Here is a 72089-nt window from a genome sequence, read left to right as displayed (position 1 = left end):
AGGGTTTTTTGGAAGGGACATCCTGCGTGACACTGCAGTGCCACTCCTAAATGGGCCCGGTGTTTGTGTCGGCCACTAGGGTCGCTAATCTTACTCACACAGTCAGCTACCTCATTGCGCCTCTTTTTTTCTTTGCGTCATGTGCTGTTTGGGGAGGGTTTTTTGGAAGGGACATCCTGCGTGACACTGCAGTGCCACTCCTAGATGGGCCCGGTGTTTGTGTCGGCCACTAGGGTCGCTAATCTTACTCACACAGCTACCTCATTGCGCCTATTTTTTTCTTTGCGTCATGTGCTGTTTGGGGAGGGTTTTTTGGAAGGGACATCCTGCGTGACACTGCAGTGCCACTCCTAGATGGGCCCGGTGTTTGTGTCGGCCACTAGGGTCGCTAATCTTACTCACACAGCTACCTCATTGCGCCTCTTTTTTTCTTTGCGTCATGTGCTGTTTGGGGAGGGTTTTTTGGAAGGGACATCCTGCGTGACACTGCAGTGCCACTCCTAGATGGGCCCGGTGTTTGTGTCGGCCACTAGGGTCGCTAATCTTACTCACACAGTCAGCTACCTCATTGCGCCTCTTTTTTTCTTTGCGTCATGTGCTGTTTGGGGAGGGTTTTTTGGAAGGGCCATCCTGCGTGACACTGCAGTGCCACTCCTAGATGGGCCCGGTGTTTGTGTCGGCCACTAGGGTCGCTAATCTTACTCACACAGTCAGCTACCTCATTGCGCCTCTTTTTTTCTTTGCGTCATGTGCTGTTTGGGGAGGGTTTTTTGGAAGGGCCATCCTGCGTGACACTGCAGTGCCACTCCTAGATGGGCCCGGTGTTTGTGTCGGCCACTAGGGTCGCTAATCTTACTCACACAGCTACCTCATTGCGCCTCTTTTTTTCTTTGCGTCATGTGCTGTTTGGGGAGGGTTTTTTGGAAGGGACATCCTGCGTGACACTGCAGTGCCACTCCTAGATGGGCCCGGTGTTTGTGTCGGCCACTAGGGTCGCTTATCTTACTCACACAGCGACCTCGGTGCAAATTTTAGGACTAAAAATAATATTGTGAGGTGTGAGGTATTCAGAATAGACTGAAAATGAGTGTAAATTATGGTTTTTGAGGTTAATATTACTTTGGGATCAAAATGACCCCCAAATTCTATGATTTAAGCTGTTTTTTAGTGTTTTTGGAAAAAAACACCCGAATCCAAAACACACCCGAATCCGACAAAAATAATTCGGTGAGGTTTTGCCAAAACGCGTTCGAACCCAAAACACGGCCGCGGAACCGAACCCAAAACCAAAACACAAAACCCGAAAAATTTCAGGCGCTCATCTCTAGTAATAACCCTTGTTTTGTTGTTGATGTTGAACTGGAACAATGACCTGAGTATTTTCCAGTTTTTGAATTCCTGCCTGTAAGGTCAAACTTGCTTCTGGAGAAGCTGGTAAGCTGGATTTGAAGAATCTGGGAGATGGGAGTTCCTGAAATTCCAGTCTGTATCCCTGTGCGATAAGATCTTTGACCCAGGGATCCTGGCTAGAAGTTGTCCAAACGTGACTGAAATAACATAACCGGACTCCCACCTGCCTGTCTTCCAGGCAGTGTGGTCCACAGTCATGCTGCAGGCTTTGAGGATGCAGTCCCTGAGGACTGTTCCTGAGAACCTGCAGCTGTGGGTTTTCTGGGTTTACCTCTATTACCCCTGAAGGTTGTAGAGGAACCCCTGGATTTGCCTTTAAGTTTTGCTGTCCGAAAGGACTGCAGAGTAGGAGTAGAGTAGGTTTTCTTAGCTGGTGTTGTTGCGAAAGGAAGATAAGTAGACTTACCCGCTGTAGCCTTGGATATCCACTTATCCAGTTCATCACCAAAAAGATCCTCGCCCGTGAATGGTAGGCTTTCCACGCCCCTCCTGGACTCCGCATCCACAGACCATTGTCGCAGCCACAAGCCCCTGCGACCGACACTGCCATGGCAGAGCTGCGTACGCTGAGTAAGCCAACTTCCTTTAAGGCTTCCACCATAAAGTTTGCAGAATCTTGAATATGCTGCAAGAGTAAAATAATATCGTCCCTGGTTAAGGAATCTAAACCATCAATCAGATTACCTGACCATTTTGCAATGGCCTGAGTGATCCATGCACAAGCAATAGTGGGTCTCTGGGCCACCCCGGCCGACGTATATAAAGATTTTAAAGTGGTCTCAATCTTGCGGTCAGCTGTGTCCTTTAAGGACGCCGCCCCGGGAACCGGTAAAGACTGTCTTACGCAATAAAAGAAAAAAGTGTGTACCTGCGCTGGCTAAATAAGGTTAAATTAATAAACTGTCAATAATTAAAAAAGACAATAATAATGATAATTAGAATGGCAATAATAATAGTAATGAAAAATGGATGGTTTGTTCTATATAAAAGAGTAACAATTTAATAGCATATCACATATGACAAATACTAAAAAGGAAGGAATTCCTCTTGCCACTAGGTGGCAGTAAAGCTTGGATTAGCTTATCTGGACAGCAATAAATAAATTTCATATTCTCCAATGTTAGAATTGTCCATTCCTATAGGCTAGGACAGCCTCCCTCTGTGCATTCACTGTACTCAGCATGTATTTACCAGATCCCCTCGTTGGTGAGCATCAGCCTTGGAACATGTCCTTTGTATAGCTGTAGGGGTGAAGCCAGGTAGATGTATAGATCCAGTGATGGGAGATAGGTCCAAATTATGCCAAGGAGGACACGGCTTTTGCGGGCCGCTGTGGAGAACGGAGTCCAGATAGAGCAAGTGCGCTCAAGTCCAATGAAAGAAAGCTCAACGCGTTTCACTGGTAAGATCCAGCTTCCTCAGGAGCATAAAGTCCATCAGCATGGGGTGCTTTATTTATACCTTTACTAATGAGTCCACTGGTGTCACCTGTTTGGGTGATAACTACTAAATAGAAACAAACCATCCAAAATAATATAAAGGACAATCAGACCAAAATACATGCTAAATATCCATTCATGTATTATATTAAAATTGAAAAACGAGTAAAAATAACCCATTAAAACATATAAAGAAAATAAGAAAGTGCCGATCACGTGACACACCTCGTCACGTGATCGGCAAGGAAGCAGTCCCATTGGTCACTAGATGGTCACATGGTTTCGAGCATGTGACTATGTGCTCAAAGTCCCTTCTCCCGAGGTCTGTTCTCATGCCTAGGGAGACCTAGGACACTTCCGTCCTCTGTGCGTATGTTGTTGCTTGGAGCTGTGTAAATTTCCTGGATGTGACCCTTGAGATAAGAGAAAACACCATCATTACATCTAATTTTACTAAACCAGTGAATACCAATTCATATTTACATTATAAAAGTGCTCACTATGCCCCATGGAAGAACAATATTCCTAAAGGGCAATTAATGCGACTTAGACGTAATTGTTCAAATATAGATACTTTCAAAATACAGGCAAACCAACTTATAAATTCCTTTAAAAGTAGAGAATACCCACAATATATTCTTGATGAGGCCCTTAGGGTGGTTCTAAATATGGACAGACAAGACCTACTTCGCCCTTCTCAAAATAAAGCTGCTAATCAGGGTACACAAGAAAGGGATTTGGCGTTTATATGTAAATTTAACAGATGCGCCAACGAAATTAAGACTATTGTGAGTCGGAACTATAGAATACTGAAACAGGACAATATCTTGGGAAGCATCCTACCGAATAAACCACAGATTGTTTACAAGAAAAATAGGGCCCTAAAAACCATTCTGGCACCCAGTCACTTTAGATCTACTTTAACGAAAGGACGAGGAGAAGGTTCAGACTGGTTAACCACCAAACCCGTAGGCTTTCATAGATGTGGTAAGAACAGATGCACTATATGTCACCATATGGACCGCAAGACTACACATGTCTCTATACCCGGTTCCTCTGAGAAATTTACTTTTAAATCTTTCATGAATTGCGATTCAAGATTCGTGATATATGTATTAACATGCGGGTGTGGCCTAAATTACGTAGGTAGGACCACGAGAGCGATACATATACGTTTTATGGAACATCGCCTCAATATAATACGCAAGCTGGGGACACACAGTGTGTCACGACACTATCTAATAAAACATGAAGGCAACCCTGCCTGTCTTTCCATTGTCTGTCTGGAGCATGTCACTCCAACCGACAGAGGGGGCGACAGGTTCAACCAACTATGTCGTAGGGAAGTCTTTTGGATGCTTAAATACAATTCATTACACCCAGATGGTTTAAACGAGGCTATTGAACTAAATTCGGTTATTTAGGAACATGTGGAACTTTTCTTGTTTACTTCAAAATTATGACTCATATAATCTGTTTCAAAACTACCACCTATATATAGGTTTTTCATGACTGCTAATGGTACTAAGGGTAATACCAATGATATTAATGATATCATTGAAATTGGGATCACCATATGATTAATATTAACATCGGCTTTATATAGATATATACTATTTTTGTAGATCATTAGATAGACTAACCTACAAATACGAGCACCCTTATGGGTGTAGGATATACAGATACCCTCACTATCAGTTTAAATACACCAGACATATGTCAAAGGGTAATATACTTTAGATAAGAATGACGTTTATGACCAATGACCAGTAAGATCATGAAAGAGATAATTGATTTCATCCTTATATGCAATCCTTTTTGAAACGTAACAACAGCGAAGTATTTAATTCTATGTGGATACATAATGGCCTGTATAGACAAATGATATTTGGGTCTATCTCTATTTAAAACAAATGTTACCTGTCTAGTGATGAATATTTTATTCTTAAGTATTGATTTCTCATCAAACTCTGATCTGATATTGTCTCTATCTATAATGTACATCTTTTTGACCAAAGTATACCGGTGTAAATTACATAGGGATCCGGTGATTTGTTATACAGAGCGGGTTTCCACGGCAACCGCATAATACGGAAGCCGATGCATGTGAGACATGAGACGGGATGATTACTGCACCAAAAGACCCTGTGGACTTCTGGGTCTCCATCACGAAGGGGAACCCACTAGTTGGTTGCGCTCACGTGACGTGATGACGCGCGTCACGTGAGCGCATCCAAGCAACAACATACGCACAGAGGACGGAAGTGTCCTAGGTCTCCCTAGGCATGAGAACAGACCTCGGGAGAAGGGACTTTGAGCACATAGTCACATGCTCGAAACCATGTGACCATCTAGTGACCAATGGGACTGCTTCCTTGCCGATCACGTGACGAGGTGTGTCACATGATCGGCACTTTCTTATTTTCTTTATATGTTTTAATGGGTTATTTTTACTCGTTTTTCAATTTTAATATAATACATGAATGGATATTTAGCATGTATTTTGGTCTGATTGTCCTTTATATTATTTAGGATGGTTTGTTTCTATTTAGTAGTTATCACCCAAACAGGTGACACCAGTGGACTCATTAGTAAAGGTATAAATAAAGCACCCCATGCTGATGGACTTTATGCTCCTGAGGAAGCTGGATCTTACCAGTGAAACGCGTTGAGCTTTCTTTCATTGGACTTGAGCGCACTTGCTCTATCTGAACTCCGTTCTCCACAGCGGCCCGCAAAAGCCGTGTCCTCCTTGGCATAATTTGGACCTATCTCCCATCACTGGATCTATACATCTACCTGGCTTCACCCCTACAGCTATACAAAGGACATGTTCCAAGGCTGATGCTCACCAATGAGGGGATCTGGTAAATACATACTGAGTACAGTGAATGCACAGAGGGAGGCTGTCCTAGCCTATAGGAATGGACAATTCTAACATTGGAGAATATGAAATTTATTTATTGCTGTCCAGATAAGCTAATCCAAGCTTTACTGCCACCTAGTGGCAAGAGGAATTCCTTCCTTTTTAGTATTTGTCATATGTGATATGCTATTAAATTGTTACTCTTTTATATAGAACAAACCATCCATTTTTCATTACTATTATTATTGCCATTCTAATTATCATTATTATTGTCTTTTTTAATTATTGACAGTTTATTAATTTAACCTTATTTAGCCAGCGCAGGTACACACTTTTTTCTTCTACTGTTCAGTTTTGAGGAATTGACCTTCCTCCTACCTGCTGCTGTTGGCCGCGCACATGTGTATCTCCTATTGTCTTACGCAATAACCTGGATATAGATGCATCCACAATTGCCAGGTTTTCCCACTTCTTCCTATCCTCTGAAGGAAAAGGAAAGGAAGAAATCAACCGTTTAGGAATCTGACATTTTTTGTCAGGGTTTACCTACGCCCCCTCAAAAAAGGTGTTTAATTCCTTTGAAGCGGGAAAGTAGCCAAGGATTTCTTTTTAGTATTAAAATAAGATTCCTCTTCCACCTCCTCTGACTTGTCAGGAATGTGCAGGACCGTTCTGATAGCCTCAATGAGGGCCTGTATTCCCTGTGACAGGACAGCATCCCCATCACCCGCGTCCACTTCACCCTCCTTTGGATCTAACGTATAAGGGTCAGTATCAGCCTGCATGATCTGGGCCAGAGTACGCTTTTGCGGGCAGATGGCTAGGGCAGGGGGTGGAGGTATGGAAGCCGAGTCCCTATTCATCAGGTCATCCATAGATTGCCGTAAGAACTGTGTGTCCTTCTCATTATGAGATAGTTTTGTAGAAATAGTAGAAATCATACCTGTAATGGAAGCCAACCAAGGTGGTTCAGCCCCACTGGATTGGGAGTGAGCACTTTCCTGAGTGCAGGGTAGTGAGTCCCCAGGGGATGATAGACATTCTGATGTACAAGACACACAGTCCCTGGACATGATTGGATAGGGACACACACACGCACACACAGACACTGGTTGAAAGCACAGTATATGTAGGTACGGTCCTCAGAGAGACACAGAAACCTGAACCAGCCACACAGCACCCCTATAGCAACAGTAAAACTAAGCTGGCTCGCAAGAATAAAGCACCTGAGTAGTGCTTACAGTCCCAACACTGCTCCCCCCCTGCACTAAGACCCCCTGGTACCGCTGAGGAGACTGGAGTCCTTGTGGAGAAGCTGCGCTTCCCTGTGAGTGCTGTCTGATCAAGCTGCAGAGGAAAATGGCGCTGGAGAGCTGTGTGATCTGCTCTGAGTGAAGCCCCGCCCCCTGTAATGGCGCGCGGCTTCCCGCATTTTTTATACTGACCCTGAGGTAGAAAGTGTGCCTAACTAGGAGATTGAACCCCTGTTAGGATGTGCGCCAGTGTTGGTATAATAGGAGGCTCAGCGCGCTCCTTGCGGCATGCCCCACCTCAGCATGTCCTGTGAGCCTCCCCGGAGTGCAGCCTGTATCAGAGCTGTGCTCCTACCCTAATGCCACCATGTCCGCCAGCGACCTGCTAACTGGGACGCCTGCACCGTACTCCCCACTCTTCTGTCTTCAGGCTCTGTTAGGGGGTGGCGGTGTGCTGCGGTAGGGTACACTGCACCATGATGTGGCTTGCGAATGACTCCCTCAGGAGCTCAGTGTCCTGTCAGCAGAGAAACGGGATCATTAAATCTAAGGAAGTTGGGCCGTTTTCTCCCCTACGTCCCACAAAGCAGTCAGGGTGTTGCCTAAACAGCCCTGGGTGAAAATAACAAAACTTTGAAAATAAATGTAGAAAACTCTTCAGGAGCTCTCCAAAGCATGACCGGCTCCTCGGGCACATTTTCTAAACTGAGTCTGGTAGGAGGGGCATAGAGGGAGGAGCCAGCCTACACTATTGATTTCTTAAAGTGCCCATGGCTCCTAGTGGACCCATCTATACACCATGGTACTAATGTGGACCCCAGTATTGTCTAAGACGTAAGAGAAAAGGAGATTTATGGTAAGAACTTACCTTTGTTAAATCTCTTTCTGTGAGGTACACTGGGATCCACAGAGATAACATCGGGGTGTAGAGTAGGATCTTGATCCGAGGCACCAACAGGCTAAAAGTTTTGACTGTTCCCAAGATGCTCAGCGCCACCTCCTCTATAACCCCGCCTCCGTGCACAGGAGCTTAGTTTTGTTAGCCAGTCCAATGCAGTAGCAGGTAAAAGAGACGACAACCGCTAGTAGCCACATACACCACATTCTCACGACAGGAGAAGGTATGAGCGGTTAATGCCATACAAACCTAAAGAAGCTAAGTGCGTCAGGGTGGGCGCTCTGTGGAACCCAGTGTACTTCGCAAAATCATTTAACAAAGGTAAGTTCTTACCATAAATCTCCTTTTCTGCAGCGAGGTACACTGGGTTCCACAGGGATAACATCGGGGATGTCCTAAAGCAGTTTTTCATGGGAGGGGACGCACTGTAGCGGGCACAAGAACCCGGCGCCCAAAGGAAGCATCCTGGGAGGCGTAAGTAACGAAGGCATAGAACTTTATGAACGTGTTCACTGAGGACCACATAGCCGCCTTGCACAATTGCTCAAGGGTCGCACCACGGCAGGCCGCCCAAGAAGGGCCAACAGACCGAGTAGAATGGGCTTTGATGGTAGCAGGAGCTGGAAGACCAGCCTGTACATAAGCTTGTGCAATCACCATTCTAATCCATCTGGCCAGGGTCTGCTTATTCGCAGGCCAGCCACGTTTGTGAAAACCAAAAAGTACAAAGAGAGAATCAGACTTCCTAACAGAGGCTGTCATCTTCACATAGATACGTAGAGCCCATACCACATCCAAAGACTGCTCTTTGGAGGACAAGTCAGGAGAGATAAAGGCTGGAACCACAATCTCTTGGTTAAGGTGGAAAGAAGACACCACCTTAGGTAGATAACCAAGGCGCGTCCTAAGAACCGCCCGGTCACGGTGAAAAATCATAAAAGGTGACCAACAGCATAAGGCACCCAAGTCTGAAACCCGTCTAGCAGAGGCAATAGCCAGCAGAAACAAGACCTTAAGAGTAAGCCACTTAAGGTCCATAGATTCAAGGGGTTCCAACGGAGACTCTTGCAAGGCCTCTAGAACCACTGACAAATCCCAAGGAGCCACAGGCGGGACATAGGGAGGTTGAATCAGTAAAACACCCTGAGTGAATGTATGAACTTCAGGCAGAGTCACAATTTTTCTCTGAAACCATACAGACAAGGCCGAAATATGAACATTGAGGGAAGCCAGACGAAGGCCCAAGTCCAGGCCCTGTTGCAGGAAAGCCAACAGCTTGGCCGTACTAAACTTCTAAGCGTCATGATTGTTAGATGCGCACCAAGCAAAGTAAGAATTCCAGACCCTATGATAAATCCGTGCAGAAGCGAGTTTACGGGCCTTCAATATAGTTTGAATGACTGCCTCAGAAAATCCTTTGGCCCTCAGAACTGAAGCTTCAAGAGCCATGCCGTCAAAGCCAGCCAGGCCAAATCCTGGTATACACAAGGGCCCTGAACGAGGAGGTCTGGACGTTGCGGAAGTAGAAGAGGATGCTCTAACGAGAGACCCTGTAGGTCTGAGAACCAATGCCGTCTGGGCCACGCTGGAGCGATCAGAAGTAGGATTCCTCCTTCTTGCTTGAACTTTCTTATTACTCTGGGCAGGAGTGACACAGGAGGGAACACGTACGGCAGCCGAAAGTTCCATGGAATTACCAGTGAATCCACGAACGCTGCTTGAGGATCGCTTGTCCTTGCTCCGAATACCGGAACCTTGTGATTGTGTCGAGACGCCATCAGATCTACATCTGGTAGGCCCCACTTGTCCACTAGGAGTTGAAATACTTCTGAATGGAAGCTCCACTCTCTGGTGTGAACGTCCTGACGACTGAGGATTTCCGCTTCCCAGTTGAGGACCCCCGGAATGAACACTGCCAATATGGCTGGCAGATGGCGTTCCGCCCACTGAAGAATCCTGGACACTTCCATCATTGCCATGCATCTTCGAGTGCCGCCTTGATGATTTATGTACGCCACCGTGGTGGTGTTGTCCGACTGTACTTGCACAGGCCTGCTCTGTATCAGATGCTGGGCCAGGTTCAGAGCATTGAACACAGCTCGCAATTCCAGAATGTTTATCGGGAGGAGAGACTCCTCTGTGGTCCACCGACCCTGAAGAGAGTGTTGCTCCAACACCGCGCCCCAACCCCTCAGACTGGCATCCGTTGTCAGGAGGACCCAGTTGGAGATCCAGAAGGGACGAGCCCTGCTCAATCGTTGGTCCTGTAGCCACCAGGTCAGTGACAGACGGACCTCCCGAGACAAGGAGATCATTTGAGACCTGATCCGGTGAGGCAAGCCATCCCACTTGGCAAGAATCATCTTCTGCAGAGGGTGGGAATGAAATTGAGCATACTCTACCTTGTCGAAAGCCAAGACCATGAGGCCTAGTACTTGCATCGCTAAGTATATCGACACTCGCGGGCGAAAGAAGAAGCATGGAATCCTGTCCTGAAGGGTCAGGACCTTCTCCTGTGACAAGAACAACCGCTGGCTGTGAGTGTCCAACAATGCCCCCAGGTGCACCATGCTCTGAGCAGGGACCAGGGAAGATTTCTTCCAGTTGATGAGCCACCCGTGGGCTTGCAGAAACTGGACTGTCAGATCCAGATGATGGAAGAGAACTTCTGGGGAATTCGCCAGGATCAGCAAGTCATTTAGATACGGTAGGATACTGACATCCTGACGGTGGAGCAGGGCAGTCATCACTTCCATGACCTTGGTGAAGACTCGCGGAGCCATGGTCAATCCAAAAGATAAGGCCCGGAATTGATAATGGAGGTTGCCAATAGCAAAGCGCAGGTATTGCTGATGCGACATGGCAAGAGGAATATGAAGGTAAGCATCCTGTATATCCAGGGATACCATATAGTCCCCAGCTCCAAAGCCAGAACAATATAGCGAAGAGTTTCCATATGAAACTTGGAGACCCTCACAAATTTGTTCAAAGACTTGAGGTTGAGAATGGGCCGGGAGGAACCATTCGGTTTCAGAACTAGGAACAGCAGTGAATAGTACCCCTTGCCTCCCTGAGCCAGAGGCACCGGCACTACCACTCCTGTGTCCAGGAGGGATTGTACCACCAAATGGAGAGTTTTTGCCTTCACCCGATCCGAAGGGATGTTTGTCAGGCAAAATTGATGAGGGGGTCGTTTCTTGAAGGATATGGCGTATCTGTGAGTGACGACTTCCCTTACCCAGGCGTCGGAAGTGGTCTTTAACCATACCTGGGTAACCCGTAGAAGTCGGCCTCCCACCCTGTGATCCCCCAGTGGGAGGCCCGCCCCGTCATGTATCAGGCTTGTCTGATTTGGAAGCAGGCCGACGGGCAGCCCAGGTACGTTTAGGTTTAGTGGTTTTGGTAGTGCAAGCCTGTTTCGGGTACGCCTGATCCTTGCTTTACTGGAGGTCGAAAGGAAGTACTCTTAACCTTCGGAGCCGAAGGAGCAGTACTAGGTAGACATGCTGTCTTAGCTGAAGCTAAATCAGCAACAATCTTGTTGAGATCCTCACCAAAAAAGATGTTCCCCTTAAAAGGGAGCACCTCCGGGGTTTTCTTAGAGTCCAGATCCACAGACCAGGATTGCAACCAGAGAATCCGGCGAGCCGGAATGGACATAGTAGAGGCCTTGGCCGCCAGAACACCGGCATTAGAAGCCACCTCCTTAATGTAATGAGAGGCTGTGACAATGGCCCTCATTCCGAGTTGTTCGCTCGCTAGCTGCTTTTAGCAGCATTGCACACGCTAGGCCGCCGCCCTCTGTAAGTGTATCTTAGCTTAGCAGAATAGCGAACGAAAGATTATCAGAACTGCTACTAAATAATTCTTTGCAGTTTCTGAGTAGCTCCAGACCTACTCACAGATTGCGATCAGCTCAGTCCGTTTAGTTCCTGGTTTGACGTCACAAACACGCCCTGCGTTCGGCCAGCCACTCCCCCGTTTCTCCAGACATTCACGCGTTTTTTCCTGACACGCCTACGTTTTTTAGCACACTCCCGGAATACACTCAGTTACCACCCAGAAACGCCACTTTCCTGTCAATCATTCACGATCAGCAGTGCGACTGAAAAGCGCCACAGGATCCACAGCAAAACTGATAAGTTTTTAGTTAAATAACTAAGCGCATGCTTAGTTAGCAACAAATCGCAGCATAGCGAAAATCGTCAACGAGCGTACAACTCGGAATGACCCCCAATATACGAAAGACATTGTCTAGCATTATCAGAAAAATTGGAAGGCAGCTCTGCTTCCACTTCCTGAGCCCATGCTTCAATAGCTTCTGCAGCCCAAGTAGCCGCAATAGTGGGCAGATGCACAGCTCCCTCAAGGGTATAAATAGACTTTAAGCAACTCTCCACACGCTTATCAGTCGGTTCCTTCAGAGAAGTAATGGCAGTGACAGGCAGAGCAGAGGACACCACCAGTCGATTGACTTGTGAAACCACCGGCGGTGGCGTTTCCCAATTTTTACTTAACTCCGCAGCGAGGGGGTAGTGAGCTAGTATCTTCTTTTGAGGTGTGAATTTCTTTCCTGGATTCCTGACGTATATCAACCAAATGGTCAGAATAAGGCAAAATTAATTTGGTAACCTTCTGACGTTTGAATCTGTCAGGTTTCTTAGAGGTAACAACAGGTTCTGGGTCATCATCAATTTGAAGAATCAGCCTGATAGCCACTAATAGGTCAGGAACATCCACTTGTAAAACAGACTCCCCATCAGAAGCATCTGGGTCAGTGTCTGAGGGGTCAGTATACACGCAATCCTCTTCGGACGAAGTATCTGAAACATGAGTGGATTGTGAGGAAGTAATGGCCCGCTTAGAGGACCCCTTGGTCTTAGGCGGGTGAGGGTTAGATTTTTGTTTAGTCAATGAGTGATTCAATTGCTGTAACTGAGTGGACAGGAGATCTGCCCATGGCGGATTAACTGCAGGGACGATATGTGGCTGTAAAGGCACGTGAGGTCCCATAGGGGGCGTAAGTCTACTTACCAGCGTAGTCAGTAAATTAGAGAAAGTAGCCCAAGGCTGGTCGTGATGTGCCCCCGTTGCTACAGACTGACTGGGGGGTAAGAAACCCCCAGAACCTGAACCCTCCACTGCTATATTTTCCTCTAATGCATCTGTGGCATCACCACCGCGTATTGCGGGATCAGCCACAGAACCATCGCCCCTTGTAGCTGACATGATATGAAAGCGTAAACCACGGGCGACACAGTACAATATCAGCAGATATAATACCTAACCAAGAACCCCCTGTGCAGTGTGACAGCACAAACAAAGGATTCAGGAGGTATATGGTGACTGAAAATCACAGAGAAAAATACAAAATAAGTATATCCTGTGAAAATACCTATATCAACTAATAATAACCCTGACGCACTTAGCCCTCCTCACGGTACAGAATATAGGGATAGCAATATTAGCGAGATACACGAGGTAGATATCACACAGCAGCTATATGCACACACACAGTCACATGTACAATGCAGAAATTATGACAAACAATAAAACTGCACTGGACTAGTAATACTAAGTAGAGATGAGCGGGTTCGGTTTCTCTGAAACCGAACCCGCACGAACTTCATGTTTTTTTTACGGGTCCGAGCAGACTCGGATCCTCCCGCCTTGCTCGGTTAACCCGAGCGCGCCCGAACGTCATCATGACGCTGTCGGATTCTCGCGAGACTCGGATTCTATATAAGGAGCCGCGCGTCGCCGCCATTTTCACACGTGCATTGAGATTGATAGGGAGAGGACGTGGCTGGCGTCCTCTCCATTAGAAATTAGATTAGAAGAGAGAGAGAGATTGTGCAGAGTCAGACAGAGTTTACCACAGTGACCAGTGCAGTTGTTGTTAGTTAACTTTTATTTATTTTAATATAATATATCCGTTCTCTGCTATATCCGTTCTCTGCCTGAAAAAAAACGATACACAGCAGCAGCCAGTCACACAGTGTGACTCAGTCTGTGTGCACTCAGCTCAGCCCAGTGTGCTGCACATCAATGTATAAAAGGCAAAGCTTATAATAATTGTGGGGGAGACTGGGGAGCACTGCAGGTTGTTATAGCAGGAGCCCCCAGGAGTACATAATATTATATTAATTTAAAATTAAACAGTGCACACTTTTGCTGCAGGAGTGCCACTGCCAGTGTGACTAGTGGTGACCAGTGCCTGACCACCAGTATAGTAGTATATTGTTGTATGTATTGTATACTATCTCTTTATCAACCAGTCTATATTAGCAGCAGACACAGTACAGTGCGGTAGTTCACGGCTGTGGCTACCTCTGTGTCGGCAGTCGGAACTCGGCAGGCAGTCCGTCCATCCATAATTGTATTACAATATATACCACCTAACCGTGGTATTTTTTTTTCTTTCTTTATACCGTCGTCATAGTGTCATACTAGTTGTTACGAGTATACTACTATCTCTTTATCAACCAGTGTACAGTGCGGTAGTTCACGGCTGTGGCTACCTCTGTGTCGGCAGTCGGCAGGCAGTCCGTCCATCCATAATTGTATTATTATTATAATATATACCACCTAACCGTGGTTTTTTTTTCATTCTTTATACCGTCATAGTGTCATACTAGTTGTTACGAGTATACTACTATCTCTTTATCAACCAGTGTACAGTGCGGTAGTTCACGGCTGTGGCTACCTCTGTGTCGGCAGTCGGCAGGCAGTCCGTCCATCCATAATTGTATTATTATTATAATATATACCACCTAACCGTGGTTTTTTTTTCATTCTTTATACCGTCGTCATAGTGTCATACTAGTTGTTACGAGTATACTACTATCTCTTTATCAACCAGTGTACAGTGCGGTAGTTCACGGCTGTGGCTACCTCTGTGTCGGCAGTCGGCAGGCAGTCCGTCCATCCATAATTGTATTATTATTATAATATATACCACCTAACTGTGGTATTTTTTTTTCTTTCTTTATACCGTCGTCATAGTGTCATACTAGTTGTTACGAGTATACTACTATCTCTTTATCAACCAGTGTACAGTGCGGTAGTTCACGGCTGTGGCTACCTCTGTGTCGGCAGTCGGCAGGCAGTCCGTCCATCCATAATTGTATTATTATTATAATATATACCACCTAACTGTGGTATTTTTTTTTCTTTCTTTATACCGTCGTCATAGTGTCATACTAGTTGTTACGAGTATACTACTATCTCTTTATCAACCAGTGTACAGTGCGGTAGTTCACGGCTGTGGCTACCTCTGTGTCGGCTGTCGGCAGGCAGTCCGTCCATCCATAATTGTATTATTATTATAATATATACCACCTAACTGTGGTATTTTTTTTTCTTTCTTTATACCGTCGTCATAGTGTCATACTAGTTGTTACGAGTATACTACTATCTCTTTATCAACCAGTGTACAGTGCGGTAGTTCACGGCTGTGGCTACCTCTGTGTCGGCAGTCGGCAGGCAGTCCGTCCATCCATAATTGTATTATTATTATAATATATACCACCTAACTGTGGTATTTTTTTTTCTTTCTTTATACCGTCGTCATAGTGTCATACTAGTTGTTACGAGTATACTACTATCTCTTTATCAACCAGTGTACAGTGCGGTAGTTCACGGCTGTGGCTACCTCTGTGTCGGCAGTCGGCAGGCAGTCCGTCCATCCATAATTGTATTATTATTATAATATATACCACCTAACCGTGGTTTTTTTATACCACCTAACCGTGGCAGTCCGTCCATAATTGTATACTAGTATCCAATCCATCCATCTCCATTGTTTACCTGAGGTGCCTTTTAGTTCTGCCTATAAAATATGGAGAACAAAAAAGTTGAGGTTCCAAAATTAGGGAAAGATCAAGATCCACTTCCACCTCGTGCTGAAGCTGCTGCCACTAGTCATGGCCGAGACGATGAAATGCCAGCAACGTCGTCTGCCAAGGCCGATGCCCAATGTCATAGTACAGAGCATGTCAAATCCAAAACACCAAATATCAGAAAAAAAAGGACTCCAAAACCTAAAATAAAATTGTCGGAGGAGAAGCGTAAACTTGCCAATATGCCATTTACCACACGGAGTGGCAAGGAACGGCTGAGGCCCTGGCCTATGTTCATGGCTAGTGGTTCAGCTTCACATGAGGATGGAAGCACTCAGCCTCTCGCTAGAAAACTGAAAAGACTCAAGCTGGCAAAAGCACCGCAAAGAACTGTGCGTTCTTTGAAATCCCAAATCCACAAGGAGAGTCCAATTGTGTCGTTTGCGATGCCTGACCTTCCCAACACTGGACGTGAAGAGCATGCGCCTTCCACTATTTGCATGCCCCCTGCAAGTGCTGGAAGGAGCACCCGCAGTCCAGTTCCTGATAGTCAGATTGAAGATGTCAGTGTTGAAGTACACCAGGATGAGGAGGATATGGGTGTTGCTGGCGCTGGGGAGGAAATTGACCAGGAGGATTCTGATGGTGAGGTGGTTTGTTTAAGTCAGGCACCCGGGGAGACACCTGTTGTCCGTGGGAGGAATATGGCCGTTGACATGCCAGGTGAAAATACCAAAAAAATCAGCTCTTCGGTGTGGAGGTATTTCACCAGAAATGCGGACAACAGGTGTCAAGCCGTGTGTTCCCTTTGTCAAGCTGTAATAAGTAGGGGTAAGGACGTTAACCACCTCGGAACATCCTCCCTTATACGTCACCTGCAGCGCATTCATAATAAGTCAGTGACAAGTTCAAAAACTTTGGGTGACAGCGGAAGCAGTCCACTGACCAGTAAATCCCTTCCTCTTGTAACCAAGCTCACGCAAACCACCCCACCAACTCCCTCAGTGTCAATTTCCTCCTTCCCCAGGAATGCCAATAGTCCTGCAGGCCATGTCACTGGCAAGTCTGACGAGTCCTCTCCTGCCTGGGATTCCTCCGATGCATCCTTGCGTGTAACGCCTACTGCTGCTGGCGCTGCTGTTGTTGCCGCTGGGAGTCGATGGTCATCCCAGAGGGGAAGTCGTAAGCCCACTTGTACTACTTCCAGTAAGCAATTGACTGTTCAACAGTCCTTTGCGAGGAAGATGAAATATCACAGCAGTCATCCTACTGCAAAGCGGATAACTGAGTCCTTGACAACTATGTTGGTGTTAGACGTGCGTCCGGTATCCGCCGTTAGTTCACAGGGAACTAGACAATTTATTGAGGCAGTGTGCCCCCGTTACCAAATACCATCTAGGTTCCACTTCTCTAGGCAGGCGATACCGAGAATGTACACGGACGTCAGAAAAAGACTCACCAGTGTCCTAAAAAATGCAGTTGTACCCAATGTCCACTTAACCACGGACATGTGGACAAGTGGAGCAGGGCAGGGTCAGGACTATATGACTGTGACAGCCCACTGGGTAGATGTATGGACTCCCGCCGCAAGAACAGCAGCGGCGGCACCAGTAGCAGCATCTCGCAAACGCCAACTCTTTCCTAGGCAGGCTACGCTTTGTATCACCGCTTTCCAGAATACGCACACAGCTGAAAACCTCTTACGGCAACTGAGGAAGATCATCGCGGAATGGCTTACCCCAATTGGACTCTCCTGTGGATTTGTGGCATCGGACAACGCCAGCAATATTGTGTGTGCATTAAATATGGGCAAATTCCAGCACGTCCCATGTTTTGCACATACCTTGAATTTGGTGGTGCAGAATTTTTTAAAAAACGACAGGGGCGTGCAAGAGATGCTGTCGGTGGCCAGAAAAATTGCGGGACACTTTCGGCGTACAGGCACCACGTACAGAAGACTGGAGCACCACCAAAAACTACTGAACCTGCCCTGCCATCATCTGAAGCAAGAAGTGGTAACGAGGTGGAATTCAACCCTCTATATGCTTCAGAGGTTGGAGGAGCAGCAAAAGGCCATTCAAGCCTATACAATTGAGCACGATATAGGTGATGGAATGCACCTGTCTCAAGTGCAGTGGAGAATGATTTCAACGTTGTGCAAGGTTCTGATGCCCTTTGAACTTGCCACACGTGAAGTCAGTTCAGACACTGCCAGCCTGAGTCAGGTCATTCCCCTCATCAGGCTTTTGCAGAAGAAGCTGGAGGCATTGAAGAAGGAGCTAACACGGAGCGATTCCGCTAGGCATGTGGGACTTGTGGATGCAGCCCTTAATTCGCTTAACAAGGATTCACGGGTGGTCAATCTGTTGAAATCAGAGCACTACATTTTGGCAACCGTGCTCGATCCTAGATTTAAAGCCTACCTTGGATCTCTCTTTCCGGCAGACACAGGTCTGCTGGGGTTGAAAGACCTGCTGGTGACAAAATTGTCAAGTCAAGCGGAACGCGACCTGTCAACATCTCCTCCTTCACATTCTCCCGCAACTGGGGGTGCGAGGAAAAGGCTCAGAATTCCGAGCCCACCCGCTGGCGGTGATGCAGGGCAGTCTGGAGCGACTGCTGATGCTGACATCTGGTCCGGACTGAAGGACCTGACAACGATTACGGACATGTCGTCTACTGTCACTGCATATGATTCTCTCAACATTGATAGAATGGTGGAGGATTATATGAGTGACCGCATCCAAGTAGGCACGTCACACAGTCCGTACTTATACTGGCAGGAAAAAGAGGCAATTTGGAGGCCCTTGCACAAACTGGCTTTATTCTACCTAAGTTGCCCTCCCACAAGTGTGTACTCCGAAAGAGTGTTTAGTGCCGCCGCTCACCTTGTCAGCAATCGGCGTACGAGGTTACATCCAGAAAATGTGGAGAAGATGATGTTCATTAAAATGAATTATAATCAATTCCTCCGCGGAGACATTGACCAGCAGCAATTGCCTCCACAAAGTACACAGGGAGCTGAGATGGTGGATTCCAGTGGGGACGAATTGATAATCTGTGAGGAGGGGGATGTACACGGTGATATATCGGAGGGTGAAGATGAGGTGGACATCTTGCCTCTGTAGAGCCAGTTTGTGCAAGGAGAGATTAATTGCTTCTTTTTTGGGGGGGGTCCAAACCAACCCGTCATATCAGTCACAGTCGTGTGGCAGACCCTGTCACTGAAATGATGGGTTGGTTAAAGTGTGCATGTCCTGTTTTGTTTATACAACATAAGGGTGGGTGGGAGGGCCCAAGGATAATTCCATCTTGCACCTCTTTTTTCTTTTCTTTTTCTTTGCATCATGTGCTGATTGGGGAGGGTTTTTTGGAAGGGACATCCTGCGTGACACTGCAGTGCCACTCCTAGATGGGCCCGGTGTTTGTGTCGGCCACTAGGGTCGCTTATCTTTCTCACACAGTCAGCTACCTCATTGCGCCTCTTTTTTTCTTTGCGTCATGTGCTGTTTGGGGAGGGTTTTTTGGAAGGGACATCCTGCGTGACACTGCAGTGCCACTCCTAGATGTGCCCGGTGTTTGTGTCGGCCACTAGGGTCGCTAATCTTACTCACACAGTCAGCTACCTCATTGCGCCTCTTTTTTTCTTTGCGTCATGTGCTGTTTGGGGAGGGTTTTTTGGAAGGGCCATCCTGCGTGACACTGCAGTGCCACTCCTAGATGGGCCCGGTGTTTGTGTCGGCCACTAGGGTCGCTAATCTTACTCACACAGCTACCTCATTGCGCCTCTTTTTTTCTTTGCGTCATGTGCTGTTTGGGGAGGGTTTTTTGGAAGGGACATCCTGCGTGACACTGCAGTGCCACTCCTAGATGGGCCCGGTGTTTGTGTCGGCCACTAGGGTCGCTTATCTTACTCACACAGCGACCTCGGTGCAAATTTTAGGACTAAAAATAATATTGTGAGGTGTGATGTGTTCAGAATAGGCTGAAAATGAGTGTAAATTATGTTTTTTGAGGTTAATAATACTTTGGGATCAAAATTACCCCCAAATTCTATGATTTAAGCTGTTTTTTAGGGTTTTTTGAAAAAAACACCCGAATCCAAAACACACCCGAATCCGACAAAAAAAATTCGGTGAGGTTTTGCCAAAACGCGTTCGAACCCAAAACACGGCCGCGGAACCGAACCCAAAACCAAAACACAAAACCCGAAAAATTTCAGGCGCTCATCTCTAATACTAAGTAGTACTAAGTAAAGCTATATAGACTTATAGATATATCATTGCACAGTAAATAGCCTGTAATAATGCACTGTTTCTTAACTAACACTGTCAAAAGACATGTAGAATACTTAGGTGTCCTGTAAATGCACAGCACTGATGATGCAGGCGGCTTTACAGAGGAGACTTTGCCCATGCAGTCCCAAAATCAGCTCAGCATGTGTAATGGCGCCCAAACGCTGACAGGGAGTGAGGGAGAGAGAGAGATGCAGCTCCAGGGCGGGACCATTTACTCTAAATGGCGCCCTGGGGCTGGGGCTACACGCATACTTGCCTACTCTCCCGGAATGGCCGGGAGGCTCCCGAAAATCGGGTGACCCTCCCGGCCCCACGGAAGAGCAGGCAAGTCTCCCGGTTTTTCAGTACCCCCCTGCCCGGCCGCCCACTTTGAGAGTAAAGTGGGCGGTCCGGACAGTAGATGACGCGATTCTTGTTGAATCGCGTCATCATAGTCACGCCCCCTGCTGCAAAATGCCGGTTATAGCGGGCATTACAGAGCGGGGGCATGGCTTAAGCAGTGTCCCGCTGTAACCCCGCCCTCGTTCTGCCTCTGCCCCTCCTCCGCCACACCCCGTTACGCCTCCTCCTCTCATCATTGTTCAGCCCAGCCCCTCCACTGAACCGTCCTGGCAGCTCTCTCCCGGAGAGAGCTGCCAAAAAGTAGGTAAGTATGGCTACAGGTCAGAGCCTTATCCCCTTGCTGGACTTCACTACAGGGTACTGTGGGCCTGTGAAAAACGGATTATAGTAGTCTAGTGGGGTCCCTGTACCAACACAGTGTCCATGCCAGCGCGTGCAGCCCGACTCCTAATGGCCGCGCCTGATCGCGATTTACAGCGGGTCCCGCCTGGGGGACCCTCTTACTTCCCTTGATGCGGCCACGCGATCCCGGAGAGCTGCGGCGAGTGTGTGTGCCTGACGTGAAAAACCGGAGCCCTCCGCTGTAAGTACCCGGCAACCAGGGCGCGGGAGTATACAGCGCCGCCGGGGATAATGAGCACTGATAGTGCCTATGCTGCAGCCCTTGAAGTCTTCTATCTTCTTTAAAAAAAGCTCTTTTCAGGGCTGCTGCAGCAGCCCTGCCTGTTAGTGTCCTGCACTGCAGGCACCAACATTACAAACTGAGCTCCTGTGCACGGAGGCGGGGTTATAGAGGAGGCGGCGCTGAGCATCTTGGGAACAGTCAAAGCTTTTAGCCTGTTGGTGCATCGGATCAAGATCCTACTCTACACCCCCGATGTTATCCCTGTGGAACCCAGTGTACTCCGCTGCAGAAAGTATATCCCTGTTACTAAAGTTCAGCCCCCCTGCTGTAAGGCACCCAAATAAATACATTTACCATACTTCTCAACATTTCAGAATTGCAGGTCAGTCCCGGAAAGTGGCAAGGCCTACGGGACCAAAGCCACCCTCCCCCCCCCCTATTCAGGCTGAATGACATTATTTCTTGGGCATACCCGCATGACACCCCCCTATTTTGAGTCATGCTGGGGGCCAGCCTAGCACTCCGGGAGCTGCTGGGCTGCCTCCAGCCTCCACTATAATGTGAATGGACGCCGTGCACATTCATTCATTCACCACCTTGGCTCAGTTCCTCAACCTCCCAAATGCCCATGGGACACTGCATCCCATGAGTAGGACAGCAGGATAGTCCTTGAATAATGGGACTGTCCCGCCAAAATCCAGATGTTTGGAGGTATGCACAATTGCACATACAGAAATGCACAATGGACCTGGTTCAGATGTGGTTGGAGGTGCTATTGCTGCTGCTTACATGGAAGCAGCAGCAGCGATAGTACTAATATGATAATGCAGCAGGAGGCATCTAATATAAGTAGAGGCCTCCTGCTGGCATTAGTTATCCGTGCTGCATCCTAGGATGCAGACATTGGTACAGTTAGGCATGCGCCACAAAACCAACGGGACCTGAATTATGCCTAATGTTTGAACAACACTATAGACTACCGGGGGTGGTTAGCTGAAATGTGTGAAAAGTGACCAGTTTTGGAGCCCAAAGGCGAGAGAATTTACTGCATAGAAAAGGAATGAGTTAAACATCTTGTGAGGGGTGGACCTAGCTGTGAGGAAAGTACAGCCTTTGGAAAAAGGGGAGGGTTAATATATATAGGGAAGGCTAGGCCATTGTGCTCTCTCTTGTTGGTGATTTGCCTTGTGAGTGGGTGAGTGCTGCATAGCAGAGTCTCCCCATTTTGATTGTGAGGTACTCAATTTTATTATTGCAAGCTCTCCCCTGCATTCCCGCTCCATTATAACATGTCTTCCCGCCCTCGACGTTCCGCCGGGACCCCAGCTCGGTACCGAGCATCTGGCGGTGGGGCTGGACCCGTGGACGGGCTGGCTGGCATGGGGGATGGGGCCCCATCCCCTGGGGCCGCCGCAGGCTCGGGCAGGGACACGGAGCGGCGGACCAGGTCAGCCTTGCCGCCGGGCGCGGGCGGCGGGGTAGGCCGGAGGTCCGGTCAGGCCGCCCGGAGGTGGAAGGGCAGCAGCCCTCACCTCCGAGTGCGGCGGAGGAAGCATCGGTGTCGGGCGCCCGCGGGCGCTCGCATGCGCGCCGCGGTGGGCGCCCGTCGATGGAGCCGCACTCGTCTCCATTTGCTTCCCCCTTGCCGAGGCCGAGTGCAGGTGCCAGGCGAGGGGGGGGGACTAGGCGGGAGGCGGCTGTTAGCCGGGCGGGAGCTTGCACGAGTGCGCGCAGCGGCGCCGCTAGTCTCCTTGTCTCCCCAGCTCACCCCCCTGCAGCCGGAGTCCGGCGGGGGGCGGGCGGGGAGGAGAGGCAGGGAATTCATAGAAGGCAGCAGGGCTGCGCACACCAACATAAGCTCTCGCCGCGGGACCCACCCAGCGGGCGGAGGTAGCTCCAGCCTGCGGGGGGTGGGTGCCCGCGGTGGGGAGGAGAGTGACGGCGGCGCTGGCTCTGACGGGCGGGCGCAGGAGGAGAGCCAAGATTGGAGGGGGACCGGGCCGCTGGAGGTCAGGGGCGCTGCCGGTTCCCCACCGGGCCGATCTGGGCGCCGGGCGTCGGGGCCCCGGGTGGCGCCTGTTGGGCATCGGGCCGGCCGGCGCACGCCGACGCCGGCTCGGGAGCCCACGAGCCCACGAGGGACGACGCCGTGTTTTGGGATGGTCAAGACCCCTCCGGAACACTGGCGTCAGCCCTGGCCACGGTGGTGGCGGCGTTGGGGCCGCTGGCCGCGGCCGCATCCCCGGGAGTAGCAAACAGTTCCGGCGCGCCGGCAGCGGCTGGCGGGTCCGGTGCGCGGGCGGTGTCGGCAGCGCAGCGGGTTGCTCGCGCCTGCAGGGAGCTCGGAGTGGCCGCGGCGCAGCTCGATCATCGTGCCGAGCGGGACGAGCAGGGGCGTGTGGCGGCGACGCCTGCCCCCCGGGGTGCTAGGCATTCGCCGCGACTGCTGTCTGGGTCCTCTGCTCCGTTTTCTTCTGCAGGTGAGCGCGGAGACGTGGAGATGACGGAGTCCGAGGATGAGGAGGTCGGATTTGCCACGCCGGAGGATTCCGTGTCGGAGCAGTCGACGGCATCAGGTGAGGTGGTACAGGCGGTATCGGGCTCCTCCACGCGCTCTAGTTCTCGCAGCTCTTCCTCTTCCTCCTCTTCCTCTTCTCTGTCGTCGCCTGCGTCCGAAGTCAGTAGTACGACTAGGGCGAAGAAGCGTGCGACGAAATTCGCCAAGAGGGCGGCGGGTCAGCAGGAAAGGTGGAAGAGGCGCAAGCGGCTTAGCGAGGACGCTCGCAGGGCCAAGAAGCACCGCGATTTGCCCGGGGTTGTCAGCTGCGACTACACTGCCGTGATGCGGGGGCTGAGGGACAGCTGCCGTAGGAAGAACCGCAGGGGGGACTACGTCGATGTGTTCGTCTTGACAAAGGACGCGAAGAAGGACTATAAGTCGGCGGCAGCAAAGAAGGGCATCGGGGCCGAGGCCTTCCGTACCTTCGACAACTGGCTGGCCGGCTTTTGGGTCTTCGCGACTTGTTACCTAGAAGATAGGCCGGACGAGCACATGAACATCATTCGGTACCTGCATCTCATACACGATATGCAGCGCACATCGTCGGGCACTGAGCGGCGTAGGTATGACGAGGAATTCCAGGAGAAGCAGGACGGGTTGCAGGTCATGGACTTTGGGTGCAAGGACGTGGAAGTCTGGCTCAAAGTCACTCGGGCTTCGCAACAGGCTAAGGAGCCCCGGAACGCGGGGGCGGACGGGCACCGCGCAGGGTCGTCCGCTCAAGGGTCCGGCGCGGACAGCGGATCGGCCAAGCCAGGTAGGTCGGCCGTCCGTGCAGGGGGGCAGGCCGCCGCAAAAGGAAAAATGCTTCGCGTTTAACAACGCGGCCTGTTCCTTTGGCAAGCAGTGTCGTTTTCGACATTTGTGCTTGCAATGTGGCGGTTCCCACCCAGCCTCCTCCTGCTTTAAAGGCAGTCGTCAGGGTGCCCGGGGTAAGCAAACTTACCCAAGACCGGCCGCGAGTGGGAGCGCTCCGCAGAGCTCCAATGCCAATTAATTTGGATATGATGGGCAAGTGGTTGGATTGGTATCCAAATAGGGCGGACGCGCAATTTTTGTTTTCCGGTTTTCGTTTTGGTTTTCGCTTGCCTGTTGCGAGCGAGGTGTCGGTTCGGGCACAGCGGAACCTCCAGTCTGCCCGAGCCTTGCCGTTGGAGCTGCGGGAGAAAGTGGATAAGGAGGTCAGGTTGGTGTTAGGGTCTCCTGCCCTGTGCTGCCACGTCGTCATGGCAACCGGGAGACAAGTGCTAGCGGAGTAACCTGAGCGCAGCTGATACTCCGGTTCGGGTCTTTTGCTGTGCAGTGGTTACAGGCAGGGGATCCGGTGCTGGTTTTTGTGCTCACAGTCTGTGAGGTCTGAGTGGGGCGTGGACAGCACCTGCTTTATAAGGCCTCTTCTCAGATTAAGCAGATGCTGCTGAATCTTTGTTGGTTAGTCAGTTCCTGAAAATTAGCCAGTACTGTGTAGCTTTGTATTTGTTATTGCTTACTGCAAATAGGCCTGGGGATTTGGTACTACACTCTGCCAATCCAGACCTAGCAGTAAGACTGGAGTCAGTCGTTTAGCCTGCTGAGGTTCTTTTGCTATTCTGTGAACCCAGCAGGTTTGTGGCTGTACTTTCAGACCTGCATGCTTAATCCTCTCTCACTGTGCAGGGCGTCCATGTGTCAGTTTAGTGGCAGTAATCTGAACCTGGGCCCTGCAAGTGAGAATTAGGATTGTGGAGACTCTCCTTGTGCCTACTATTCCATCTCTGACCAAGGAGTTTGCTGCCACACCCGTTGGTAACCCTTTAGGGTTTTGCTGTTGCCCTTAGCAACAGCATTTCGGGTTCTCTACGTATTAAAACACAACATCTTGCTTTTTCCATCTTAGCATTTGTAATACTAGGGAGACATCCAGTTTCTTAGCCTCTGGGCTTCTCTGTTCACTTTGTGTTGGTTTTGTTACCCTATCACTTTCTGTGTACGTGATGTCATATTTCCCAGTCTGTCTGTTAGTTCATTTGTTTTGCATCCCTCTCTGTTCAGACACCAGTACATTCCTGCAGGCACTGGTGTGCATAACATATTCAGCAGCCCAATACTCCTGTTGAAATTTTGTGGGAATATGGAGCATACCCCTCAAAATACGTTGCAACAGGTGGTCGATCAGGTGCAGGTCCTGACTCGTCAATTTAGTGATTTGTCCATTAAAATGCACACCTCCCAAGCCGCTGGCGGAGCTCCCGCAGCAGCAGCACCTTCAGGGGTTAAGGAGCCGAAAGTAAATTTTCCGGATCGTTTTTCTGGAGATCGCTCGCAGTTCTTTTGTTTCAAGGAGAGCTGCAAGCTATATTTCCAGCTTAGGCCTCAGTCTTCTGGGTCAGAGATTCAGCGGGTGGGCATAGTGATTTCCTTGCTACAAGGAGACCCACAGGTCTGGGCATATGGGTTGCAGCCTGACTGTCCGTCGCTTAAAAGTGTTGATGCTTTTTTTACGGCACTGGGCATGTTGTATGATGACCCTGACAAGACGGCCTCAGCCGAGGCTCAGATTTCGATCCTTAAGCAAGGGCGAAGGCCAGTTGAGGTTTACTGTACGGAGTTTCGGAGGTTGGCCCATGATACCCAGTGGAATGACCCAGCCCTGAGACACCAGTACCGAAGAGGTCTTTCTAACCAGATAAAAGACCAACTGGTACAATATCCCTTGCCTGATAGCTTGGATCAGCTCATGCAGTTATCCATCCGGATGGATAGACGGCTGAGAGAGCGTAGGCTTGAAAGGGAGACCGAGGTTTCCTTCTTTCCCAAGGGAACCTCAGACTCTGAGGAATTTTCCGAGGAGCCTATGCAGATTGGGGCTACCCGCCTCTCCTCGCGTGAGAAGATGCGGAGGAGACAGCAGGGGTTGTGTTTGTACTGTGGGAATAAGGGTCATGTGGTAGTATCATGCCCAGAAAAGCCGGAAAACTTCAGGGCCTGAGGGTGATGGGAAATATCCTGTCAGGCCAGAAGTCAGAATTTCCCAAGAAGACTTTTATCATTCCGGTGACCTTGAAGATCCTCGGTCAAACTGTCAAGACTGAGGCCTTTGTGGACAGTGGGGCCGACGGGGTTTTTATGGACCGCCAATTCGCCCTGAAACACTCTGTTTCCTTAGTACCCTTGGCGTCGGAAATTGAAATTTGTGGGTTAAACGGGGAACCATTATCCCAGGGTAAAATTACCTCTTGCACTAGCCAGATTTCTTTGTTTATTGGAGCCACACACTCTGAAAAATTGTCCTTTTATGTGACTGTCTGTACTTTTGCCCCATTGGTGTTGGGGTTACCCTGGTTAAGGGCCCACAATCCTCAATTTGACTGGGTCTCTGGGGAGATTCTTAGTTGGGGTACTGATTGTTTCAGGAGTTGCTTGAGCCTTCCAGTCAGGCTCTCGCAGCTAAGTTTGCCAGGATTGCCAGGGTGTTATGCAGATTTTGCGGACGTGTTCTCCAAAAAAGTTGCAGAGGTACTACCTCCCCATCGCCCCTATGACTGTGCCATTAATTTGTTGCCGAATGCTAAGCTTCCCAAGAGCAGGTTGTACTCCCTGTCACGTCCTGAGACTCAGGCTATGGCAGAGTACATTCAGGAGAACTTGGCTAAGGGATTTATCAGACCTTCACAGTCTCCAGTTGGGTCGGGGTTCTTCTTCGTGGGTAAAAAGGACGGTTCATTGCGACCCTGCATCGACTTCAGGGAATTGAACCGTATCACGATTAAAAACTCATACCCACTGCCTCTCATTTCGGTCTTGTTTGACCAGCTTCGTACTGCCACCATTTTTTCTAAGATTGACCTACGCGGTGCGTACAATCTAATCCGAATAAGAGAGGGGGATGAATGGAAGACTGCCTTTAATACCCACTCAGGGCATTATGAATATTTGGTGATGCCTTTTGGGCTCTGTAATGCCCCGGCAGTCTTCCAGGATTTCATGAACGATGTGCTCAGGGAATATTTGGATAGATTCTTAGTCGTATACTTAGATGACATCCTAATCTTCTCCCATTCCCTGGAGGAACATCGGAAGCATGTACGCTTAGTCCTCCAGAAACTCAGAGACCACCGGCTTGGGGCGAAGCTGGAGAAGTGCGAATTTGAAGTTCAGCAAATCGCATTTCTAGGATATATTATCTCCCCAGAAGGTTTCCAAATGGAGGGTTCCAAGGTACAGGCAGTCCTGGATTGGGTGCAGCCCACTAGTTTGAAGGCGCTTCAGCGTTTCCTGGGCTTTGCAAATTTTTATAGACGATTTATCGCTGGATTTTCGTCTATAGTGGCGCCCTTGGTGGCACTCACTAAGAAAGGGGCGGATGTTGCTCACTGGTCTTGTGAGGCTAAAGCGGCTTTTGCCCGTCTCAAAAGGGCATTTGTTTCGGCCAAGGTGCTGCGACACCCAGATCCAGAGCGTTCTTTTGTGGTGGAGGTGGATGCCTCTGAGATGGGTATTGGGGCAGTGCTTTCTCAGATGGGAGTGTCTGATAATCGCCTTCATCCCTGTGCTTACTTTTCCCGTAAATTTTCGCCTGCCGAGATGAATTATGACGTGGGTAACCGGGAATTGTTGGCTATTAAGGATGCACTCGAGGAGTGGAGACACTGGCTTGAGGGGGCTAAGTTTGTGGTCTCAATTCTCACCGACCATAAGAATTTGGCATATTTAGAGTCAGCGAAGCGTCTCAATGCCAGGCAGGCACGATGGGCTTTGTTTTTTGCTCGCTTTAATTTTTTGATAACATATCGCCCTGGGTCAAAAAACATCAAGGCTGATGCGCTCTCGCGGAGTTTTGCTCCAATCCAAGAGACCACCGAGGAGCCGTTGCCCATTGTGTCCCCATCATGTATTAAAGTGGGCATTACCCAGGACCTCTTGTCATTAGTCCTTAGAGCACAGGAGCAGGCTCCTCCAGACCTTCCGGTAGGTCTTTTGTTTGTGCCTCCTAGGTTAAGACAGCGAGTGTTCCTGGAATTCCATGCCAAGAAGTCGGCAGGTCACCCGGGTATTGCCAGAACTCGGGAGTTGCTATCTAGGGCGGTGTGGTGGCCCTCGGTGGCTAAGGATGTGGATCAGTGGGTTCGGGCATGTGACATCTGTGCCCGAAATAAGACTCCTAGAGGGGTTCCTGTTGGCCCATTACATCCACTCTCTATTCCATCTAAGCCATGGACCCACATTTCAATGGATTTTGTGGTGGACTTGCCCAAATCCTCGGGGATGACAGCCATCTGGGTTGTCGTTGACAGGTTTTCGAAGATGGCGCACTTCGTTCCACTGGTTGGGCTGCCATCGGCCAGACGCCTGTCTGAATTATTTATGCTGCATGTTGTGCGTCTCCACGGGTTGCCACTTGATGTGGTCTCTGACCGCGGATCCCAGTTTGTGGCCAAATTCTGGAGGGCATTTTGTTCCGATCTCCAGATTTCTGTCAGCTTGTCGTCAGGCTACCATCCGCAGTCTAATGGGCAGACTGAAAGGGTGAACCAGTCCTTGGAGCAGTTCCTCAGGTGTTATGTCTCCAAGTGTCAGACTGACTGGGTTGCTCATCTGTCCATGGCGGAGTTTGCCTATAACAACGCGGCTCACTCTGCTACAGGGATATCTCCCTTCCTTTGTGTGTATGGGCATCATCCTAAGGCCAATTCTTTTGACCCCCTGGACTCCACGCCTGGTGGTTCCTCTGTCGTTTCGGTCCTTAGAGGTATTTGGAGGAAAGTGAAGAAAGCCCTTGTGTCTGTGTCATTAGTGACCAAAAGGGTTTTTGATAAGCGGAAAAGACCCTGCAGCTTCAAATTAGGAGACTTCGTCTGGTTGTCTACCAAGAATTTGAAGTTGAGACAGCCATCTCATAAGTTAGGCCCCCGGTTCATCGGCCCTTATAAGATCACCAGGGTTATCAATCCAGTGGCATTTCAGTTAGATCTGCCCCGTTCTTTGGGTATCAATAAAACATTTCATTGTTCCCTTTTAAAACGGGCGATTAGTAATCCTTCTTCCAGTGGAAGACCTTCCCCTCTTCTGATACGTGGCCAGAGGGAGTTTGTTGTTGAAAGGATTCTTGACTCCAAGGTGGTTCGGGGTCGGCTGTCATTTTTGGTGCACTGGAAGGGGTATGGCCCGGAGGAGCGGTCGTGGGTGCGCAGTTGTGATCTTCATGCCCCCAGACTGATACGCTCTTTCTTCTCGCAGTTCCCCGATAAACCCGGTGGTAGGGGTTCTTTGACCCCTCGTCAGAGGGGGGGTACTGTTGGGGTCTCCTGCCCTGTGCTGCCACGTCGTCATGGCAACCGGGAGACAAGTGCTAGTGGAGTAACCTGAGCGCAGCTGATACTCCGGTTCGGGTCTTTTGCTGTGCAGTGGTTGTAGGCTCTGTGCACGGCAGGGGATCCGGTGCTGGTTTTTGTGCTCGCAGTCTGTGAGGTCTGAGTGGGGCATGGACAGCACCTGCTTTATAAGGCCTCTTTTCAGGGTAAGCAGATACTGCTGAATCTTTGTTGGTTAGTCAGTTCATGAAAGTTAGCCAGTACTGTGCAGCTTTGTATTTGTTTGTTGCTTACTGCAAATAGGCCTGGGGATTTGGTATTACACTCTGCCAATCCAGACCTAGCAGTAAGACTGGAGTCAGTCGTTTAGCTTGCTGGGGTTCTGTTACTACTCTGTGAACTTAGCAAGTTTGCGGCTGTATTCTAAGACTTGCCTGTCTAATCCTGTCTCACTGTGCTAGGTGTCAGGGGTCAGTTTAGTGGCAGTAAGCTAAAACCTGTGCACTGCAAGTGAGAAATAGGATTGTGGGGCCCTTAACCAGGGTAACCCCAACACCAATGGGGCAAAAGTACAGACAGTCACATAAAAGGACAATTTTTCAGAGTGTAATACCAAATCCCCAGGCCTATTTGCAGTAAGCAACAAACAAATACAAAGCTGCACAGTACTGGCTAACTTTCATGAACTGACTAACCAACAAAGATTCAGCAGCATCTGCTTACCCTGAAAAGAGGCCTTATAAAGCAGGTGCTGTCCATGCCCCACTCAGACCTCACAGACTGCGAGCACAAAAACCAGCACCGGATCCCCTGCCGTGCACAGAGCCTACAACCACTGCACAGCAAAAGACCCGAACCGGAGTATCAGCTGCGCTCAGGTTACTCCACTAGCACTTGTCTCCCGGTTGCCATGACGACGTGGCAGCACAGGGCAGGAGACCCCAACAGTACCCCCCCTCTGACGAGGGGTCAAAGAACCCCTACCACCGGGTTTATCGGGGAACTGCGAGAAGAAAGAGCGTATCAGTCTGGGGGCATGAAGATCACAACTGCGCACCCACGACCGCTCCTCCGGGCCATACCCCTTCCAGTGCACCAAAAATGACAGCCGACCCCGAACCACCTTGGAGTCAAGAATCCTTTCAACAACAAACTCCCTCTGGCCACGTATCAGAAGAGGGGAAGGTCTTCCACTGGAAGAAGGATTACTAATCGCCCGTTTTAAAAGGGAACAATGAAATGTTTTATTGATACCCAAAGAACGGGGCAGATCTAACTGAAATGCCACCGGATTGATAACCCTGGTGATCTTATAAGGGCCGATGAACCGGGGCCCTAACTTATGAGATGGCTGTCTCAACTTCAAATTCTTGGTAGACAACCAGACGAAGTCTCCTAATTTGAAGCTGCAGGGTCTTTTCCGCTTATCAAAAACCCTTTTGGTCACTAATGACACAGACACAAGGGCTTTCTTCACTTTCCGCCAAATACCTCTAAGGACCGAAACCACAGAGGAACCACCAGGCGTGGAGTCCAGGGGGTCAAAAGAATTGGCCTTAGGATGATGCCCATACACACAAAGGAAGGGAGAGATCCCTGTAGCAGAGTGAGCCGCGTTGTTATAGGCAAACTCCGCCATGGACAGATGAGCAACCCAGTCAGTCTGACACTTAGAGACATAACACCTGAGGAACTGCTCCAAGGACTGGTTCACCCTTTCAGTCTGCCCATTAGACTGCGGATGGTAGCCTGACGACAAGCTGACAGAAATCTGGAGATCGGAACAAAATGCCCTCCAGAATTTGGCCACAAACTGGGATCCGCGGTCAGAGACCACATCAAGTGGCAACCCGTGGAGACGCACAACATGCAGCATAAATAATTCAGACAGGCGTCTGGCTGATGGCAGCCCAACCAGTGGAACGAAGTGCGCCATCTTCGAAAACCTGTCAACGACAACCCAGATGGCTGTCATCCCCGAGGATTTGGGCAAGTCCACCACAAAATCCATTGAAATGTGGGTCCATGGCTTAGATGGGATAGAGAGTGGATGTAATGGGCCAACAGGAACCCCTCTAGGAGTCTTATTTCGGGCACAGATGTCACATGCCCGAACCCACTGATCCACATCCTTAGCCACCGAGGGCCACCACACCGCCCTAGATAGCAACTCCCGAGTTCTGGCAATACCCGGGTGACCTGCCGACTTCTTGGCATGGAATTCCAGGAACACTCGCTGTCTTAACCTAGGAGGCACAAACAAAAGACCTACCGGAAGGTCTGGAGGAGCCTGCTCCTGTGCTCTAAGGACTAATGATAAGAGGTCCTGGGTAATGCCCACTTTAATACATGATGGGGAAACAATGGGCAACGGCTCCTCGGTGGTCTCCTGGATTGGAGCAAAACTCCGCGAGAGCGCATCAGCCTTGATGTTTTTTGACCCAGGGCGATATGTTATAAAAAAATTAAAGCGAGCAAAAAACAAAGCCCATCGTGCCTGCCTGGCATTGAGACGCTTCGCTGACTCTAAATATGCCAGATTCTTATGGTCAGTGAGAATTGAGACCACAAACTTAGCCCCCTCAAGCCAGTGTCTCCACTCCTCGAGTGCATCCTTAATAGCCAACAATTCCCGGTTACCCACGTCATAATTCATCTCGGCAGGTGAAAATTTACGGGAAAAGTAAGCACAGGGATGAAGGCGATTATCAGACACTCCCATCTGAGAAAGCACTGCCCCAATACCCATCTCAGAGGCATCCACCTCCACCACAAAAGGACGCTCTGGATCTGGGTGTCGCAGCACCTTGGCCGAAACAAATGCCCTTTTGAGACGGGCAAAAGCCGCTTTAGCCTCACAAGACCAGTGAGCAACATCCGCCCCTTTCTTAGTGAGTGCCACCAAGGGCGCCACTATAGACGAAAATCCAGCGATAAATCGTCTATAAAAATTCGCAAAGCCCAGGAAACGCTGAAGCGCCTTCAAACTAGTGGGCTGCACCCAATCCAGGACTGCCTGTACCTTGGAACCCTCCATTTGGAAACCTTCTGGGGAGATAATATATCCTAGAAATGCGATTTGCTGAACTTCAAATTCGCACTTCTCCAGCTTCGCCCCAAGCCGGTGGTCTCTGAGTTTCTGGAGGACTAAGCGTACATGCTTCCGATGTTCCTCCAGGGAATGGGAGAAGATTAGGATGTCATCTAAGTATACAACTAAGAATCTATCCAAATATTCCCTGAGCACATCATTCATGAAATCCTGGAAGACTGCCGGGGCATTACAGAGCCCAAAAGGCATCACCAAATATTCATAATGCCCTGAGTGGGTATTAAAGGCAGTCTTCCATTCATCCCCCTCTCTTATTCGGATTAGATTGTACGCACCGCGTAGGTCAATCTTAGAAAAAATGGTGGCAGTACGAAGCTGGTCAAACAAGACCGAAATGAGAGGCAGTGGGTATGAGTTTTTAATCGTGATATGGTTCAATTCCCTGAAGTAGATGCAGGGTCGCAACGAACCGTCCTTTTTACCCACGAAGAAGAACCCCGACCCAACTGGAGACTGTGAAGGTCTGATAAATCCCTTAGCCAAGTTCTCCTGAATGTACTCTGCCATAGCCTGAGTCTCAGGACGTGACAGGGAGTACAACCTGCTCTTGGGAAGCTTAGCATTTGGCAACAAATCAATGGCACAGTCATAGGGGCGATGGGGAGGTAGCACCTCTGCAACTTTTTTGGAGAACACGTCCGCAAAATCTGCATAACACCCTGGCAATCCTGGCAAACTTAGCTGCGAGAGCCTGACCGGAAGGCTCAAGCAACTCCTGAAACAATCAGTACCCCAACTAAGAATCTCCCCAGAGACCCAGTCAAATTGAGGATTGTGGGCCCTTAACCAGGGTAACCCCAACACCAATGGGGCAAAAGTACAGACAGTCACATAAAAGGACAATTTTTCAGAGTGTGTGGCTCCAATAAACAAAGAAATCTGGCTAGTGCAAGAGGTAATTTTACCTTGGGATAATGGTTCCCCGTTTAACCCACAAATCTCAATTTCCGATGCCAAGGGTACTAAGGGAACAGAGTGTTCCAGGGCGAATTGGCGGTCCATAAAAACCCCGTCGGCCCCACTGTCCACAAAGGCCTCAGTCTTGACAGTTTGACCGAGGATCTTCAAGGTCACCGGAATGATAAAAGTCTTCTTGGGAAATTCTGACTTCTGGCCTGACAGGATATTTCCCATCACCCTCAGGCCCTGAAGTTTTCCGGCTTTTCTGGGCATGATACTACCACATGACCTTTATTCCCACAGTACAAACACAACCCCTGCTGTCTCCTCCGCGTCTTCTCACGCGAGGAGAGGCGGGTAGCCCCAATCTGCATAGGCTCCTCAGAAAATTCCTCAGAGTCTGAGGTTCCCTTGGGAAGGAAGGAAATCTCAGTCTCCCTTTCAAGCCTACGCTCTCTCAGCCGTCTATCCACCCGGATGGATAACTGCATGAGCTGATCCAAGCTATCAGGCAAGGGATATTGTACCAGTTGGTCCTTTATCTGGTTAGAAAGACCTCTTCGGTACTGGTGTCTCAGGGCTGGGTCATTCCACTGGGTATCATGGGCCAACCTCCGAAACTCCGTACAGTAAACCTCAACTGGCCTTCGCCCTTGCTTAAGGATCGAAATCTGAGCCTCGGCTGAGGCCGTCTTGTCAGGGTCATCATACAACATGCCCAGTGCCGTAAAAAAAGCATCAACACTTTTAAGCGACGGACAGTCAGGCTGCAACCCATATGCCCAGACCTGTGGGTCTCCTTGTAGCAAGGAAATCACTATGCCCACCCGCTGAATCTCCGACCCAGAAGACTGAGGCCTAAGCCGGAAGTATAGCTTGCAGCTCTCCTTGAAACAAAAGAACTGCGAGCGATCTCCAGAAAAACGATCCGGGAGATTTACTTTCGGCTCCTTAACCCCTGCAGGTGCTGCTGCTGCGGGAGCTCCGCCAGCAGCCTGGGAGGTGTGCATTTTAATGGACAAATCATTAAATTGTCGAGTCAGGACCTGCACCTGATCGACCACCTGTTGCAACGTATTTTGAGGGGTATGCTCCATATTCCCACAAAATTTCAACAGGAGTATTAGGCTGCTGAATATGTTGAATATGTTATGCACACCAGTGCCTGCAGGAAAGTACTGGTGTCAGAACTGTTATGCACTCCAGTGTCTGCAGGAATGTACTGGTGTTTGAACTGTTATGCAAAACAAATGGACTCACAGACAAACTGGGGAATATTACATAACGTACACAGAAGGTAATAGGGTAACAAAATACACACAAAGTGAACAGAGAAGCCCAGAGGCTAAGGAACTGGGTATCTCCCTTGTATTAGAACTGCACAGATGGAAAAAGCAAGATGTTGTGTTTTAATACGTAGAGAACCCGAAATGCTGTTGCTAAGGGCAACAGCAAAACCCTAAAGGGTTACCAACGGGTGTGGCAGTAAACTCCTTGGTCAGAGATGGAATGATAGACACAAGGAGAGTCTCCACAATCCTATTTCTCACTTGCAGTGCACAGGTTTTAGCTTACTGCCACTAAACTGACCCCTGACACCTAGCACAGTGAGACAGGATTAGACAGGCAAGTCTTAGAATACAGCCGCAAACTTGCTAAGTTCACAGAGTAGTAACAGAACCCCAGCAAGCTAAACGACTGACTCCAGTCTTACTGCTAGGTCTGGATTGGCAGAGTGTAATACCAAATCCCCAGGCCTATTTGCAGTAAGCAACAAACAAATACAAAGCTGCACAGTACTGGCTAACTTTCATGAACTGACTAACCAACAAAGATTCAGCAGCATCTGCTTACCCTGAAAAGAGGCCTTATAAAGCAGGTGCTGTCCACGCCCCACTCAGACCTCACAGACTGCGAGCACAAAAACCAGCACCGGATCCCCTGCCGTGCACAGAGCCTACAACCACTGCACAGCAAAAGACCCGAACCGGAGTATCAGCTGCGCTCAGGTTACTCCACTAGCACTTGTCTCCCGGTTGCCATGACGACGTGGCAGCACAGGGCAGGAGACCCCAACAGTACCCCCCCTCTGATGAGGGGTCAAAGAACCCCTACCACCGGGTTTATCGGGGAACTGCGAGAAGAAAGAGCGTATCAGTCTGGGGGCATGAAGATCACAACTGCGCACCCACGACCGCTCCTCCGGGCCATACCCCTTCCAGTGCACCAAAAATGACAGCCGACCCCGAACCACCTTGGAGTCAAGAATCCTTTCAACAACAAACTCCCTCTGGCCACGTATCAGAAGAGGGGAAGGTCTTCCACTGGAAGAAGGATTACTAATCGCCCGTTTTAAAAGGGAACAATGAAATGTTTTATTGATACCCAAAGAACGGGGCAGATCTAACTGAAATGCCACCGGATTGATAACCCTGGTGATCTTATAAGGGCCGATGAACCGGGGCCCTAACTTATGAGATGGCTGTCTCAACTTCAAATTCTTGGTAGACAACCAGACGAAGTCTCCTAATTTGAAGCTGCAGGGTCTTTTCCGCTTATCAAAAACCCTTTTGGTCACTAATGACACAGACACAAGGGCTTTCTTCACTTTCCGCCAAATACCTCTAAGGACCGAAACCACAGAGGAACCACCAGGCGTGGAGTCCAGGGGGTCAAAAGAATTGGCCTTAGGATGATGACCATACACACAAAGGAAGGGAGAGATCCCTGTAGCAGAGTGAGCCGCGTTGTTATAGGCAAACTCCGCCATGGACAGATGAGCAACCCAGTCAGTCTGACACTTGGAGACATAACACCTGAGGAACTGCTCCAAGGACTGGTTCACCCTTTCAGTCTGCCCATTAGACTGCGGATGGTAGCCTGACGACAAGCTGACAGAAATCTGGAGATCGGAACAAAATGCCCTCCAGAATTTGGCCACAAACTGGGATCCGCGGTCAGAGACCACATCAAGTGGCAACCCGTGGAGACGCACAACATGCAGCATAAATAATTCAGACAGGCGTCTGGCTGATGGCAGCCCAACCAGTGGAACGAAGTGCGCCATCTTCGAAAACCTGTCAACGACAACCCAGATGGCTGTCATCCCCGAGGATTTGGGCAAGTCCACCACAAAATCCATTGAAATGTGGGTCCATGGCTTAGATGGGATAGAGAGTGGATGTAATGGGCCAACAGGAACCCCTCTAGGAGTCTTATTTCGGGCACAGATGTCACATGCCCGAACCCACTGATCCACATCCTTAGCCACCGAGGGCCACCACACCGCCCTAGATAGCAACTCCCGAGTTCTGGCAATACCCGGGTGACCTGCCGACTTCTTGGCATGGAATTCCAGGAACACTCGCTGTCTTAACCTAGGAGGCACAAACAAAAGACCTACCGGAAGGTCTGGAGGAGCCTGCTCCTGTGCTCTAAGGACTAATGATAAGAGGTCCTGGGTAATGCCCACTTTAATACATGATGGAGAAACAATGGGCAACGGCTCCTCGGTGGTCTCCTGGATTGGAGCAAAACTCCGCGAGAGCGCATCAGCCTTGATGTTTTTTGACCCAGGGCGATATGTTATCAAAAAATTAAAGCGAGCAAAAAACAAAGCCCATCGTGCCTGCCTGGCATTGAGACGCTTCGCTGACTCTAAATATGCCAGATTCTTATGGTCAGTGAGAATTGAGACCACAAACTTAGCCCCCTCAAGCCAGTGTCTCCACTCCTCGAGTGCATCCTTAATAGCCAACAATTCCCGGTTACCCACGTCATAATTCATCTCGGCAGGCGAAAATTTACGGGAAAAGTAAGCACAGGGATGAAGGCGATTATCAGACACTCCCATCTGAGAAAGCACTGCCCCAATACCCATCTCAGAGGCATCCACCTCCACCACAAAAGGACGCTCTGGATCTGGGTGTCGCAGCACCTTGGCCGAAACAAATGCCCTTTTGAGACGGGCAAAAGCCGCTTTAGCCTCACAAGACCAGTGAGCAACATCCGCCCCTTTCTTAGTGAGTGCCACCAAGGGCGCCACTATAGACGAAAATCCAGCGATAAATCGTCTATAAAAATTCGCAAAGCCCAGGAAACGCTGAAGCGCCTTCAAACTAGTGGGCTGCACCCAATCCAGGACTGCCTGTACCTTGGAACCCTCCATTTGGAAACCTTCTGGGGAGATAATATATCCTAGAAATGCGATTTGCTGAACTTCAAATTCGCACTTCTCCAGCTTCGCCCCAAGCCGGTGGTCTCTGAGTTTCTGGAGGACTAAGCGTACATGCTTCCGATGTTCCTCCAGGGAATGGGAGAAGATTAGGATGTCATCTAAGTATACAACTAAGAATCTATCCAAATATTCCCTGAGCACATCATTCATGAAATCCTGGAAGACTGCCGGGGCATTACAGAGCCCAAAAGGCATCACCAAATATTCATAATGCCCTGAGTGGGTATTAAAGGCAGTCTTCCATTCATCCCCCTCTCTTATTCGGATTAGATTGTACGCACCGCGTAGGTCAATCTTAGAAAAAATGGTGGCAGTACGAAGCTGGTCAAACAAGACCGAAATGAGAGGCAGTGGGTATGAGTTTTTAATCGTGATACGGTTCAATTCCCTGAAGTCGATGCAGGGTCGCAACGAACCGTCCTTTTTACCCACGAAGAAGAACCCCGACCCAACTGGAGACTGTGAAGGTCTGATAAATCCCTTAGCCAAGTTCTCCTGAATGTACTCTGCCATAGCCTGAGTCTCAGGACGTGACAGGGAGTACAACCTGCTCTTGGGAAGCTTAGCATTTGGCAACAAATCAATGGCACAGTCATAGGGGCGATGGGGAGGTAGTACCTCTGCAACTTTTTTGGAGAACACGTCCGCAAAATCTGCATAACACCCTGGCAATCCTGGCAAACTTAGCTGCGAGAGCCTGACTGGAAGGCTCAAGCAACTCCTGAAACAATCAGTACCCCAACTAAGAATCTCCCCAGAGACCCAGTCAAATTGAGGATTGTGGGCCCTTAACCAGGGTAACCCCAACACCAATGGGGCAAAAGTACAGACAGTCACATAAAAGGACAATTTTTCAGAGTGTGTGGCTCCAATAAACAAAGAAATCTGGCTAGTGCAAGAGGTAATTTTACCTTGGGATAATGGTTCCCCGTTTAACCCACAAATCTCAATTTCCGATGCCAAGGGTACTAAGGGAACAGAGTGTTCCAGGGCGAATTGGCGATCCATAAAAACCCCGTCGGCCCCACTGTCCACAAAGGCCTCAGTCTTGACAGTTTGACCGAGGATCTTCAAGGTCACCGGAATGATAAAAGTCTTCTTGGGAAATTCTGACTTCTGGCCTGACAGGATATTTCCCATCACCCTCAGGCCCTGAAGTTTTCCGGCTTTTCTGGGCATGATACTACCACATGACCTTTATTCCCACAGTACAAACACAACCCCTGCTGTCTCCTCCGCGTCTTCTCACGCGAGGAGAGGCGGGTAGCCCCAATCTGCATAGGCTCCTCAGAAAATTCCTCAGAGTCTGAGGTTCCCTTGGGAAGGAAGGAAATCTCAGTCTCCCTTTCAAGCCTACGCTCTCTCAGCCGTCTATCCACCCGGATGGATAACTGCATGAGCTGATCCAAGCTATCAGGCAAGGGATATTGTACCAGTTGGTCCTTTATCTGGTTAGAAAGACCTCTTCGGTACTGGTGTCTCAGGGCTGGGTCATTCCACTGGGTATCATGGGCCAACCTCCGAAACTCCGTACAGTAAACCTCAACTGGCCTTCGCCCTTGCTTAAGGATCGAAATCTGAGCCTCGGCTGAGGCCGTCTTGTCAGGGTCATCATACAACATGCCCAGTGCCGTAAAAAAAGCATCAACACTTTTAAGCGACGGACAGTCAGGCTGCAACCCATATGCCCAGACCTGTGGGTCTCCTTGTAGCAAGGAAATCACTATGCCCACCCGCTGAATCTCCGACCCAGAAGACTGAGGCCTAAGCCGGAAGTATAGCTTGCAGCTCTCCTTGAAACAAAAGAACTGAGAGCGATCTCCAGAAAAACGATCCGGGAGATTTACTTTCGGCTCCTTAACCCCTGCAGGTGCTGCTGCTGCGGGAGCTCCACCAGCAGCCTGGGAGGTGTGCATTTTAATGGACAAATCATTAAATTGTCGAGTCAGGACCTGCACCTGATCGACCACCTGTTGCAACGTATTTTGAGGGGTATGCTCCATATTCCCACAAAATTTCAACAGGAGTATTAGGCTGCTGAATATGTTATGCACACCAGTGCCTGCAGGAAAGCACTGGTGTCAGAACTGTCATGCACTCCAGTGTCTGCAGGAATGTACCGGTGTCTGAACTGTTATGCAAAACAAATGGACTCACAGACAAACTGGGGAACATGACATAACGTACACAGAAGGTAATAGGGTAACAAAATACACACAAAGTGAACAGAGAAGCCCAGAGGCTAAGGAACTGGGTATCTCCTTTGTATTAGAACTGCACAGATGGAAAAAGCAAGATGTTGTGTTTTAATACATAGAGAACCCGAAATGCTGTTGCTAAGGGCAACAGCAAAACCCTAAAGGGTTACCAACGGGTGTGGCAGTAAACTCCTTGGTCAGAGATGGAATGATAGACACAAGGAGAGTCTCCACAATCCTATTTCTCACTTGCAGTGCACAGGTTTTAGCTTACTGCCACTAAACTGACCCCTGACACCTAGCACAGTGAGACAGGATTAGACAGGCAAGTCTTAGAATACAGCCGCAAACTTGCTAAGTTCACAGAGTGGTAACAGAACCCCAGCAAGCTAAACGACTGACTCCAGTCTTACTGCTAGGTCTGGATTGGCAGAGTGTAATACCAAATCCCCAGGCCTATTTGCAGTAAGCAACAAACAAATACAAAGCTACACAGTACTGGCTAACTTTCATGAACTGACTAACCAACAAAGATTCAGCAGCATCTGCTTACCCTGAAAAGAGGCCTTATAAAGCAGGTGCTGTCCACGCCCCACTCAGACCTCACAGACTGTGAGCACAAAAACCAGCACCGGATCCCCTGCCGTGCACAGAGCCTATAACCACTGCACAGCAAAAGACCCGAACCGGAGTATCAGCTGCGCTCAGGTTACTCCACTAGCACTTGTCTCCCGGTTGCCATGACGACGTGGCAGCACAGGGCAGGAGACCCTAACAGTACCCCCCCTCTGACGAGGGGTCAAAGAACCCCTACCACCGGGTTTATCGGGGAACTGCGAGAAGAAAGAGCGTATCAGTCTGGGGGCATGAAGATCACAACTGCGCACCCACGACCGCTCCTCCGGGCCATACCCCTTCCAGTGCACCAAAAATGACAGCCGACCCCGAACCACCTTGGAGTCAAGAATCCTTTCAACAACAAACTCCCTCTGGCCACGTATCAGAAGAGGGGAAGGTCTTCCACTGGAAGAAGGATTACTAATCGCCCGTTTTAAAAGGGAACAATGAAATGTTTTATTGATACCCAAAGAACGGGGCAGATCTAACTGAAATGCCACCGGATTGATAACCCTGGTGATCTTATAAGGGCCGATGAACCGGGGCCCTAACTTATGAGATGGCTGTCTCAACTTCAAATTCTTGGTAGACAACCAGACGAAGTCTCCTAATTTGAAGCTGCAGGGTCTTTTCCGCTTATCAAAAACCCTTTTGGTCACTAATGACACAGACACAAGGGCTTTCTTCACTTTCCGCCAAATACCTCTAAGGACCGAAACCACAGAGGAACCACCAGGCGTGGAGTCCAGGGGGTCAAAAGAATTGGCCTTAGGATGATGCCCATACACACAAAGGAAGGGAGAGATCCCTGTAGCAGAGTGAGCCGCGTTGTTATAGGCAAACTCCGCCATGGACAGATGAGCAACCAAGTCAGTCTGACACTTAGAGACATAACACCTGAGGAACTGCTCCAAGGACTGGTTCACCCTTTCAGTCTGCCCATTAGACTGCGGATGGTAGCCTGACGACAAGCTGACAGAAATCTGGAGATCGGAACAAAATGCCCTCCAGAATTTGGCCACAAACTGGGATCCGCGGTCAGAGACCACATCAAGTGGCAACCCGTGGAGACGCACAACATATTCAGCAGCCTAATACTCCTGTTGAAATTTTGTGGGAATATGGAGCATACCCCTCAAAATACGTTGCAACAGGTGGTCGATCAGGTGCAGGTCCTGACTCGACAATTTAATGATTTGTCCATTAAAATGCACACCTCCCAGGCTGCTGGTGGAGCTCCCGCAGCAGCAGCACCTGCAGGGGTTAAGGAGCCGAAAGTAAATCTCCCGGATCGTTTTTCTGGAGATCGCTCTCAGTTCTTTTGTTTCAAGGAGAGCTGCAAGCTATACTTCCGGCTTAGGCCTCAGTCTTCTGGGTCGGAGATTCAGCGGGTGGGCATAGTGATTTCCTTGCTACAAGGAGACCCACAGGTCTGGGCATATGGGTTGCAGCCTGACTGTCCGTCGCTTAAAAGTGTTGATGCTTTTTTTACGGCACTGGGCATGTTGTATGATGACCCTGACAAGACGGCCTCAGCCGAGGCTCAGATTTCGATCCTTAAGCAAGGGCGAAGGCCAGTTGAGGTTTACTGTACGGAGTTTCGGAGGTTGGCCCATGATACCCAGTGGAATGACCCAGCCCTGAGACACCAGTACCGAAGAGGTCTTTCTAACCAGATAAAGGACCAACTGGTACAATATCCCTTGCCTGATAGCTTGGATCAGCTCATGCAGTTATCCATCCGGGTGGATAGACGGCTGAGAGAGCGTAGGCTTGAAAGGGAGACTGAGATTTCCTTCCTTCCCAAGGGAACCTCAGACTCTGAGGAATTTTCTGAGGAGCCTATGCAGATTGGGGCTACCCGCCTCTCCTCGCGTGAGAAGACGCGGAGGAGACAGCAGGGGTTGTGTTTGTACTGTGGGAATAAAGGTCATGTGGTAGTATCATGCCCAGAAAAGCCGGAAAACTTCAGGGCCTGAGGGTGATGGGAAATATCCTGTCAGGCCAGAAGTCAGAATTTCCCAAGAAGACTTTTATCATTCCGGTGACCTTGAAGATCCTCGGTCAAACTGTCAAGACTGAGGCCTTTGTGGACAGTGGGGCCGACGGGGTTTTTATGGACCGCCAATTCGCCCTGAAACACTCTGTTCCCTTAGTACCCTTGGCATCGGAAATTGAGATTTGTGGGTTAAACGGGGAACCATTATCCCAAGGTAAAATTACCTCTTGCACTAGCCAGATTTCTTTGTTTATTGGAGCCACACACTCTGAAAAATTGTCCTTTTATGTGACTGTCTGTACTTTTGCCCCATTGGTGTTGGGGTTACCCTGGTTAAGGGCCCACAATCCTCAATTTGACTGGGTCTCTGGGGAGATTCTTAGTTGGGGTACTGATTGTTTCAGGAGTTGCTTGAGCCTTCCAGTCAGGCTCTCGCAGCTAAGTTTGCCAGGATTGCCAGGGTGTTATGCAGATTTTGCGGACGTGTTCTCCAAAAAAGTTGCAGAGGTACTACCTCCCCATCGCCCCTATGACTGTGCCATTGATTTGTTGCCAAATGCTAAGCTTCCCAAGAGCAGGTTGTACTCCCTGTCACGTCCTGAGACTCAGGCTATGGCAGAGTACATTCAGGAGAACTTGGCTAAGGGATTTATCAGACCTTCACAGTCTCCAGTTGGGTCGGGGTTCTTCTTCGTGGGTAAAAAGGACGGTTCGTTGCGACCCTGCATCGACTTCAGGGAATTGAACCGTATCACGATTAAAAACTCATACCCACTGCCTCTCATTTCGGTCTTGTTTGACCAGCTTCGTACTGCCACCATTTTTTCTAAGATTGACCTACGCGGTGCGTACAATCTAATCCGAATAAGAGAGGGGGATGAATGGAAGACTGCCTTTAATACCCACTCAGGGCATTATGAATATTTGGTGATGCCTTTTGGGCTCTGTAATGCCCCGGCAGTCTTCCAGGATTTCATGAATGATGTGCTCAGGGAATATTTGGATAGATTCTTAGTTGTATACTTAGATGACATCCTAATCTTCTCCCATTCCCTGGAGGAACATCGGAAGCATGTACGCTTAGTCCTCCAGAAACTCAGAGACCACCGGCTTGGGGCGAAGCTGGAGAAGTGCGAATTTGAAGTTCAGCAAATCGCATTTCTAGGATATATTATCTCCCCAGAAGGTTTCCAAATGGAGGGTTCCAAGGTACAGGCAGTCCTGGATTGGGTGCAGCCCACTAGTTTGAAGGCGCTTCAGCGTTTCCTGGGCTTTGCGAATTTTTATAGACGATTTATCGCTGGATTTTCGTCTATAGTGGCGCCCTTGGTGGCACTCACTAAGAAAGGGGCGGATGTTGCTCACTGGTCTTGTGAGGCTAAAGCGGCTTTTGCCCGTCTCAAAAGGGCATTTGTTTCGGCCAAGGTGCTGCGACACCCAGATCCAGAGCGTCCTTTTGTGGTGGAGGTGGATGCCTCTGAGATGGGTATTGGGGCAGTGCTTTCTCAGATGGGAGTGTCTGATAATCGCCTTCATCCCTGTGCTTACTTTTCCCGTAAATTTTCGCCTGCCGAGATGAATTATGACGTGGGTAACCGGGAATTGTTGGCTATTAAGGATGCACTCGAGGAGTGGAGACACTGGCTTGAGGGGGCTAAGTTTGTGGTCTCAATTCTCACTGACCATAAGAATCTGGCATATTTAGAGTCAGCGAAGCGTCTCAATGCCAGGCAGGCACGATGGGCTTTGTTTTTTGCTCGCTTTAATTTTTTGATAACATATCGCCCTGGGTCAAAAAACATCAAGGCTGATGCGCTCTCGCGGAGTTTTGCTCCAATCCAGGAGACCACCGAGGAGCCGTTGCCCATTGTTTCCCCATCATGTATTAAAGTGGGCATTACCCAGGACCTCTTATCATTAGTCCTTAGAGCACAGGAGCAGGCTCCTCCAGACCTTCCGGTAGGTCTTTTGTTTGTGCCTCCTAGGTTAAGACAGCGAGTGTTCCTGGAATTCCATGCCAAGAAGTCGGCAGGTCACCCGGGTATTGCCAGAACTCGGGAGTTGCTATCTAGGGCGGTGTGGTGGCCCTCGGTGGCTAAGGATGTGGATCAGTGGGTTCGGGCATGTGACATCTGTGCCCGAAATAAGACTCCTAGAGGGGTTCCTGTTGGCCCATTACATCCACTCTCTATCCCATCTAAGCCATGGACCCACATTTCAATGGATTTTGTGGTGGACTTGCCCAAATCCTCGGGGATGACAGCCATCTGGGTTGTCGTTGACAGGTTTTCGAAGATGGCGCACTTCGTTCCACTGGTTGGGCTGCCATCAGCCAGACGCCTGTCTGAATTATTTATGCTGCATGTTGTGCGTCTCCACGGGTTGCCACTTGATGTGGTCTCTGACCGCGGATCCCAGTTTGTGGCCAAATTCTGGAGGGCATTTTGTTCCGATCTCCAGATTTCTGTCAGCTTGTCGTCAGGCTACCATCCGCAGTCTAATGGGCAGACTGAAATGGTGAACCAGTCCTTGGAGCAGTTCCTCAGGTGTTATGTCTCTAAGTGTCAGACTGACTGGGTTGCTCATCTGTCCATGGCGGAGTTTGCCTATAACAACGCGGCTCACTCTGCTACAGGGATCTCTCCCTTCCTTTGTGTGTATGGGCATCATCCTAAGGCCAATTCTTTTGACCCCCTGGACTCCACGCCTGGTGGTTCCTCTGTGGTTTCGGTCCTTAGAGGTATTTGGCGGAAAGTGAAGAAAGCCCTTGTGTCTGTGTCATTAGTGACCAAAAGGGTTTTTGATAAGCGGAAAAGACCCTGCAGCTTCAAATTAGGAGACTTCGTCTGGTTGTCTACCAAGAATTTGAAGTTGAGACAGCCATCTCATAAGTTAGGGCCCCGGTTCATCGGCCCTTATAAGATCACCAGGGTTATCAATCCGGTGGCATTTCAGTTAGATCTGCCCCGTTCTTTGGGTATCAATAAAACATTTCATTGTTCCCTTTTAAAACGGGCGATTAGTAATCCTTCTTCCAGTGGAAGACCTTCCCCTCTTCTGATACGTGGCCAGAGGGAGTTTGTTGTTGAAAGGATTCTTGACTCCAAGATGGTTCGGGGTCGGCTGTCATTTTTGGTGCACTGGAAGGGGTATGGCCCGGAGGAGCGGTCGTGGGTGCGCAGTTGTGATCTTCATGCCCCCAGACTGATACGCTCTTTCTTCTCGCAGTTCCCCGATAAACCCGGTGGTAGGGGTTCTTTGACCCCTCGTCAGAGGGGGGGTACTGTTAGGGTCTCCTGCCCTGTGCTGCCACGTCGTCATGGCAACCGGGAGACAAGTGCTAGCGGAGTAACCTGAGCGCAGCTGATACTCCGGTTCGGGTCTTTTGCTGTGCAGTGGTTACAGGCAGGGGATCCGGTGCTGGTTTTTGTGCTCACAGTCTGTGAGGTCTGAGTGGGGCGTGGACAGCACCTGCTTTATAAGGCCTCTTCTCAGATTAAGCAGATGCTGCTGAATCTTTGTTGGTTAGTCAGTTCCTGAAAATTAGCCAGTACTGTGTAGCTTTGTATTTGTTATTGCTTACTGCAAATAGGCCTGGGGATTTGGTACTACACTCTGCCAATCCAGACCTAGCAGTAAGACTGGAGTCAGTCGTTTAGCCTGCTGAGGTTCTTTTGCTATTCTGTGAACCCAGCAGGTTTGTGGCTGTACTTTCAGACCTGCATGCTTAATCCTCTCTCACTGTGCAGGGCGTCCATGTGTCAGTTTAGTGGCAGTAATCTGAACCTGGGCCCTGCAAGTGAGAATTAGGATTGTGGAGACTCTCCTTGTGCCTACTATTCCATCTCTGACCAAGGAGTTTGCTGCCACACCCGTTGGTAACCCTTTAGGGTTTTGCTGTTGCCCTTAGCAACAGCATTTCGGGTTCTCTACGTATTAAAACACAACATCTTGCTTTTTCCATCTTAGCATTTGTAATACTAGGGAGACATCCAGTTTCTTAGCCTCTGGGCTTCTCTGTTCACTTTGTGTTGGTTTTGTTACCCTATCACTTTCTGTGTACGTGATGTCATATTTCCCAGTCTGTCTGTTAGTTCATTTGTTTTGCATCCCTCTCTGTTCAGACACCAGTACATTCCTGCAGGCACTGGTGTGCATAACAGTTGGGCAGGAAGGAGGGACCATTTATCTCACCCCCGGTGGATGGCTTGGTCATCTCCCCAGTGGGGGTGGTTCCCAAGAAGACTCCGGGCGCTTTTAGGCTCATTCAGCATCTTTCTTACCCGTCGGGGCGTCGGTCAATGACGCGATACCGCCGGCTCATTGCTCGGTGGTGTATCAGTCGTTTGACGAGGCGTTGGAGCTGGTCCGCAGTTACGGGATTGGGGCCCTCATGGCTAAGATTGATGTTGAGTCCGCTTTTCGGTTGCTGCCGTTACATCCGGACTCATTCCGCTTTATGGGTTTTCGGATTGGAGCGGAGTATTTCATCGACAAATGTTTGCCGATGGGATGTTCCGTTTCATGCTCGTTTTTCGAACGGTTTAGCACATTTCTACATTGGTGCGTGGAGTCTTCGTCAGGGGGTCACGGGGTCGCCCATTACCTCGATGATTTCCTGTGTACGGGTCCAGCAAATTCACCGCGGTGCGGCGACTTGCTTTTCAGCATCCGAGCTCTGTTTTTCCACTTCGGCGTTCCCGTGGCCGAGGATAAAACAGAGGGACCGGTCTCCTGTTTGTCATTTTTGGTGATTGAGATTGACACGGTGGCGGGATCGTGTCGACTGCCTCGGGACAAGGTGGTGAAGCTCCGCGACGCTATTTGCCGGTTCGAGGGGTCGCGTAAAGTCACACTGCGGCAGGCGCAGTCCTTGCTGGGCATGTTGAACTTTGCTTGTCGGGTAATCCCGATGGGCAGGGTTTTTTGCCGGAAGCTAGAAAGGGCGACTGCGGGGTGTGCCAGACCACACCATTTCGTGCGCCTGTCCTCCGAGATTAAGAGGGATTTGGCCGTATGGGCCTCGTTCCTGGAGAACTTCAACGGGATGTGTATATGGCAGGCCCCAACGGTCGACAGCGCTAGGTTGCAGCTGTTCACCGACGCAGCGGGTGCCTCTGGATTCGGTTGCTATCTGGAGGGATCTTGGTGCGCGGCATCGTGGCCGGCGGAATGGCATCGCGAAGGTTTAACTAAGGACCTTTTGCTTCTTGAGCTTTTCCCCATTATGGTGGCACTGGAGGTCTGGGGCGATCGGCTGGCTCATCGCAGCATCTTGTTTAGATGTGACAATCTGGGCGTGGTGCATGCGATAAATAACCAGAGGGCGAAGTCGCTGGTGGTTCTGAGGGTGCTGGGACAGTTGCTATTGACATGCCTACGTAGGAACATGTGGTTCCACGCGCAGCATGTGCCTGGTCTGGAGAACGGAATTGCCGACGCATTGTCGCGAGGGCAGTGGGAAAGGTTTTGTTTGTTAGCACCCGAGGCCGACGAGCATGGTTTTCATTGTCCCGGTTATGTTTGGCAGGTGATCGGGCCGGACTGGAGGGTCTACCGTTGCGGTCAGTCGCGCCAACCACGCTTAAGGCTTACAGACAAGCTTGGAGTGAGTGGGAGGAGTTTGTTCGAAGACGAAATCAACAAGGTAAGAGCGGGCATCGGATGATGCTTTCGTTTATTTGGCAGCTGTATGTTTCGGGTAGGTCCAGAGCGGTGGTATCCCGGTACTTGGCTGGTATTTCGTTTTTCAGCAAAATCAAGGGCGTCCCTGACGAGACGAAAAGTGGGATTCTGCTGAAGGCGATGAAAGGATGGGCGCGCGTCGCGCCGGCGCCGCCTGACAGGAGGCGGCCCATTGATGCGTCCTTGCTGCCGGCTGTCATCAAGGCGGTTGGAGGTATCGCGTCGTCCATGTTTGAGTCGCTGTTGTTCAGTTTGGCGTTCTCAATGGCTTACCACGGGGCCTTTAGGGTTTCTGAATTGGTAGCGCCTTCTAAGCGAGCAGATTCGCGCATGCTTGTCGGGGACGTGGTGGTGGGTGAGAGGTCCTTGCTATGCAGATTGCGTCGCTCTAAGACGGACCAAGTGGGGAGAGGTCGATGGGTCACCTTGGTTCCGGCACTTGAGGAGAGCATTTGCCCAGTAAGGTTGGCAGTGCAATATGAGGCAGTACGGCCCGACGGTCGGGGGTCATGGCTGCTGCATTATGACGGGCTGCCGGTGACGAAATATCAATTTTCGTTGGATGCTGGGTCGCTGTCTGGCGAGCTTGGGCCTTCCACCCGCTGCTTTCGGGACACATTCCTTCCGCATAGGGGCTGCGACGTCGGCTGGGGCGGCGGGATTTTCCATGGCTGAAATCCAGGCGGTGGGGCGATGGAAGTCGTCAAGTTACAGACGATATATTCGCCCAGTTGCATGAGAGGTTGGCTTGCGCGTGGTTTTTTGTTTAATTATAGTTGTTATAATCATGTTGTTACAGTTCAGTACGTTCTTGTGTTGTGCGTTTGTTTGTCTTCCCGATTTATCCTACTCAGGGATTAGCCACTCGCCGTTGCTGGCATGAGCCAGCAGCGGGGGTCTGGAGTTCTTTTGCGATTTTTTGCCTGACTTGACGGACTGAATTCTAATCCACAATTCGGCTGATCAGTTCTAATCAAAGTCCCTCAGCAGGTTTTTTTACGCTTTCACCTCCAGCTGAGTTCTTACATGTTTTTCCCATTTTATGGGCCATGATACAGGATCTGGCCAGTGTGGCCGCAGCATGGACCAATTGTGTCTTGGTGTTCTCCTTGATGGTGCCAAGGTTGAGTTGGCGAGGTGTGGCGGATGGTCGCCGGATTGATGAGGCCAGACAGAAGGTGAATGGGGCGGTGGCGAAGTGGGTGTTGTCCCACGGAGGCAAAGTAGTTCGCCACCCTAGGATTCTGTTCCGAGACAGTCACCTTTTTCGGCCTGATGGTGTGCATCTATCCAATGAGGGGATGATGCTTTTCCTGGAGGATCTGTGTCTAGTGTTGCAGGAGTTAGGGTGAGGTTATGGTGGCGGTGCGAAGACTCTGGGGAAGAGTCTTTCGCTGTTGGCGGAAAAGAACGGCAGTTTGCAGTTGTATGGTAAGCTGTAGTGATTTACAGTTTGGTATGGTTTAGGTGCACTCACCTCCATCGACTTTTTGGCCGCTCGACCACCCGTCCGGGGGCAGCGGCAGGGCACCCATCAGGGTGGGTAGTCACTGTGGGGGTTGAGTTGGGCACCTATTACCGATTTGATAGTTTGTAGTTAAATTAGGATGGTTTTGAATTTTAACATTTTAAGGTTAGCGTCAGTTTAATAGAGCCGTTCTTTTTTCAGCCACCATATGCCGGCTGAATCGGCATCTTCACAAAGTTTTCATTTACAGGTTTGCTATGGTTAGGGTCAAATAAATAGCTAGCAATTTTTCTGCCAAATTCAAGTCTCCGTGTCTTTATTTCTTGGTATTAGAGGTAATGAATGCTTTACTTTGAATGAAGGGGTCCACCAAATATCACTAGGATGTTTATAGGACTTTTCACCATGGCACCCATGACTTTAGTCAGGGTTTGCCACTTTACACAGCTAAGCCCGACTGATATGGGCACGATAAAGGGGATCAATTGAATATCACCCAACGATCTCCCGTCACTTTAGACGGGAGATTGGTGCGAGAAAACAATTGAATTCTGCCTGTATGTTATTGCATAAAGGCACAGACTATGTCATGGGTTCCCAAACTGTGCGCCGCGGCTCCCTGGGGTGCCACACCCGTTGGTAACCCTTTAGGGTTTTGCTGTTGCCCTTAGCAACAGCATTTCGGGTTCTCTACGTATTAAATCACTACATCTCGCTTCTTTCCATCTGAGCATTCCTAATACTAGGGAGACACCCAGTTTCTTAGCCTTTGGGCTTCTCTGTTCACTTTGTGTTTATTTTGTTACCCTATCACCTTCTGTGTATGTAATGTTATATTCTCCAGTCTGTCTGTGAGTTCATTTGTTTTGCATCCCTCACCGTTCAGACACCAGTACATTCCTGCTGGCACTGGTGTGCATAACATATTCAGCAGCCCAATACTCCTGTTGAAATTTTGTGGGAATATGGAGCATACCCCTCAAAATACTTTGCAACAGGTGGTCGATCAAAGAACAAAAACAAAATTGGGCGCTGATGTTTAAATTAAACGCTAGCCGCACATTCCTGGGGCCTGGTTTGTAAGCCTCCAATTAATTTGAAACAAGAAAAAACAATTTGGAACAGCGCTTAGCATTTAATAAAAACTTTTTTTATTTTATTGTCAATAAAATTAAATCAAATATAAAAAATAATAATAAATAATAAATGATAATATATATATGAAAATACGGGAATTATATAATTGTACAATTACCGGCCGGATTTCTTATACTATACAATCATTCCATAAAACAATTAATATGTATATAATACACAACTGTTGCACACAGCATGAATTTTAAAATAATTATATATTAAAGCACAGCAGGATAACTCCACTAATTGGAAAAACTTCTTACGATGACAGATATAACTTAGCAGGCGTCCCTGCGCTGTATAATGTCACTTATATTATCCGTTTGGTTTGAAGGAACAAAAATATATATATATGAGATAAATTATATCTTTAATTGCTGAATGATTCCAAGCCGTCCTAAAGCCGTAGATGACAACACAATGATTGGACAATTCTTGGATAATTTATCCTTCCTTTAAGAAGCAAAATGAAGCAACAGTCTCTATGTGAAGTATAAGGGAGTTCTGATGTGAAAATGTCCATGTATCAGCACGGCGGCATGATCAAGAACTATTGCGTGGATGTAACAATATGAAACTCCCCCTATCCCCAGGTGTATACACACTGAGGAAGCCGCCGAGGATACATGAAGGCGGAGAAACGCGTATGTGATGACAAGTGAGTTATAGCCGGCCGGCTCATTCATTCATTCACTACAGGAGACGCCGACTGCCTCTAAAACACCGCACATCTCAGTACCCGGTTTTCCGGACCCCAGTGCTAAGGGGGAATTAGGAGGATTCTCCTTCATCTGAGGCATACAACATCACAATATAGAGGTTGGTGCGGCACCTGGGGATAGGGGGAGTTTCATATTGTTACATCCACGCAATAGTTCTTGATCATGCCGCCGTGCTGATACATGGACATTTTCACATCAGAACTCCCTTATACTTCACATAGAGACTGTTGCTTCATTTTGCTTCTTAAAGGAAGGATAAATTATCCAAGAATTGTCCAATCATTGTGTTGTCATCTACGGCTTTAGGACGGCTTGGAATCATTCAGCAATTAAAGATATAATTTATCTCATATATATATATTTTTGTTCCTTCAAACCAAACGGATAATATAAGTGACATTATACAGCGCAGGGACGCCTGCTAAGTTATATCTGTCATCGTAAGAAGTTTTTCCAATTAGTGGAGTTATCCTGCTGTGCTTTAATATATAATTATTTTAAAATTCATGCTGTGTGCAACAGTTGTGTATTATATACATATTAATTGTTTTATGGAATGATTGTATAGTATAAGAAATCCGGCCGGTAATTGTACAATTATATAATTCCCGTATTTTCATATATATATTATCATTTATTATTTATTATTATTTTTTATATTTGATTTAATTTTATTGACAATAAAATAAAAAAAGGTGGTCGATCAGGTGCAGATCCTGACTCGACAATTTAATGATTTGTCCATTAAAATGCACTCCTCACAGGCCGCTGGCGGAGCTCCCGCAGCAGCAGTACCTTCAGGGGTTAAGGAGCCGAAAGTAAATCTCCCGGATCGTTTTTCTGGAGATCGCTCGCAGTTCTTTTGTTTCAAGGAGAGCTGCAAGCTATATTTCCAGCTTAGGCCTCAGTCTTCTGGGTCGGAGATTCAGCGGGTGGGCATAGTGATTTCCTTGCTACAAGGAGACCCACAGGTCTGGGCATATGGGTTGCAGCCGGACTGTCCGTCGCTTAAAAGTGTTGATGCTTTTTTTACGGCACTGGGCATGTTGTATGATGACCCTGACAAGACGGCCTCAGCCGAGGCTCAGATTTCGATCCTTAAGCAAGGGCGAAGGCCAGTTGAGGTTTATTGTACGGAGTTTCGGAGGTTGGCCCATGATACCCAGTGGAATGACCCAGCCCTGAGACACCAGTACCGAAGAGGTCTTTCTAACCAGTTAAAAGACCATCTGGTACAATATCCCTTGCCTGATAGCTTGGATCAGCTCATGCAGTTATCCATTCGGGTGGATAGACGGCTGAGAGAGCGCAGGCTTGAAAGGGAGACCGAGGTTTTCTTCTTTCCCAAGGGAACCTCAGACTCTGAGGAATTTTCCGAGGAGCCTATGCAGATTGGGGCTACCCGCCTCTCCTCGCGTGAGAAGACGCGGAGGAGACAGCAGGGGTTATGTTTGTACTGTGGGAATAAAGGTCATGTGGTAGTATCATGCCCAGAAAAGCCGGAAAACTTCAGGGCCTGAGGGTGATGGGAAATATCCTGTCAGGCCAGAAGTCAGAATTTCCCAAGAAGACTTTTATCATTCCGGTGACCTTGAAGATCCTCGGTCAAACTGTCAAGACTGAGGCCTTTGTGGACAGTGGGGCCGACGGGGTTTTTACGGACCGCCAATTCGCCCTGAAACACTCTGTTCCCTTAGTACCCTTGGCATCGGAAATTGAGATTTGTGGGTTAAACGGGGAACCGTTATCCCAGGGTAAAATTACCTCTTGCACTAGCCAGATTTCTTTGTTTATTGGAGCCACACACTCTGAAAAATTGTCCTTTTATGTGACTGTCTGTACTTTTGCTCCATTGGTGTTGGGGTTACCCTGGTTAGGGCCCACAATCCTCAATTTGACTGGGTCTCTGGGGAGATTCTTAGTTGGGGTACTGATTGTTTCAGGAGTTGCTTGAGCCTTCCAGTCAGGCTTTCGCAGCTAAGTTTGCCAGGATTGCCAGGATGTTATGCAGATTTTGCGGACGTGTTCTCCAAAAGAGTTGCAGAGGTACTACCTCCCCATCGCCCCTATGACTGTGCCATTGATTTGTTGCCGAATGCTAAGCTTCCCAAGAGCAGGTTGTACTCCCTGTCACGTCCTGAGACTCAGGCTATGGCAGAGTACATTCAGCAGAACTTGGCTAAGGGATTTATCAGACCTTCACAGTCTCCAGTTGGGTCGGGGTTCTTCTTCGTGGGTAAAAAGGACGGTTCGTTGCGACTCTGCATCGACTTCAGGGAATTGAACCGTATCACGATTAAAAACTCATACCCACTGCCTCTCATTTCGGTCTTGTTTGACCAGCTTCGTACTGCCACCATTTTTTCTAAGATTGACCTACGCGGTGCGTACAATCTAATCCGAATAAGAGAGGGGGATGAATGGAAGACTGCCTTTAATACCCACTCAGGGCATTATGAATATTTGGTGATGCCTTTTGGGCTCTGTAATGCCCCGGAAGTCTTCCAGGACTTCATGAACGATGTGCTCAGGGAATATTTGGATAGATTCTTAGTTGTATACTTAGATGACATCCTAATCTTCTCCCATTCCCTGGAGGAACATCGGAAGCATGTACGCTTAGTCCTCCAGAAACTCAGAGTCCACCGGCTTGGGGCGAAGCTGGAGAAGTGCGAATTTGAAGTTCAGCAAATCGCATTTCTAGGATATATTATCTCCCCAGAAGGTTTCCAAATGGAGGGTTCCAAGGTACAGGCAGTCCTGGATTGGGTGCAGCCCACTAGTTTGAAGGCGCTTCAGCGTTTTCTGGGCTTTGCAAATTTTTATTGACGATTTATCGCTGGATTTTCGTCTATAGTGGCGCCCTTGGTGGCACTCACTAAGAAAGGGGCGGATGTTGCTCACTGGTCTTGTGAGGCCAAAGCGGCTTTTGCCCGTCTCAAAAGAGCATTTGTCTTGGCCAAGGTGCTGCGACACCCAGATCCAGAGCGTCCTTTTGTGGTGGAGGTGGATGCCTCTGAGATGGGTATTGGGGCAGTGCTCTCTCAGATGGGGGTGTCTGATAATCGCCTTCATCCCTGTGCTTACTTTTCCCGTAAATTTTCGCCTGCCGAGATGAATTATGACGTGGGTAACCGGGAATTGTTGGCTATTAAGGATGCACTCGAGGAGTGGAGACACTGGCTTGAGGGGGCTAAGTTTGTGGTCTCAATTCTCACCGACCATAAGAATTTGGCATATTTAGAGTCAGCGAAGCGTCTCAATGCCAGGCAGGCACGATGGGCTTTGTTTTTTGCTCGCTTTAATTTTTTGATAACATATCGCACTGGGTCAAAAAACATCAAGGCTGATGCGCTCTTGCGGAGTTTTGCTCCAATCCAGGAGACCACCGAGGAGCCATTGCCTATTGTGTCCCCATCATGTATTAAAGTGGGCATTACCCAGGACCTCTTGTCATTAGTCCTTAGAGCACAGGAGCAGGCTCCTCCAGACCTTCCGGTAGGTCTTTTGTTTGTGCCTCCTAGGTTAAGACAGCGAGTGTTCCTGGAATTCCATGCCAAGAAGTCGGCAGGTCACCCGGGTATTGCCAGAACTCGGGAGTTGCTATCTAGGGCGGTGTGGTGGCCCTCGGTGGCTAGGAATGTGGATCAGTGGGTTCGGGCATGTGACATCTGTGCCCGAAATAAGACTCCTAGAGGGGTTCCTGTTGGCCCATTACATCCACTCTCTATTCCATCTAAGCCATGGACCCACATTTCAATGGATTTTGTGGTGGACTTGCCCAAATCCTCGGGGATGACAGCCATCTGGGTTGTCGTTGACAGGTTTTCGAAGAAGGCGCACTTCGTTCCATTGGTTGGGCTGCCATCGGCCAGACGCCTGTCTGAATTATTTATGCTGCATGTTGTGCGCCTCCACGGGTTGCCACTTGATGTGGTCTCTGACCGCGGATTCCAGTTTGTGGCCAAATTCTGGAGGGCATTTTGTTCCGATCTCCAGATTTCTGTCAGCTTGTCGTCAGGCTACCATCCGCAGTCTAATGGACAGACTGAAAGGGTGAACCAGTCCTTGGAGCAGTTCCTCAGGTGTTATGTCTCTAAGTGTCAGACTGACTGGGTGGCTCATCTGTCCATGGCGGAGTTTGCCTATAACAACGCGGCTCACTCTGCTACAGGGATCTCTCCCTTCCTTTGTGTGTATGGGCATCATCCTAAGGCCAATTCTTTTGACCCCCTGGACTCCACGCCTGGTGGTTCCTCTGTGGTTTCGGTCCTTAGAGGTATTTGGAGGAAAGTGAAGAAAGCCCTTGTGTCTGTGTCATTAGTGACCAAAAGGGTTTTTGATAAGCGGAAAAGACCCTGCAGCTTCAAATTAGGAGACTTCGTCTGGTTGTCTACCAAGAATTTGAAGTTGAGACAGCCATCTCATAAGTTAGGCCCCCGGTTCATCGGTCCTTATAAGATCACTAGGGTTATCAATCCGGTGGCATTTCAGTTAGTAATCCTTCCCCTCTTCTGATACGTGGCCAGAGGGAGTTTGTTGTTGAAAGGATTCTTGACTCCAAGATGGTTAGGGGTCGGCTGTCATTTTTGGTGCACTGGAAGGGGTATGGCCCGGAGGAGCGGTCGTGGGTGTGCAGTTGTGATCTTCATGCCCCCAGACTGTTACGCTCTTTCTTCTCGCAGTTCCCCGATAAACCCGGTGGTAGGGGTTCTTTGACCCCTCGTCAGAGGGGGGGTACTGTTAGGGTCTCCTGCTCTGTGCTGCCACGTCGTCATGGCAACCGGGAGACAAGTGCTAGCGGAGTAACCTGAGCGTAGCTGATACTCCGGTTCGGGTCTTTTGCTGTGCAGTGGTTACAGGCTCTGTGCACGGCAGGGGATCCGGTGCTGGTTTTTGTGCTCACAGTCTGTGAGGTCTGAGTGGGGCGTGGACAGCACCTGCTATATAAACCCTCTTCTCAGGTTAGGCAGATGCTGCTGAATCTTTGTTGGTTAGTCAGTTCCTGAAAGCTAGCTAGTACTGTGTAAACTTTGTATTTGTTTGTTGCTTACTGCAAATAGGCCTTGGGATTTGGTATTACACTCTGCCAATCCAGACCTAGCAGTAAGACTGGAGTCAGTCGTTTAACCTGCTGGGGTTCTTTTGCTACTCTGTGAACCTAGCAAGTTTGCAGCTGTATTCTCAGACTTGCCTGCCAAAATCCTTTCTCACTGTGCAAGGTGTTCAGGTGTCAGTTTAGTGGCAGTAAGCTGAACCAGTGCACTGCAAGTGAGGACTAGGATTGTGGAGACTCTCCTTGTGTCTATTATTCCATCTCTGACCAAGGAGTTTACTGCCACACCCGTTGGTAACCCTTTAGGGTTTTGCTGTTGCCCTTAGCAACAGCATTTCGGGTTCTCTACGTATTAAATCACTACATCTCGCTTCTTTCCATCTGAGCATTCCTAATACTAGGGAGACACCCAGTTTCTTAGCCTTTGGGCTTCTCTGTTCACTTTGTGTTTATTTTGTTACCCTATCACCTTCTGTGTATGTAATGTTATATTCCCCAGTCTGTCTGTGACTTCATTTGTTTTGCATCCCTCACCATTCAGACACCAGTACATTCCTGCTGGCACTGGTGTGCATAACACCGGGGGAAGGAGGAGCGTAGTTAGCCGGGGGGGAAGTGCGGGCATCTGGAGCGGCGTCTAGTGAGTAATTAGCTGGGGAGGGAGCGCGGGCGGCTGGAGCGGCTGTCAGTGCGGGCGATGCTCGCAAGTGTAATCAGCTGGCGCTGTGGGGGGAAGGAGCGTGCGGGATGTCTGCGGCTGGGCAGTTAGTTGATCGGCTGCGGTGGTGGGGGGGGGAAGATGTCACGGAGTCACCCGGCAGGGGGGGGGGGAGAGGAGGAGAAGAAGATGTTGTGCTCTCAGGTGCAGGGGGGGGGGTAACCGGTGACTGGAGTCACCTGGCTGGGAAGGGGTGGTGTTGTGCGGGATGTGCTCGTGTGCAGGGGGAACTTGTGAGTGTAATCAGTGGAGGGTGCAAGCAGGCTGGAGTGGCCAAGGACTGCGCTGGAGTGGCCAAGGACTGCGCTGGGCAAGGAAACTGACGGCTAATTGAAGAGTCCTGGCCGGCGTGACAGAGGAGCTGGCTGAGAAAGTAAAATATTAATATATGATACTGTATGTGAGTTGCTGCATTGGGAAATCTATAGGAGGGGGGTGCCTGCTGTAAGTGACTTAAGGGCCCTACAGACTCGGCGACCTGCCGCCGAGCTGCCCGACGGCCGATATGGCCGTCAAACGACCCGGCGGCAGAGGGGGAGGTGACCGGGGGAGTGAAGATTCTTCACTCCCCCCATCACCCGGCTCCATAGCCCTGCATGCTAATATGGACGAGATTGTCCATATTGGCCTGCAAGTATGAACGAGCCGGCACCAGTGGGGCCGCGCATCGTTCATCGGTGGTGCCTACACACTGAAAGATATGAACGAGTTCATATCGTTCAGTAAAATCTTTAAGTGTGTATGTAGGGCCCTTTATATGAGGACAAGCTGGTAAGCAGGTGGGGGGCTGGTCTGGGTGCATGGATGCACAGGAGCCTTTTTAGATTGATTTATTTGACTGCAAAAAAAACTGTTATTTTATACAAAGCCTGGGATTTTTTTTTTTAATGGATGCAGGTGACCAGTATCGCACTGCAAAAAGACATTGGCCCTCATTCTGAGTTGTTCGCTCGCTAGCTGCTTTTAGCAGCCGTTCATATCGTTCAGTAAAATCTTTAAGTGTGTATGTAGGGCCCTTTATATGAGGACAAGCTGGTAAGCAGGTGGGGGTGGGGGGCTGGTCTGGGTGCATGGATGCACAGGAGCCTTTTTAGATTGATTTATTTGACTGCAAAAAAAACTGTTATTTTATACAAAGCCTGGGGTTTTTTTTTTTAATGGATGCAGGTGACCAGTATCGCACTGCAAAAAGACATTGGCCCTCATTCTGAGTTGTTCGCTCGCTAGCTGCTTTTAGCAGCCGTGCAAACGCTAAGCCGCCGCCCTCTGGGAGTGCATCTTAGCTTAGCAGAAGTGCGAACGAAAGGATCGCAGCGCTGCTACAAAAAAAGATTGTGCAGTTTCTGAGCAGCTCCAGACCTACTCCTAGCTTGCGATCACTTAAGACTGTTTAGTTCCTGTTTTGACGTCACAAACACGCCATGCGTTCGGCCAGCCACGCCTGCGTTTACCCAGGCACGCCTGCGTTTGTATCTGACACGCCTGCGTTTTTCCACACACTCCCCGAAAACGGTCAGTTACCTCCCAGAAACACCCACTTCCTGTCAATCGCTCTGCGGCCAGTAGTGCGACTGAGAAGCGTCGCTAGACCTCGTGTGAAACTACTTCGGCTGTTGTGAAAGTACGTCGCGTGTGCGCATTGCGCAGCATACACATAAGTGCCGCTTTTTTACCTAATCGCTGCGCTGCGAACGAAAACAGCTAGCGAACAACTCGGAATGAGGACCATAGGGGAGTATTCATGTACGCTACATAAAATAAATTGATACTTATCACTATACATCGCATCGGTTTGATGCGATATATAACTTCGGTAAGTAGCAATTCATGAATACTTACCTTTCCGGCAGTGTGTGGTATCTTGGGCTCCAGCAGCGCTGTCTTCTCCTGCGGTCTCCCATTGCGGTGTTGGATTCAGCCGGCGGCTCCCTCTACACATGCAGAGGTCTCGGGATGCTGCAGGGTGGTCAGGGAGCAGGGCTATGGCTGGGTGCTGGGCAGAAAGCAGGGAAGTACTCATGGTGCCCATACACCGTGCGATTCTCGGATGCGTTTTGAACTTTTTAGTTCAAAACACATCACTTGTAGTTCAAATCGCACCGTGTTTCTTTTGGCTTGTGATGTGATGGGCGCTCCAACGTAGTTTTCATCGCAAGCCAAAAAACTTTTTTGTACTAGATCGCATCTAGTTCAAATCGCACGCTGTCGTAGCGTATCGCATGTGATTTGAACTAGATGCAATACTATCTAGTACAAAACGCACCTACTACAAAATGTACCGTGCGTGGGCACCTTTAGCTTGCTTGCAATTTTTGCACAGATGTTCAGATTCCGCCATCCTGCGATGGAAATCTAAACGCCATCTAAACGCTTTACATTCCTTCATGAATCGCACTTACCATACTAATGTATGGTGATGCGATTCAGCCACAGAGCTGGGATGCCACTGGAGAAGTCAAGAACTTCTCCACGGTAACCTGCTCCATGAATAGCCCGAAGCACAGTAAAATTTTTCATACCATTGTCTAGCCTTAATTGTGCGACATTACATTTTCAGTGAGAAGTGTATTTGTATTGGATATTTTAATGGTAACGGGGCACTGTAATGTTCCAAAATGGGGCACTGTAACACGGCATCATTTGAACTGGAGAGCACTGTAAAGTGACAGTATGAACTGGAGGGCACTGTAAAGTGACACAGTATGAACTGGAGGGCACTGTAATGGGGCATAATAGTGAATTGGGAATACTGTGTGGCATAATATGTACTGGCAGCCCTACAGTGTGGCATCATTGTAAACTATGGAACTACAATGGTTCATAAAATAAACTATGGGGCATAACATTAACTACGGCAGTACTATGATTCGGAAAATTAACCAGGGCACTATTAAGGGACATAATATTAAAAACTGTTGCGGAGTGGTGTCTCTCAAGAACCATTGGGACAGGGGCCCCATAAATATGTTGCTATGGGTCCCAGAAAGTTTTGGCTATGCTTTTTATTTTGCTGCTTTTTAGAAGCACAATTTTACTTCTCGTATAGAAGCTACACAGGATTTGCCTTCAAGTTAAATTAATTTATTGTGATTGCTCCAGTACAGAATTATTTTGTTGCACAAAAAATGGAAAGGTTTTTGAACACTGGAAAGAAGTCTGGTAGTGAAGAAAAGGATGAAGAACCACGGACCAGTGGCACAGTCGGGAAGAAAAGGAAACATCGCAGATACGACAATACTTACCTAGACATCGGTTTTACATCTGTAGATGTCAACCATGAAGAGCGTCCACAGTGTGTACTTTGCCTGAAAATATTGTCAACAGAAAGCATGATTCCAAGCAACCTAAGACGCCATTTGGAGACCAATCACCCTAACATGGCTGAGAAACCGCGTGATTTCTTCAGCAGAAAGCTAAAAGAATTAAAAGGACAAAAAGGCACATTTTTTACACAAGCATCCATACCAAGCAATGCTTTGCTTGCATCCTACAAAGTGGCACATAGAATTGCGATGTGTAAAAAGCCTCACACCATCGCAGAAGAACTGATTTTACCGGCTGCAGTGGATATGGTTAACATTATGGTTGGGGAATCAGCTGGAAAACTACTTTCAAAGGTACCTTTATCAAACAATACCATCAATCGCAGAATCCAACATATGGCTGAAGATCTAAATGACCAGTTAATTGAAAAAATGAAAGGGAAGGATTTTGCGCTACAACTAGATGAGGCAACAGACAGTAACAAGGATGCTCATTTTATTTGCTACACACACTTTGTAGACTGTGACAATATTGTGGAAGACCTTCTCTTTTGTAAAAGTATCACCGCCGGTATAAAGGCACAAGACTTGTTTCAGATCTTTGACACATTTAAGAGTGAAAACCAGTTAGACTGGACAAGGTGCTTTGGTGTCTGTACTGATGGTGGTCGTTCTATGTCTGGCTGTTATGGAGGATTGCAGGAACTCATACGAAGCAAAGCTGCTGATGCGCTTTGGATCCACTGCATTATCCACAGGGAAGCCCTTGCATCAAAGCACTTGAGTCCGCCACTGAATGCAGTCATGGAAAGTGTGTTGAAAGTTGTGAACTTTATAAAAACTCGGCCACAGAAGGCAAGGTTTTTTAGAAAAATGTGTGAGGATATGGGCTCTGAGCACACATCTTTGTTGTACCTCTGCAGCTCACGATGGCTCTCCCGTGGCAATGTACTTTCTCGTGTTTTTAAGTTACACCAGGAACTCTACTCATATCTTGTAGAAGAAGAACACGAGTGTGCCAGTAACTACTTGGATACTGTTTTTTTGTTCAAGTTAGCCTACCTGTGTGATATCTTTGATAAACCGAATGCATTGAACCTCTCACTGCAGGGAAACAACACCCACATTCTTAAACTCTCAGAGAAGGTATCTGCATTCAGGAAAAAATTGTTTATATGGAGAAGAAAATTAAATGAAGATTGTTACAATGACTGTTTCCCCATGTTGCATCAGTTTGTTACATCCAATGATGTTTGTTTGACACATGAACTTAACTCAGTTTTTGAGCAGCACCTAACAAACCTCAGTTACTGTTTTGAAAAATATTTTCCTGAAAATATGGAAAAGTTTGTATGGATCCAGGATCCATTCAGTACTAGGGTCCCAATGGAATTTACTTCTGTAGAAGAAGAAAAACTAATCGAGCTCTCCTGTGACAAGACCTTGAAAGTATAATTCAGCAGCATGGGACTTGCAGAATTTTGGATATCCATTAAAGATGAATATCCAAAGCTAAGTGCTAAAGCACAGCAATTCCTCGTTCCTTTTGCAACAACATATTTGTGTGAAGCTGGGTTTTCAGCAGTTGCTGTAATAAAAAGCAAGTACCGTTTAAAAATCAAAGTGGAACAGGAAATACTGTAAGGGTGGCAGTGTCCAACCTGATCCCAAGGTTTGAAAAGTTGTGCAGTGCACAACAGGCTCACAACAGGCTCACATATCCCATTAATAAGTCCTGTCGTTTTAGAACACTCTAATAACTGCCTACATATTGTTGTATTATTTTGTTTGATGTTATACCTGTTAATGAGTGCTGTCAATTGTTCTTTAAAAGAAATCAAATTAAATAAATATATTTTTTCTTGGATTTATGTTTACTATTTTTACAAACAAGTTAATAAGTAATTTTTTCCTCATCTAAATACTGATAGCATTGTTTTGACCCAACTACTTTCAAAAAGGGACAGTTTGGTAATTATTTTGGCGTAAGGGTGCCTTGAAAAAGTCAGGGAGACCCAAAGGGTGCCTTGGACTAAAAAATTTTGGGAACCACTGGACTATGTTATGGCCATGCAGATGGTGTTGTGTTGGTTGTATCAATAATGGCGATATTTGGATTAGTAGAAGATGATTAGGGGAAGTGTAACAGAGCAAGCTTTAGAAGCAACACTAGTGGCCACATTGACACCTTACCCAACATTCATGTTTAGAGACTCTGGACTTCACGACCAAAAATGGTGTGTGGCCTCAATAAAGGGTGTGTGGTTTCACAGGAATGCCTCGATCGCAACCCACGTCTCCCTGTTTTTGTCACTGAGGGAGTGTGCCCAGCTCTCTGTGAGCTGCTGGCATGCCTCCAGTCCCTCTATCTGCCATGAATAGATGCTGTACGCATGCACACAGCGTCTATTCACTGCTGCTCTGGAAACCAGAGCAGTGAGTGACAGGGATCCCCCCAACTGACCGCCCCCCCCCCACACACACACACACCACACACGCAAATTCATAGGCTTGCTACATATCAGTCCCCAATTACTTGAGTCCCCGTCTATTGTGTTTTACACAGCAAAGTTACATAAGGTATAATCAATTTCCTTTGACAAAAACATTATGATTGCTGAGTGGTAAGTTCTGACAAATATAACAAACCAAACTGTGCAGCAGTATATAACTATTGTGTATTTTGCAATCATGCTCTGGCACCTCGGTGTGTCAAATAATCTGAAAGTTTCTAGGACATGGCAATATGGGAAAGTCATCGCGTCTGAATGCCTGAATCACAACACACTGACAGCTGCACCATACTGACTTATTTACAGGGATCCCATTGCAAGATGAGATGTCTTCTCCTCAGTCATGACTATGTAATGTAACCTTTAAAACCAGTTAGGTTGGAAGTGAATTAGAGGGCATGATGATGCCAACGAAGACTGAGATGTGAAAATAGACTTCTGAAATGGTTAAGTTGTTCACATTACATTCCTCCAATCCATGGAACAAAGGGATGCACAGATCCGCATTGTGCTGAAAGCAGACTTTAGAAATCAAGTGTCACGTCAGCAGTATCATTACACACACACAGGAAATGTGCTTTAACAAATACACTTGCAGTGCAAGCTCCTGATGTAGTGTGTAGTATAGTAAGTCCGGCTTGGTGTCCAGTCCACAGTTATGAGGGGAGGGGAAAAAAAAAGAAGAAGTGGTGTCTCTGGTTAATCCATGTCCATTCACCCATGTCACAATGAGTACACAATGGCATCACCTTTACTATGCACACAGTTTTAACTAGATTGTTGTCCCTACCACGGAAGTGCTAAAAAAGCCAAAGGCTTTACCCAGCATGTAATTCTCAGCAAAAATAACTTACCTTTTTTCCCCAACTGAATGACACCAGAGTAATGCAAACTGACAGACCAGCACAAAAACACTAGCACTACCAAAATGCTGCAAACGAGGTCATTGTAGGACATTATATATAACATACTGATTATGGGCCCACTCATTAAGATGTATTTACAAACACTGCAAACTGGTCGTTTGTAATACCACACAACATATTTTTGTGCCAAAGCATTGATTTTTATGAGCGAGTGCATGAATTTGGGAGCGAAGATGGAAGCCTCAGTCAGGGTGCAAAAGTATGATGTTCCTTCCAAAGAGTAGGCAAACTGTGCACCTAACCGTACTTTGGCCCTCATTCCGAGTTGTTCGCTCATTAGTGGTTTTTGCAACGGAGCGATTTGTCGCAAACTGCGCATGCGCAATGTTCGCAGAGCGCATGCGCTTAGTTATTTTACTCAAAAGATAGGTATTTTACTCACGGCATAACAAGAAATTTTCATTGTTCTGGTGATTGGAGTGCGATTGACAGGAAGTGGGTGTTTCTGGGCGGAAACTGGACGTTTTATGGGTGTGTGCGGAAAAAACGCTGCCGTTTCTGGGAAAAACGCGGGAGTGGCTGGAGAAACGGGGGAGTGTCTGGGCGAACGCTGGGTGTGTTTGTGACGTCAAACCAGGAACGAAACTGACTGAACTGATCGCAGTGGCAGAGTAAGTGTCGAGCAACTCAGAAACTGCTTAGAAATTTCTATTCGCAATTTTGAGAATCTTTCGTTCGCAATTTTGCTAAGCTAAGATTCACTCCCAGTAGGCGGCGGCTTAGCGTGTGCAAAGCTGCTAAAAGCAGCTTGCGAGCGAACAACTCGGAATGAGGGCCTTTAAGTGTAAAAGTAAGATTTCAGTTTGCACGATGGGAGTATATACATGAGCTGCAGGAGGCAGAGAAAGCACATTTATGGATACATTTATGACAGGGAGAAAATAACACTTTCACTGGAGATATTACTATCATCGCTGTGCTTACTGGTGATAGTGTCCTGGGGTAGAGATCCACTGGCTGTATCACCGCTGTGCTTGCTGGTGATAGTGTCCTGGGGTAGAGATCCACTGGCTGTATCACCGCTGTGCTTGCTGGTTATAGTTCCCTGGTGTAGAGATACACTGGCTGTATCGCCGTTGTGCTTGCTGGTTATAGGGGGTCATTTTGAGTTGATCGCTAGCTGCATTCGTTCGCTGTGCAGCGATGAGGCAAAAAAAACAGCACTTCTGCGCATGTGTATGCGTTGCAATGCGCACGCGCATCATACTTTTACAATGGCCGATGTAGTTACACACAGGGTCTAGCAAAGATTCAGTCGCACTGCTGACCGCAGAGTGATTGACATGAAGTGGGCGTTTCTGGGTGTCAACTGACCGTTTTCAGGAAGTGTTCGGAAAAAACGCAGGCGTGCCAGGAAAAATAGGATTTTAATACCTACCGGTAAATCCTTTTCTTTTAGTCCGTAGAGGATGCTGGGGACACTTCAAGAACCATGGGGTATAGAAGGGATCCGCAGGAGACATGGGCACTTTAAGACTTTAAAAGGGGTGTGAACTGGCTCCTCCCTCTATGCCCCTCCTCCAGACTCCAGTTATAGGAACTGTCTCCAGGGAGACGGACATTTAGAGGAAAAAGGATTTATTTTGATTTAAACTAAGGTGAGATACATACCAGCTCACACCTCAAGCATGCCGTACAACATGGCATTTAACCCAACGCATGCAACGGAATGAATAACGACAGCAACAGGCTGACTATAAACGCAACACAACACGTGTGTAACCATAACCAATAGCTGTAGATACAGTACGCACTGGGACGGGCGCCCAGCATCCTCTACGGACTAAGAGAAAAGGATTTACCGGTAGGTATTAAAATCCTATTTTCTCATACGTCCTAGAGGATGCTGGGATCACTTCAAGAACCATGGGGTTTATACCAAAGCTCTACAACGGGCGGGAGAGTGCGGATGACTCTGCAGCACCGATTGACCAAACAAGAGGTCCTCCTTAGCCAGGGTATCAAACTTGTAAAACTTTGCAAAAGTGTTTGAACCCGACCAAGTAGCTGCTCGGCAAAGCTGTAATGCCGAGACCCCCCTAGCATCCGCCCAGGATAAGCCCACCTTTCTGGTAGAATGGGCCTTCACCGCTTTCGGTAACGGTAATTCAGCCGTAGAATGAGCTTGCTGAATCGTATTACAGATCCAGCGTGCAATAGTCTGCTTGGAAGCAGGAGCTCCAATCTTGTTGGGGTTATACAGGACAAACAGAGCCTCCGTTTTTCTAATCTGAGCCGTTCTGGCTACATAAATTTTCAAAGCTCTGACCACATCTAGAGACTTCGATTCTGCTAAGGCGTCAGTAGCCACTGGCACCACAATAGGTTGGTTCATGTGAAACGATGACACCACTTTCGGCAGAAATTGCTGACGAGTTCTCAACTCCGCTCTATCTTCATGGAAGATCAAATAGGGGCTCTTGTGAGACAAAGCCGCTAATTCAGACACCCGCCTTGCAGAGGCCAAGGCCAGCAGCATGATCACTTTCCAAGTGATGAATTTTAACTCTACCTTACGTAAAGGTTCAAACCAATGAGATTGCAGGAACTGCAACACCACGTTAAGATCCCATGGTGCCACCGGGGGCACAAAGGGAGGTTGGATGTGCAGCACGCCTTTCACGAAAGTCTGAACTTCCGGAAGGGAGGCCAATTCTTTTTGAAAGAAAATTGACAAGGCCGAAATTTGTACTTTAATTGTGCCTAATTTTAAGCCCGCATCCACACCTGCTTGCAGAAAATGGAGAAAACGGCCCAGCTGAAATTCTTCCGTAGGAGCCTTCTTGGATTCACACCAAGACACATAATTTCTCCAAATACGGTGATAATGTTTCGCCGTTACTTCTTTTCTAGCCTGAAGAAGTGGGGGAATGACTTCACTGGTAATACCCTTTCGGGCTAGGATCCAGCGTTCAACCTCCAAGCCGTCAAACGAAGCCACGGTAAGTCTTGGTACATGCACGGCCCCTGCTGTAACAGATCCTCTCGTAGAGGAAGAGGCCAGGGATCTCCTATGAGCAATTCCTGAAGATCCGGATATCAGGCCCTCCTTGGCCAGTCTGGAACAATGAGGATTGCATGAACCTTTGTTCTTCTTATGATCTTTATCACTTTTGGAATGAGTGGAATCGGAGGGAACACATACAGGTATACCGACTGAAAAACCCACGGTGTCACTAGGGCGTCCACCGCTATTGCTTGAGGGTCCCTCGACCTGGAACAATATCTCAGAAGTTTCTTGTTGAGGCGAGACGCCATCCTGACTATTTGAGGAATTCTCCAACGACTTGTCACTTCTGCAAAGACCTCTTGATGAAGACCCCAGTCTCCTGGATGGAGATCGTGTCTGCTGAGGAAGTCTGCTTCCCAGTTGTCCACACCTGGAATGAAGAACGCGGACAGAGCGCTTACATGCCTTTCCACCCAGCGGAAATCTTTTGTGGCCTCTGCCATTTGCCGCTCTGCTCTTTGTTCCGCCCTGGCGGTTTATGTACGCCACTGCTGTTATGTTGTCCGACTGAATCAGGATGGGCAGATCGCGAAGAAGATGTTCCGCTTGTAGAAGGCCGTTGTAAATGGCCCTTAATTCCAGAATGTTTATGTGTAGACAAGCTTCCTGGCTTGACCATTTTCTCTGAAATTTTTTCCCCCCTGTGTGACTGCAGCCCAGCCTCGGAGACTCGCATCCGTGGTCACCAGGATCCAGTCCTGGATCCCGAACCTGCGTCCCTCTAGGAGGTGAGAGCTGTGCAGCCACCACAGGAGTGAGATTCTGGTCTTGGAAGACAGGACTATCTGTCAGTGCATGTGCAGATGGGATCCGGACCACTTGTCCAACAGGTCCCACTGAAACACTCTGGCATGGAATCTGCCAAACTGAATGGCCTCGTAGGCCGCCACCATCTTCCCCAGCAACGGAGTGCATTGATGAATCGACACTCTTGCTGGTTTCAGAATCTGTTTGACTAGGTTCTGAATTTCTAGAGCCTTTTCCACTGGAAGAAAAACTCTCTGTAATTCCGTGTCCAGAATCATACCCAAGAACGACAGACGTGTTGTCGGAACCAACTGCGATTTTGGCAAGTTTAGGAGCCAACCATGTTGTGGCAGAATTGTCAGGGAGAGCGTAATGTTCTGCAGTAATTGTTCCTTGGACCTCGCTTTTATCAGGAGATCGTCCCAGTACGGGATAATTGTGACTCCGTGCTTGCGCAGGAGAATCATCATTTCCGCCATTACTTTGGTGAAAATTCTCGGAGCCGTGGATAGACCAAATGGCAACGTCTGAAACTGATAATGGCAATCCTGCACTGCAAACCTCAGGTAAGCCTGATGTGGAGGAAAAATGGGAACATGCAAGTAGGCATCCTTTATGTCTACCGACACCATAAAATCCCCCTCCTCCAAACTGGATATTACTGCCCGGAGAGATTCCATCTTGCATTTGAATTTCCTTAGGTAGAAATTGAGGGATTTGAGGTTCAGGATCGGTCTGACTGAGCCGTCTGGCTTCAGGACCACGAACAGGCTCGAATAGAAGCCTTCTCCCTGTTGCGACAAAGGAACCCTGACAATGACTTGATTTTGACACAATTTCCGTATTGCTTCGCATACCACCTCCCTGTCCGTAGAGACGCTAGTAAGGCAGATTTGAAAAATCGGTGAGGGGGAACGTCTTCAAACTCTAGCTTGTACCCCTGGGACACTATTTCCAAAATCCATGGGTCTAGGGCCGAACGAGCCCAGAACTGACTGAAGAGTTTGAGACGTGCCCCCACCGTTGCGGACTCCCGCATAGGAGCCCCAGTGTCATGCGGTGGATTTGGCAGAAGCCGCAGAGGACTTCTGCTCTTGGGAACATGCCACAGCCGGTGACCTCTTTCCCTTTCCTCTTCCTCTTCCTCTAAAAGCAAGGAAGGAAGACCCTCGTCCTTTTTTGTATTTATTGGGCCGAAAGGACTGCATCTGATAGTGGTGCGTTTTCTTTTGTTGTGCAGGAACATAAGGTAAAACGGATGACTTACCCGCGGTAGCCGTAGATACCAGGTCAGCGAGGCCGTCACCAAACTAGACACCACCTTTATACGCCTTCTTAGAGTCCGCATCAGCATTCCATTGATGAATTTACAATGCTCTCCTAGCTGAGACTGCCATGGCATTGGCCCTTGATCCCAAAAGGCCAATATCCCTCGCAGCTTCCTTTAGGTAGGCTGCAGCGTCCCTGATATAACCCAGCGACAAAAGAATGCTATCCCTATCCAGGGTATCTATCTCAGATGACAAGTTATCTGCCCATTTTTCAATAGCACTACTCACCCATGCCGATGCAACGGCAGGTCTGAGCAGCGTACCTGTAGTGACATAAATGGATTTCAATGTATTTTCCTGCTTACGATCCGCAGGTTCCTTTAGGGCTGCCGTGTCAGGGGATGGAAGGGCTACCTTTTTGGACAGCCGTGATAGGGCTTTGTCCACAGTGGGGGGTGACTCCCACTTTTCCCTATCCCCAGAGGGGAATGCATATGCCACCGGTATTCTCTTGGGAATCTGAAACTTCTTGTCAGGATTTTCTCAAACCTTTTCAAACAGAGTGTTCAGTTCATGAGAGGGAGGAAACGTTACCTCAGGTTTCTTTCCTTTAAACATACAGACCCGTGTATCAGGAACAGCAGGGTCCTCCGTGATATGTAACACGTCTTTTATCGCCACAATCATGTACTGAATGCTTTTAGCCAGTTTTGGATTTAATCTGGCATCACTATAGTCGACACTGGAGCCAGAGTCCGTGTCGGTATCCGTATCTGCTAACTGGGTAAATGAACGTTTTTGTGACCCCGAGGGGGTCTGAACTTGTGATAACACATCCTCCACGGATTTTTTCCATGCCTGGCTCTGAGACTCAGATTTATCTAATCTCTTATTTAACAAAGCCACATTTGCATTCAAAGCACTCAAAGCATTTACCCAATCAGAAGTCGGCGGTGCCGACAGGGTCACTCCCACAGCCATTTAATTCCCTAATCCAGTCTCCTCCTGGGTAGAGCACTCAGCCTCAAACATGCCGACACACGTGTACCGACACCCACAAACACACTGGGCATATAGGGAACAGACCCACAGTAAAGCCTGTCAGAGAAACACAGAGGGAGTTTGCCAGCTCACAACCCAGCGCTTATCCCGGTTCTGAAATCCCTTATATAAAGCCTTAGACCCGTTAGCGCTTTTATAATTACATATACAGCACCAAAATAACTATGCCCCCCCCTGTCTTGCACCCTGTTACTTGTACAGCAGTGTAGAGGAAGGACCAGCGTCTCTGCAGCTCTGTGAAGAGAAAATGGCGCTGATGAGAGCTGTGAGGGCTAAGCCCCGCCCCCTTAATGGCACGCTTCAGCCCCGCTATTTTGAAAAAAATATTTATACTGGCGGGGGTTCGGATTTAGTGCCTAGGCACTTAAAAACCACATTGCCAGTCCTTATTGAGGATTTTTATGCTGGCCAAGGCCCCCCCGCGCGCCCTGCACCCTGTAGTGCCGTCTGTGTGTGGGAGCATGGCGCGCAGCTCGGCCGCTGTGCGGTACATCAAAGCCGTCACTGAAGTCTTCAGATCTTCTTCTACTCACCCGTCTTCTGACTTCTGGCTCTGTAAGGGGGGTGACGGTGGGCTCTGGGAACGAGCATCTAGGCGTACCTAGCATTCAGACCCTCAGGAGCTAATGGTGTCCTGTAGTCAAAGCAGAGCCTTGAAACTCATAGAAGTAGGTCTGCTTCTCTCCCCTAAGTCCCACAAAGCAGGGAGACTGTTGCCAGCAGTTCTCCCTGAAAATAATAAACCTAACAAAAGTCTTTTTAAGAGAAACTCAGGAGAGCTCCTCAGAGTGCATCCAGTCTCACTGGGCACAGAATCTAACTGGAGTCTGGAGGAGGGGCATAGAGGGAGGAGCCAGTTCACACCCCTTTTAAAGTCTTAAAGTGCCCATGTCTCCTGAGGATTCCGTCTATACCCCATGGTTCTTGAAGTGTCCCCAGCATCCTCTAGGACGTAGGAGAAAATGCAGGCGTGGCTGGGTGAACGCAGGGCGTGTTCGTGACGTCAAAACAGGAACTGAATAGTCTGAAGTGATCACAAGCGCTGAGTAGGTATTGAGCTACTCTAAAACTGCACAAAAAAAGTTTGCCGCCGCTCTGCGATCCTTTCGTTCGCACTTCTGCTAAGCTAATACACTCCCAGTGGGAGGCGGCATAGCGTTTGCACAGCTGCTAAAAACTGCTAGCGAGCGATCAACTCGGAATGACCCCCATAGTCCCCTGGGGTAGAGATCCACTGGCTATATCATCGCTGTGCTTGCTGGTTATAGTCCCCTGGTGTAGAGATCCACTGGCTGTATCACCGCTGTGCTTGCTGGTGATAGTCCCCTGGTGTAGAGATCCATTGGCTGTATCACCGCTGTGCTTGCTGGTGATAGTCCCCTGGTGTAGAGATCCACTGGCTGTATCACCGCTGTGCTTGCTGGTGATAGTCCCCTGGTGTAGAGATCCATTGGCTGTATCACCGCTGTGCTTGCTGGTGATAGTCCCCTGGTGTAGAGATCCATTGGCTGTATCACCGCTGTGCTTGCTGGTTATAGTCCCCTGGTGTAGAGATCCACTGGCTGTATCCCGCTACCTCTCCCATACTTTGCTTACATAAGATGTTTGTTCAGGTTAGTGATAAT

This window comes from Pseudophryne corroboree, chromosome 3, assembly GCF_028390025.1.
Source record: "Pseudophryne corroboree isolate aPseCor3 chromosome 3, aPseCor3.hap2, whole genome shotgun sequence".
Lineage (NCBI taxonomy): Eukaryota > Metazoa > Chordata > Amphibia > Anura > Myobatrachidae > Pseudophryne > Pseudophryne corroboree.
Note: the sequence above shows the minus strand (reverse complement) of the source record.